The 72,089-nt window shown below is 34.6% G+C and overlaps 1 protein-coding gene, 1 non-coding gene and 1 pseudogene across 2 annotated transcripts; 2 read left to right on the forward strand and 1 right to left on the reverse strand.

Annotated features, from left to right (window-relative positions):
• Positions 1–5,603: 5,603 nt before the first annotated feature.
• Positions 5,604–35,213, forward strand: LOC116110046 (DNA repair protein RAD50). Its single transcript, XM_031396287.1, has 27 exons — positions 5,604–5,838; positions 5,934–6,020; positions 6,825–6,992; positions 10,106–10,281; positions 12,672–12,786; positions 13,748–13,976; positions 14,183–14,361; positions 14,459–14,629; positions 14,777–14,881; positions 14,969–15,076; positions 15,186–15,397; positions 15,506–15,598; positions 21,980–22,107; positions 22,454–22,568; positions 22,668–22,797; positions 22,973–23,182; positions 24,254–24,462; positions 24,852–25,053; positions 31,909–32,078; positions 32,156–32,480; positions 33,041–33,166; positions 33,250–33,302; positions 34,328–34,478; positions 34,566–34,628; positions 34,714–34,847; positions 34,923–35,051; positions 35,174–35,213. The coding sequence occupies exons 1-27, from the start codon at positions 5,716–5,718 to the stop codon at positions 35,211–35,213; spliced, it is 3,951 nt and encodes a 1,316-aa protein (XP_031252147.1). The 5' UTR covers positions 5,604–5,715.
• A 26,122-nt stretch (positions 35,214–61,335) lies between these two features.
• Positions 61,336–61,443, forward strand: LOC116110059. The gene has a single exon (XR_004124832.1). It is a non-coding gene; the product is annotated as a small nucleolar RNA R71 (small nucleolar RNA).
• A 6,825-nt stretch (positions 61,444–68,268) lies between these two features.
• Positions 68,269–69,964, reverse strand: LOC116110052 (annotated as a pseudogene).
• Positions 69,965–72,089: the final 2,125 nt, after the last annotated feature.

Below are 72,089 nucleotides of genomic sequence, written 5' to 3' on the forward strand. Positions count from 1 at the left end.
GTCGACTAATCTCCAATAGACCTAACTTCTTTTTCTTGGTCGATTGACCCACCAGCATCCTTATTAGTCTCAATTGAACCCACCAAAGCCTCCTCATGATCTTCAACAAATTTCGTTTGGTCCTTAGGATCATACTCAACTCGCCTAACCTCCATTCGGTCATTAACACCAGCTGTTTCAACCTCTATTTCCACCTAGAGCTCGATATCGCCATCAAGCTCCCAATGTGCAGTCTTCCCGGCCTTGTATTATTTCATTAGCTCGGCATGGGCCTTAATCATAGCATCCTCGACAATAGATTTATAACACTCCCTGAGTGCGACTGACTCTTCCTCTTTCTCAACCAGTTCTCTGCTCGCGTTAGAGATTGTCTTTTAAGCCTCGGCTAACACCCTTTTTAGTTCGGTCGACTCAGACTCGACCTATCGCTGCTTGGCAAAGCTCTCATTCGCATTCTTCAAAGCTTAAGCTTTCTGTTTTTTGAGACTGGTGTTGGACTTGGTTAACTCATGGATTCGCACATCCTAGGCAACTGCAGCCTTCTTCAAATGAAAGGTCCCGCTCAAAGCCTACAAGAAAACATGCAAGTTAATTCCATAACTTTGGCAAAAAGGTTAGAAGTTAGAGAGGACTTAAAGTTGCAGAGTCACTGCCCACTCGGCTACGGCAGTCGTCCCCATTTGATTCAGTCAGGTCTCATCAGCAGCTAGCAAAAACGATTTAGCTAGATTGCTCATCCCAATTGCATCAGATTAGATCGATGCTGAGTTAGGAAGAGTGATAGTCACCTTCTCATCCTCATCAAAAAGAACTTCCTTAGATGACCCGACCCTAGTCAACGACTGATCGATAATAAGAGTTGACTCGGTTTCCTGAACATGAACCTCCTTTGGGGTTGACTCCCTCTTCCTCTTGGCTTTGCGCCGCATGGCCACATCACTTGCATTTGGTATATCTACCTTTAAATTCCTCATCAACTTCTCTGTAATGACAAATCTCTTAGATGTTAGTGGATGAAGAAACGAATGCTCGAATAATATCTGATTGTTGTAGCGAATTAGTAGCACGTGCCATAGTTGCTTTGATGAGGGGAATGGGATACCTCATTGAACAACTTCCACTCCGGCCCACAAATGACTCATCCTTAAGTTGGACTCTTTTAGGATTGCTCTCCAATCTCCCTGTTCTTTCGGAATGGCAATGGCTACTCTCATCATCATGTCGAGATTGTCTCCACTCTATCTGGCTCGGTTGAAGCCGGGATCTACAAAAGAAATGGAGAATAAGACTTAGTAATCACAAGTATAAGCAAGAATCAGTCTCTCAGCCGTGGCTCTCCATGTGTACAATATCTCTCCCTAGCCTCTTTCGCCAAATATAGTCTCACCCTTCAAGAAGAAGAATCGCTCCTTTCAATTCTTGTCGCTCGACCTTAGGTTTGTTACCAAGTGGAGTCGATCGTGCCTAAGGGTGATGGAGTATCTACCCTTCTCTCAGTCATGCTTCTTTAGATAGTAGGAGTACAAAAATTCATGCAGACCGAACATGACTCAGTTCTGGGTACACAACACCTCCAAGCACAACAATAGCCTCCACCCATTCAGTATAATCTATGTTGGTACAATCATAAAATGGTTCAACACTTCCTAGACGAGCCAAGGTATGAGGAGGCACAAACCATCATGAAACCATATCTCATACACGCTCACCCATCCCTTTGCCTCCAAGTTGACCCATTCATAGCTCTTTGGGATTCGGATCTCTACTGAATTGGGGATGTAGTACTACATCCGAATCCACCATTGATCATTCTCCTTAAGTAAAGACGGAAAGTCGGAGCCCAAGATTCCACTACTTAGTTGGCTAGGCTCCTCTACCAAGCCGCTACTAGTTGAAGCATTGCTTTCGGAGCTTTCTAACTCATCCTCCGTCTCTTCCTCACTTGTCCCTTGCCTCTCCGAATTGTTGCTACTCAACTCGGTAGCACCACCCAACTCGAAGATGGCTACGTTCAGCCCCCTAGGAATCCTACTAGGACATTGCCTTCCTCTAGCATTACTACCATGGTAGGAGCACGCTTGTACTCGCCCCTCATGTTTGTCTCCATGTTTCTTCACTCGACTCGGAGTGTGACATTGTACTATAATAATCCTTTATGTCCGACTCGGTCTTACAAACTGACCAGATGGTTAAAGGTAGTTTAACTTGAAATTAACTCTCACACCAAACTTGACGCTACACTTAGCTTTGACAATGGTGCCGAGACGAGCCGAATGGTCACCCTAAGTATGTCGATTCCGTCTTCTTTCCTTGATGTAGCCGAAAAAACCCAAAAATCCTAGAAAACACCAAAAACACTGATTTCACCAAACTGTACCAGATTTGCCAAAAGTAAACCCAAAAAAACTTCTAAAACACACACCTCCTACTTTTCACACTCAGAGAGATACTCAAACTTTGTTCTTGACAAGAAAAATAGAGAAACCAAGAAAAAATACAAAAACTCCAAACCTCTTCGAAAATCCTCCAAAAAACTAGCCCAAACACTCCAAAAGTGCCCCAAGAAAACAGAAAACAAGAAAAAGAAATCGAGATTTGTAGAGGAACGAAGATTTTACCGTGAACAGAAGTAAAGCTCGCCTGGATCGCCGTTGAAGTAAAAAAAATTTCAAGTGAGGTGCAGAAATTCAAACGCCATGATGAAATGAAAAACAAAGAGTCGCCTGAAGGATTTATCCTTCGTTTGCACGTCCATCTTGTCAGAGACGCCATAGGGCACCTGGCGATTAGGCGCGACCTTTTGCATTCCCGTGCAAAATAGAAGTTGATCTCTATCGTACATATGTCATGTGATAGAATCACTTCGAGATCCACGATCTGCCTTCTCCCACTCAAACTCTGTGAAACCCTATAGTACATGTGTTTGGTTACAAAAGCGCCACCAAATCACTCAAGAAACACTCAACTCGACTAGACAAGCTGACCTTGTCTCAGTACAAAAGGTAACAAAATATCTTATGTCCAGTCTATACAAATGCTTAGTCGTACCAGCCGAATGGAGTGAAGAAAATCACTGAGCTTGGTTAGCCGAATGGAGTCAATTGCATGAAGGTGTGAGTGTACAATCATCGACAGCATTTCACATACCTTATCAAGATGCCACATCTCCACTCAGTCAAGAGAGTACTCACTCGTCTTGGCAGACCATCGCTTAACACAATTAACCTCTTACCAGACTATCTATTCTCCAAGCTAAATATTTTTTAGCTTAGAGAGTGGGGGGCTAATCGTGGGGGTCTAAAATTACTTGGGCCCCTGTCAGGCCCATGCGTGCATTTTCTACTACAAAGGCCCAAGGACACAATCTAACTCTAGTCGGGCCAGCACCAAAGTCCATGACTTGGCCCAAATCCAGCATTCTTCCATAATGGGCTTCGTCAACAACCCACCCAAGGCCAGGCCTCAGAAATAAGGCAAGTATGATTCTTCTTATTCCGTTCCATCCTAATCCGCCAAAGATTTTGTATCTTGGGTGAATTAGGACTCCTGCTACTAATGAGGCAAGTGAATCAGGGTTTTCCTTATTCACTAGACCTCCTCCTATAGTCCTATATGGATTCAGAATCCTACTGGGATACGAATATCCCACAACTACTATACAAACAAAGGTCACTCCATTGTTTAGACATTCAACATTACACCTTCTAACCCCTTAGTTCTCACTCTTGAGAGCTATACTTTGTCTCCGTGGTCTTAGTTCCCTACTAAGCTACTGGTAATCTTTTCCTTCCCTTACCCTCACTTAAAAAGCCTTTATTATCCTTGTTGACTTGGGCGTTAGAGTTCCTACGGCAAAGACGACCTCGATGTTTCTCGTTTGCTTCACGTTGGTTTCTTTGTGTGTGCAGATTTAGCAGATCACCAGTGACCTTAACCTCACAAGATTCGTCTTTCATTCCGTAACTGTAGATTTTAGCGTCTACATCTATCATCATATCTCTTGCGCTTTTTGCCTTTTTATTTAATTTCAGCAAAAATGGCCGCAGTCATGTTCTTCAATTAATTATGATGTTTAATATTCTAGAATATAATTTTCCTGTACATTACTTACAAATTATTAACTAATTATTATTACTACGGTACACGTACATAAAGGACGGGGGACTATGGATTTAATTAAGACTTACGAAATCTGATACATGTAAGAGAGAGCTAGTTGTTTCGGCGCTCTTTTCTTCGAGTTTCATTTAGATTCCTTAAATTTTACACCATTCGTTCTATCTAATCTAAACCATATGTATCTTTCCCTCTGTGTTTTTGTATAAATACCACTACCTTTTTGACTTCCTCTCATCAAATCATCATAGCTTTCTTCAAATTCTTAATTTCCTATCTAATTAAACACCATCATTTTTTTTAACCAATATTGATCTTAATATATTTCTCTCCTATAGTCGTATTCAGCAAAAACATGGCGATCAAGTTCTTCGGTACTCATCTTTACATGTTTTTCCTAGTTTTCTATATTTACAGCTTATACCTATCATCTGCAGCAACAAACTATAATGTGTTAAGTTTTAGAGTTAAAGGCAATATTTCTTATCGCTCCTTTCAGACTGGGGTGCCTTCATGGAATATGTGGCAATATTGTTCAATTTGAGTAGAATAATACTATTTATACAAACTCTTTCATACAATTTTATGTGTCATAAAATGAATGGATGAATGCACATAAAAAGTTAACTCATTAAATGTTTAACAAATTGGATGAATGATGTGTCATTTAAAAAGTTGTAACACATAAGGTTATATGAAAAGTTTGTGCAAACAGTTTTATACAAATAGTATTACTCAAATTCAAAAGAAAATAAAACAATATCTTTTGAAATTGTTTAATAGGAGATCATCCTATCCTCATCTTACAATGTTTATGAACTAAGCTAAAACTTCGGCCAAAATTGTTTTAAAATTTAAAAGTTCCCTCCTTTGTAAATAAACAAACCAGTGCAATTATTTGAAAATCTTTTGAAATTTTATATAAAATCTTTTCCTAAGAATTAAGAAAAATGAAAAAACAAAGAAATCAATTGTGGATAAATCAAGCGAAATTGAGTGTGCTTATTGAAAAAAAGAAAAAAGAAACTTCTTTTTCTCCCCTCCAAATTACAACTGCTACAAAAATACAAATCCTTCTTTATGGATGTTTATCCCACTTCTCTTAGGATGGTTACTCACTATATCTACTTCTAATAAATAATAATATATCACGTATTTACAATTTCAACCTTATTTTTCAATTTTACGCTTACCCAAATAAAAAGTGGAGGCTATTGATAAAATAAGTGGGCTCAAATAAGATTTCCCAAAAATAAATAATTACCAAAAGCTGATAAAAAAATATATATATATATTTTAAAAATTTTAATTTGACAAAATATGAAAAATTGGACATGATCACAGAAAGCCCGTGGGCTTAAAAGGACCCGGAACACTCCCTTGAAGCCTGAGGCCCATGATCAATCCACCGTACCCGCCCTTTCTTTAATTTCTTTTCGTTTCCTCGTATTGTATACTCTACTATCTTCCTCAGTGTCAAAACAAAACCCCTTTTCCCTCTTTATTTTTGCTTGAACCCTCCATTCATTCCCATGATCGTGTTCATCATCAGAGCGTAGCTATATTAACTATATTTGATAGGAAAAAGAAAAAAAAAAAATGAGTACGGTTGATAAGATGCTTATAAAAGGAATCCGGAGTTTCGACCCGGAAAACAAGAACGTCATCACCTTCTTCAAGCCTTTAACTCTGATTGTTGGCCCCAATGGCGCTGGCAAAACAGTAATTAAATACCCACTTCTTCTGTTTTTTTTTTAGTATATTTTTTAATTTCTAATTCTGTTTATTGAATAATTTTGTGGTTTCGATTTTTGTAGACCATTATTGAGTGCTTGAAGCTTTCTTGCACTGGAGAGTTGCCTCCCAATGCAAGGTCTGGCCACAGTTTTATTCATGATCCCAAGGTCTCATTCTTTGCTTTTCATCTCTCTCTCTCTTCTTGGTCTCTTTCGTTACATGTATTGTTATAGTGTCATATTCTTGAATTATAATTTGTTTGGTTGCTGTCGAAACCCAGAAAAAATAATTACTTGGGAAATTTAGTGTTATGTTAAATGACCTAAACTAGACTCGGTTGTACTTGGGTTTCTTCTTGAGAAAAAATACTAATATTTTTTCAAAAAACAAAAAATAAAAAATTTCACTGCCCTTTGTTGTTTCCCAAGTAACTTAATGCAGCTTATTGTTGGCCTTCTGTTTAATTTTTTTTTCCTTCAACTCCATCCATTTAGTTCTAAGGATGTTGTTAGAAAAGAGAAGTGAATAGAATTGATTGCATCGTGTGGTGATTTATTGAAGTAGGAGTTCGTTGATCACTTTTATTCATATGCTTAGTGCATATATTTTGAAAATTATAAGAAGTAGCACATATATTTTGAAAATTATAAGAAGTGGCAATAATGAATTTTAGTTCTCATTAAATCTCAAAACATCCGGATGACTGTGAAAATTGGGCTTAAAGAGTTATCACTGATGTCTGTTTCCCTCCAATTCATTTCATTTCTCTCATTGCATGTCCAAACAATGAAAATTTGAGACATCTTTGGGTAATGAAACAACACAACTTTATTATGCCTTGGTTTAGTGGAGCATTATTTTTGAATTCTTAGCACCAAATGAGTCGAAAAAGATGTTATTTAATTGTCTAAAAATTTACGAAGTAACTAGATAGAAGATTTTAAGAGTGAGTGTCTTATTCATAACTGTAGGTTGCCGGGGAAACAGAGACAAAAGGGCAAATTAAGCTCCGTTTTAAGACAGCCGCAGGGAAGGATGTGGTTTGCATAAGGTCATTCCAACTGACACAAAAAGCATCTAAGATGGAGTACAAGGCAATTGAGAGTGTGCTTCAAACAATAAATCCTCATACCGGGGAGGTCGGTACAAGTTCTTTTGTGTATATATGCTCTTTTTAGATATTTTTAATCTTGTGATATTTTTATTTTCATTTAAAGACTAATGGGCCATTTGGTATTGTTTTGCAAATCATTTTTACATTAATTAACATGGAAATCAAAACAGGAAATTGAATTTTGTGTTGTCACTATATTTTAGAATACATCCATCATCTTTTGAAAGCATGGTTCTGAAATTAAAGTATTAATGTGTCTGGTAAAGTGTTTTTTTTTCTTTTTTCTTTTATCTTATAATTTAAATGACTGAAATATATGTTTTATTGTAATTACTATATTATCTTATTAATCATCTTGATAATTTCAAGGAGTCAAAAATTTGTACTTGCTGGAAGAATATCAAATTAATTCAAACATGTTTCAGTATTTTGAATTGAACTGAGAAAAATGGGAAAATAACTCAAAGGTGTTTTCTTATTTCCTTCCAAAAGTTAGACATGGAATATTTTTCAGAAGAGCTTTTTACGGCCACCAAACATCTTTTTTGAATTCAGAAAAGACAAGATAATTTTCTGAAGTCAGGAATGAAATAGACTCTTAAAGTTTTGATTTTTACACAAGAATGACTAATATATTGTATAGCATGAAAATCCATTTATCTGACTGTAAGTTTAATATCAATGTAGGACCAACCATTTTATGGAATGATGTTTGAGTGACTCCCACGAAATCCCTTTTATGTTGTGTTGTATTAGCCTTTTTGTGAAGTTTTTTTATTGAAAATACTAAGGTTTGCATTAGTGAGTATTGGTTGCTCTTGAGAAACTGATAAGTGGTTTGATGGAGAAATTTAATAACTTTTTTGTATGTAAGAAAGTTTAAACATAGTTACAGTAATGCCTCTGATAAGGTTGTAAAATTGTATGCAAACTTGAGATCCTGTTATCTATATATATCTTAGCTTGACTTTTATCTTGCTATATTATTAAGAAAAGTGGACATAAAGTGCATGTCGGTTTGGGTGGTTTGCCAATGCTTGAGGGAAAAAGGAAACATAGTTTTATTGGATGATGCATTTGTCAACTTCCTTTGTGTTTTAAAATTACAATGGCTTGCTAAAGAGAAGGGTTTCGATATAACCTAGATAGACTCATGGAAAGAGGGGAACTTGTAGTTCGATGTCAATTTTTTAGGTAGTAGTGGTTAGTCAAACCTTCCACTTAAGGTGACGGTTAATACAACTATAGTTTCATTAGATACCTAGGGTGCGTTTGTTTAGTTATTTGGAGTAGTTTTTTTGAAATATTATTGTTAGGTAGAAATGGGTGGTTATTACGAGGTAGGATTTGAAAATTAAAATTAGTTGAATAATTTAGGATATGATTTTGAGAATAGGGAAACAAATATGCATTTTGATTTGGAATACAAATAGGATAGGGAAACAAATGCACCTAGTTATCTCATTGTCAATTTTTCAATCATTTGAATCTTTTGGTGGGGAATGTAAATAGGTCTTTGTGTTGGGAGGATTCTTGGTTGGGTGAAACTCCAATTTGCACTTTATTTCCTCATCTCTACGGAATTTCAGTATCTCATTTTATTCACAGTAGATTGGTTTTTACTTCATTGTCTAGTAGGATGATTTAATTTTTTTTTAATTTTTTAGTGACTGCGACGAAGAGCTGTCTAGCCTTCTTTCTTTGCTTGGGAATGTTTTCTTGAATGGTTTGAGAAAAAGATTGTAAAGTTTTGAAGCTTGGTTCTTCTACATTTTTTTTTCTTGTAAATCTTTCTTTTTTCCCTCTAATTGGCTTGCTAGTATTTCTTCCTTCAACCATTTTTATGAGTTGGAAGGCAAATTTTTTGTAAAGTGCATTGTTCTTCGTTATTGGCTCATTGGGTGATTAACGCTTGTGACATTTTCCAAAAGTGATGAAGTAATATTTGTTTGTCTCTTAATTAGTGTGTTTGTAAAATTTAGAAAGTTTGGACCACTTATTCCTCCATTGTTCAATTGCTCTGAGGATGTGGTTTAAGCTATTTTTGAAGAAGCTAGAATCTCTTGGGTTTTTCTGGGCCTTTGCGATTCTTTATGGATTGAAAAGCAATTTTGCTTTTAATGGATATTAAGGGTTTGTTTTTATGGATTGATGTCTGTTGGCTGCTTTTTGGGTTACTTGGTTCGAGAGGAGTAGAAGAATTTTAAATATCCCACTGATGAAAGATTGGAATTCTTATGGGAGAAGTTCACTTCCTACCATCATTGTGGGCTTCAATTTCTGTAGGATTTTAGGATTATTCTTTCTTCTGTATTTTTAGAGATTGAGAGGCTGTTTTAGCTTCATTTTGAGTTTTTTATACTGTTTCTTTATCTGTTGATTATTGTATTTTGGTGTTTCTTTAAATGGGTGGCTGGTTCACTTTTCTAGTATTACCTCTTTTGATTAAAAAATTCTCTTGTTTCCTGTCAAATAAATAGATACGGTAAGGTCTGACCATTAATGGTGATAGAATCAAGGTCCAAGCTGTAGTGTTCTCTTTTTTTTTTGGGGGGGGTGGTGGTGTGTGGGGTTTCTTTTGGCACAGGTCATGATGCTCTTTAAAGCTTTAGCCCCTTTTTAGATGGGTTATTGTGTATCAGTGGATAACTGATCCACTATCTAAGTTTTGTTTACATTAATATACATATCTAAGTTTTTCCTATCAAAAGAAAATCAAAGTCCACTACTCAAACTTTACCAATGTTCAATGCCCGAATTGAATTTGAATGGATTATATTTAAAGATGTGATGGTGAAAATGAACTAAAAATGCATGCCGAAGTAAATTTTTCTTTAGATTTATCATCAGAATTGGACTAAATTTATTCAGATTTTTGTACTTTTAACAAAAAAGGAGGAAAGATTTTCAAGGAGGCATCTAAATTTTTTTCCAAAAAAAAAATGCCAAGAAAGATATTTTCCCCTTTTTTTTTCCAATGTATGTAGTGCTCTTCAAATTGTGGCTTTCATTTCAGCAATTTATTTAATGAAATGAATAAATAATTTCTCTTGTTCTTTTCTAAATTAATATTACTCTTTCTGAGGCCCTTGCATTAATGTTTGTAATTTAACTTTATTTTATTATGTGCTGCTGCAGAAAGTTTGCCTTAGTTATAGATGTGCAGACATGGATCGGGAAATACCAGCTCTAATGGGTGTTTCAAAGGCCATTCTTGAAAATGTTATATTTGTACACCAAGACGAATCCAATTGGCCATTGCAAGATCCCTCAACATTGAAAAAGAAGTTTGATGATATCTTTTCTGCAACCCGGTATTCTCATATTTCTTCAAGCCTTTTTTTCCCCAACAAATTATGATAATTTTATATTTTATTACCTGTTTTTATCTTCTATACGCTAACTGTTTGTCATACCATGTTCACTTGTTATGGTTATTAGTTTGTGTCCTATGCTTGTTTTAATAGGATAGACATAATTGCATATGATATTTTTAATGAAAGGATACAGTATACCATATATTGACATCTCTTTTTAATGATTTTCATTGAATACACATAATTTTTAGGGTAGGTAGAGGTTTGCTACAGGGTGAGGTTGGCTAGATGCTTTTGGAGGTTTCAGTAATTAGCAGCAAATGATATTTATTGCTAGATTAAAGAAGCAAAAGTAGAAAAGAAAAATAGATGGAACAAAGATTACATGTCTTCCCCAAAGAGGAGACGACCCTTATATATTGACCAATAGATATATGCAAATTTAGAAAAGTTACACCATTATTATATATTAGTCTTAACATTCAACTATTCTAACAATTTCCCACAAATTGAAGCGTGGATATCAGCGAGGACCTTGAACTATACTGAGATAAAAGAATTTCAACAAAACAAAAAAATATGGAAGCTTAAAGATTAACTCATTGTATTTTCATGCATTTTCTAGTACTCTTGGACTTGTTATAACGTTTTGAAACAATGGTATTGTAGCCTTGTATTAAATACAATCAAATATGTTTCTGCTTACATACACAAGCAGATTGTCATTCATCCATTGCTGTACCATCCAATTTTTCAAACAATTCTTCACAATATTCATGATTGATAATGCCTTTACATAATGGGAAGAAAATCCTTATAGGTGACCAGTAACCAGTGGAATAAGTTAACGGGACAAGTTGTTGCATTGGGTTCAACGTCATCAGCCTGTTCAGCAACTGTTGATTTGAAACTAGAGTAAGGCAGTTGGGGCATTTGAACCTATTTCTGTAGTCTGAATAAATTTTTTCCCTTTTCCTTTCTGCTGGACTGGGCGATTGGATCTAGCCATAAGGAAGAATGCTTGGCTCATCTAGACTGTATCATGAGCTATGTGAGCCACTGAGCCTTAAATTTCTTCTTGGTATTGGCACTACACCTTGTAACTACATTTTTTTTTCTTTTTCATGTAACGAGCATCCCACCTACTAATTTAGAATTCTTAAATTGACCATCTATTTGGACTATTAGGGACCTAGCTAACTTTCATTTGAAAATCCAGTTATATCCAAATTATCTAATAGTTTCAGAATTAGACCCCTATCTGGGACACCCCTTCAATATGTTAAACACAACACACCGACTAACCACTGATACAATTAAAGTGATGTCAAGTATCATGTTAAAAATAAAAAATTATCACCAGTCTTCTATCTGCTAGGATCTTCAAACACTTTTCTGTAATATATATTGAACTTTGTATTTGGAAGATCTGCATTGGATCCATCATACCAATCTAATCAAGCAAATAAAAGTAATATGGTCTTTGAGATGATTATAATCCTTCTTTGACTCATTACTTAAATAGAGAAAAATTAACGTGGTTTTTCCTCGACTTTTATTTCTTAAATGTTTAAATTGAAAGTTTAAAGATTGTATGACTATTACTAATCACTATGTCTTTTGCATAGACTACAGGAATCCTAGTACTTTTTTCAATATGTTCTGCAAAAAATCATTGGCGTAACTATAGCACTGAATGTATGCTTTAACATATTCCAAGGAATTATATGAATAGTATAACTGCATTGAGTTGTGACTTCCTTACAAAATAACTGAAAGATAGAAGAAATGTCCAAACATAGTCTGATTAAGAATATCCGTGTTTTTCTTTGACAAACTTCCAGAGAAAACAAAATAAGAAAAACTTAACACTAGTCCTAGATGGACCACAGTGGAGTGACCTAGCACAAATTATAACTACACTGCATGATTGAGTGCCTGTGACATTGTAGATGTTCATTTCTCATACATTTATTGTGCTGCACATAAATATCGTCACTCTTTTCATGCAATATCCTTATATTTTTCAGAGTATCTACTGTATAATATTCAATTAAATTGTCATGGTTTCCTTAAATTTTGTACCAAAACGTCTAATATTGATGTTACACGAGGTAGCCATCTTAAAGTTTAAACAGTTAGTTTTCTAGAATTCTCTCCTCATTTAGTTATAGTTACTTTAAGAGGCTTTAGAAACAGATTACTTGCACATTATTCTTTTTTGGATAGAAAGGTATTTCACGATTAAAGGCCTTTCAGGATACCCTTTATATGTGGCCTGTATTGTTTTTCTCTTCCCCACAGTTTTTATTTTTAAGATTCTTACAGTTGTTTTGTTTAAATAAATTTCTGATGACCTGAGTTATAATTGACCATTTGCAAAACAGGTATACAAAGGCTTTGGAGGTCATTAAAAAACTTCACAAGGATCAGAATCAAGAGATAAAGACTTATAAGCTGAAACTGGAGAATCTTCAGACTTTGAAGGATGCTGCATATAAGGTTTTGTTTTTGTTTTTTCTTTTCTTTTCATTTATTTCCCTTTATTTTGTGATTGTATTATAAATTTTTTTGGTAATGTATATGTTCATATTATCTGAAACAATCAGTGGGTTTCTTGCTGGTTCATAGCATGAGAAAGTGATAGATAGAGTTGTGGTTTCTTCACTATACAAGTTGTCAATTTGGCTCCTTAGAAGTGTTCTGGTTTCAGTATTAAATTATTGTTGGTTCATTTTAAGTAGAGAGAATTCGGGAACGTGGGACCAGGTGGAAAATTGGATCTATACAGCTTGGTGGAACTTGGTTTCATTTTGCTGAGCTCTAGTGAAAGATCTTTAATAGTTTAGCTGGTACTAGTGACAGTTTAGGACATGAATACATCATAATCTTTTCTCTTTAGTGATACTTACCCCATAGTAATATATATGTCTTGCACTCTAGTCAAAGATTAAGTTTGCTCTTCCAGTTCATTATGTACACTGGCTTTATCAGTTATGATACTGCAATCTTTTCCTTTTAGTTGTCAAGAGTGTTATACTTTTACTGAGCAGAGTTTGTTATAAAGTTTTGTGATAGACATATCTTAAAGCTCCTGAAAGGGAACTTGTATTATTACGCTCCTTTTAGCTTTCTTTTCTTTTGCCATTCTTATTTGTTTTCTCTTCATTTTTCATCTGTGAATTTTCAGTTTAGTTTGTAGACTCAAGCAACTAGATCTCTTTTCTTCCCTTTTAGCTAGGTCTTTATAATAAGCACAAAAGTTGCTAATCTTTTAACTGCTAGCTTTATGTTCTTCAATCTTTCTCATGCTCTGCGGCAGCTTCTTCTTTTTTTTTTTTTTTTTTAATTTTTTTTTTGGTCAATGTACTCATTTTTTTGCAGTGGCATTATTTATCCATGTCACCTGATTACGTTTAATATTTAGTGAACTTCAACTTTATGTGAGGTTGTCTTTGTACAGCTTCGTGAAAGTATTTCTCAAGATCAAGAGAAAACAGAATCCTTGAAAAGTCAAATGCAGGAGCTCGAAAGAAACATCCAAGATGTGGATGCTAAAATTCATCATACTGAAACAACACTGAAAGATTTGCGGAAACTACAGGACCAGATATCAACCAAAACAGCGCAAAGGAGCACTTTGTTTAAGGAGCAACAGAAGCAGTATGCAGCTCTTGATGCGGAAAATGAAGGTTTATGAATGACATCATGGGATAATTTTTTCTCAGCTTTTACACTTTATTTTTTGATAGATGCCTGCATACATGTTTGTATTATTTGTGTTGTATAAATTATCATGCCTTCTATTCTGTGTAGAGCATTTACATGCTGCATGTGTCAAACCACTCTCTAGTTGGTAATGTTTAGTGGCATAAACTTTTCCATTTCTGTTGGTCAGATACTGATGAAGAATTGAGGGAATGGAAAACCAAGTTTGAAGAAAGAATAGCAATTTTAGAGAATAAAATTAGCAAACTGGAGAGGGAAATGAATGACAAGGAAACAGAAAGCTCTTTCCTAAAGCAGAGTATAAATGATTACATATGGGAGATTGGCAAGCTTCAGACGGAAGCTGAAGTAATGCCAATGCTTTTATGCACATTTGATACTCTAAAAGTAATCCAATTCATTTAAAATCTGATTCAAGCTCACTTTTTTTTCCTTTTTCCTTTAGGTTCATATGTCCTTGAAGAACGAAAGGGACTCCACCATTCAGAAACTATTTGCGAGATATAATTTAGGGTCTCTTCCAGATGCGCCATTCAGCAATGAAGCTTCTTTGAACCTCACAAATCGAATAAAATCAAGGTTAATGGATCTTGAGAAGGATTTGGAAGATAAAAAGGTGGATTTGGCTGTTTGATGCGCAGCTCTCCATTTTTTAATAGGATTTTGAGCATTGGAAATATTAATTCTTTCACCTTTGGTTCTTTACAAATTTTTTATTGATCAGTTTGATAACAACAATAATGAGGGGCATTGATTATTTCAGAAATCAAATGAACAAGAACTTAAGACAGCATGGGAAAGCTACATGGATGCAAATGATCGTTGGAAGAACATTGAGGCTCAAAAACAAGCTAAAATGGAAATTAAGGTGGACTTCAAGAATGCATGTTATATTACCATTTCGATATTAATCCTCACGTTTGAAAGTGGGGATTGAAATTTTGATTTTATGCAGAGTGGTATTTTGAAACGCATCAGGGAGAAGGAAAATGAGCGTGATTTATTTGAACTTCAAATATCTAATGTCAATCTTTCTCACATTGATGAGAGAGAAAATAGCATGGTGAGTTTCCTTTCTTAGCTGTCTTGCTTGGTTAACTGCCTTTATTTTAGGTAATGACACTAAGCCATAATGAAAGTATTTTTTTTTTCATATGTGTCTATTTTGACAGCGAATTGAGGTTGAGAGAAAGACTAATCAGCTTGCTCAAAGAGAATTTGAATTAAACATACGCCAGAAGCAGAGTGAGTTATTTGGCATAGAGCAAAAACTCAAGGCTCTTAATCGAGAGAAAGACATAATGGCTGGTGAGTCTGAGGACAGAGTGAAACTGTCTCTGAAGAAGGCAGAGTTGGAGACTCACAAGAAGAAACATAAAAAGATGTAATTCTGCATCTTTTGATTCATCAGCTTTTTTTTTATTATGTACTATTAATATTACATTTATGGAAACTGATTTTTAACTATTTCTTTCTTATTTATTTTACCCAGAGTTGATGAGTACAAGGATAAAATCAGAGGAGTGCTTAAAGGGAGGCTTCCTCAAGACAAGGATCTCAAAAAGGAAATTACTCAAGCCCTAAGGTGGGTATTGTTATTAAATTTCTATATAATGATGTGTTACGATGATTAGAAGATATGTGCCTGACTGCCCATGTCTCTGTGACACTTTTTTTGTATTCTACACCCGCTTTTGTTTTGCACATAATTCAAAGCGGCAAGATTCATATAAGTTATCATTGACCTATAAGCTTTAGATATGTATTGGCAAAGAATAGTGTTTAACTTCATGTGTTAGGCATATGAATCCATCACAGCCAGAACCACAATTATTACAACAACCATAGACACAACTTGCAATAAGGGGATTCAAACACAAGACCATATGGTCAACACAGCTTTGATACCTTATTAGTTCACCACTTGACTTAAAAGTTTAAGCTTATAAATAAGAGTCCAACAATAGTATTTATCTCTAACATCAGTTGTAGATCGCATTGCTAATATTATTAAGTTGGTTCGATCACCAAAGCCACTATTGCACTATGTTGCATATTTCTAGATGTAAATAAACGTACTAAGGATGAATATTCACACATCTCATTCATAGCTTAAAAGGATACATATTTATATACACTTATAGTGTTCTAAACTAGGTAGGTGATCAATCTCTATTAGGATACAAGTGATCTCTATAATCCAGAATTTTAATGTGATCCCTATAATCTAGGAAGTTATATACATTTGTAACACTCCCCTTTAAGCTGGAGTATAGATATCAATCATACCCAGCTTTTTACAAAGATAATCAACTCGAATCCCAGTTAGAGCCTTTGTGAAGATATCTTCCAATTGTTCTCTAGTCTTCACGTACCCAGTGGAAATCAGACCTTGCTGTAGTTTCTCACGAACGAAATGGCAATCGATCTCAATGTGTTTTGTTCGTTCATGGAACACTGGATTAGATGCAATATGAAGAACCGCTTGGTTATCACACCATAATTTCGCTAGTACTGAAGTTTCAAGGCCTATTTCAGTTAGGAACTGATATATCTACATTATTTTACAAACAGCTTGTGCCATAGCCCTATATTCCGACTTTGCACTTGATCGTGACACGACATTCTACTTCTTGCTCTTCCATGATATTAAATTTCCTCCGACAAAGACAATAGCCTGATGTGGATCTTCTATCTACCTTGGAACCTGCCCAATCTGCATATGAGAAACATTCAATATGAGAGTGACTATGATTGGCATAAAATATACCACGTCTAGGGGCTCTTTTCAAATAACACAAGATCTGCTCCAAAGCCGCCCAATGATGAACTGTTGGGGAGGCCATAAACTTACTGACAACACTTACTGAATATGCAATATCTGGACGAGTCACCGTAAGATAGTTCAACTTCCCAACCAATCTTCTATATTTCTCTGGATCTCCAAATAGTTCACCATCTTTCGTAAGCTGCATATTAGGAACCATCGGAATACTACATGACTTTGCCCCCAATTTCCCTGTCTCGGTTAATAAGTCGAGCACATATTTCCTCTGAGAGAGGAATATACCTCATTTGCTCCTTGTAACTTCAACCCCCAAGAAATACTTCAATATCCCTAAGTCTTTTGTGTGGAACTGGGTATGGAGAAAAGACTTAAGAGATATGATGCTCACACTATTACTCCCAATAATAACAATATCATCCACATATACAACTAGAAGAATGACGCCAGTTTCAGACTATTTGTAGAAAATAGAATAGTCAGTTTTACATTTCAGCATACCAAATCTCTCAACAGCCTGACTAAACTTTTCAAACCAAGCACGAAGACTCTGTTTTAAACCATACAGAGATTTGCGAAGATAACATACTTTCCCATACTCCCCCTGAGCAACAAACCCAGGAGGCTGTTCCATATATACCTCTTCCTGAAGATCGCCGTGAAGAAAAGCATTTTTGATATCTATCTGATGCAAAGGTCAATCATAAGTAGCTGCCATAGAGATAAACATCCGAATAGAGGTGAACTTAGCCACAAGGGAAAAAGTATCAGAAGAATCAACTCCATAGGTCTGAGTATATCCTTTAGCAACCAGACGAGCTTTTAGTTGAGTAACTGACCCATCTGGATTAACTTTAACTGTAAACACCCATTTGCATCCAATTGCCTGTTTCCCTAAAGGTAAATCTACCAATTTCCAAGTACCATTGTCATCTAAGGCATTCATTTCCTCTATCATTGCATTACGCCAACCAGGATGAGAAAGGGCTTCATGAACAGTTTTAGGGATAGTAATAGAATCAAAGGAAGCAATAAAGAAGCATGATGAATGTGACAAATGATCATAAGAAACACAAGAAGAAACATGATAAGTACACTTTTTTTTACCTTTTCGTAATGCAATAGGAAGATCATCACTTGAAACTGGATCGGATGACGAAAAAGTTGGTGCCGGACATGAAACAGGAGGAGGTGGATGACGAGAGTAGACTTTGACAGGAGCAAGATCAAAGATAGGAGCCGATGCAGGAAGCGCAAGAATAGTGATAGGGTCATAGATAGGAGCCGGTTCAAATATCGGTGCAGGGAAAGTAAAAGTATAAACTAACAAATCACCATTATCATCATCCTTCTGACGATCTGCAGGAGAAGAGGGAAAGTATGGTGTTTCTTCTAAAGAGGCAACATCAATGGAAACAAGATACTTATTAAGACTTGGACAATAATACCGATATCCTTTCTGAAGTTGAGAATAACCAAGAAAGACACATTTTAATGATTTGGGATCTAATTTAGTGACTGACGGTCAAACATTCCGAACAAAGCAAGTGCTACCAAATACCCTAGGTTCAAGAGAAAATAATGCTTTGTTAGGAAGAAGAATACTGTACAGGGTCTCACCATGAAGGATAGAAGACGACATGCGGTTAATAAAAAAGCAGGCGGTGGAAATTGCATCAGCCCAGAATGGTTTAAGAACATTCATTTGGAGTAATAAGGCTTGACAGTTTCAAGAAGATGTCTGTTTTTCCGTTTTGCTATTCCGTTTTGAGATGGAGTATCAACACATAAAGTTTGATGAAGAATGTCATTCTGAGTCATGTAATTTTGAAATGAAACTGACAGATATTCTTTTGCATTATTACTGCGCAATGTATGAACAGAAACATTGAATTGAGTTTTAATCTCAATACAAAAAGCACAGAAATAAGAAAACAAATCAGAACGATTTTTCATTAAGAATAACCAAATCATACGAGAGTAAGCGTCCACAAATGTAACAAAATATCTAAAACCAGTTTTAGACAGAACTGGACAGGGACCCCAAACATCAGAGTGAACTAATTCAAAGGGAGAATTAGCTCTTTTATTGACTCTAGGACTAGAACTGACACGATGATGTTTAGCAAACTAACATGACTCACATCTAATGTAGACACCTTATTAAACTGAGGACACAATCTCTTTAGTGAAGGAAGAGATGGATGGCCTAAACGACAATGTGCTTGAAACGGGGATGTAACGCTAGAACAAGCGACAGGTGTAGATTTTGGTCTGTCAAGAATATATAAACCTTTAGATTCATGTCTTTTACTAATAATCTTCTTCGTCGTAAGATCTTGAAACAAGCAATAATCGGTAAACAATAAAACACAATAGTTAAGAGCACGAGTAAGTTGGCTAACAGAAATCAAATTAAAAGAAAAATCTGGTAAATGTAAAACATTTGACAAGGGAAGCTGTGGAGTAGGGGTAACTGTGTCAGACCCAAGAACATAGGATGATGACCCATCTGCTAAAGTCACATTTGAAAGGGTTTTTAATTGATAAGTAGCAAAGAGACTGGGATTACCTAACATGTGATATGTTGCACCAGAGTCAATGACGAATTTGGAGGATGAGGAAAGGAGACATGTATTTGACTTACCTGAGTCAGCCATAGCCATGACAGGAGTAGGTGAAGCTTTTAATGATTCCTGGTACAATGAAAACTTGGCAAATTCATCTGCAGAGATATGAACTGACTGATCCGAAGTATCATTAGTGGATGCAACATGGGCAGAAGGATTTCTTTTATTTCTGTTTGAAGCTTTCTACAATCACGCTTCATGTGTCCTGGCTTATGGCAGTAGTGACACACAATTCCTCTCATATTACTATTTGACCCTCCTCCTTTGTTGCCACTTCCAAATTGTGATCGCCCAGATTCATAGTCATTCTTTTGACTAACAAGAGCACCACTAAACTGAGCCGGTGGGGTACCTTCTGTGTGAAGTACCCTACTAAAGATATCTTGCAACGAAGAGATCTCTGGACTGGCTAGAACTTGAGACTTAGCAGTCTCAAATTCAGAAGGAAGACCTGCAAGAAAACTCATGACTGCCATTTGCTCTCATTGTTTTTGTTGAACTTTGACATTAGCACTGAAGGGTAACAACATGTTCAATAGTTCATAAGTCTTCTTAAACTCCATAAAATAAGCTGTAAAAGACTTATCTTGTTTCTCTGCACGGTAAAATGCCTTACACACTTCATAAATATGAGAAACATTCCCTTTTCTAGAATACAGAAACTCCAAATAATCCATCAGTTCTTTAATAAACTCACAATGATTAATTAGGCCAAGTACGTCACCGTCAATAGAGTTCCGTATTTGTAGAATCAACCGAGCATCATCCTAGAGTCATGTCTTTTTCGAATCATCCTCAGGTGGATCATCAGTCATAGGATCATCTTTATCAATACTCCGCAAATACAGTATAATAGTTTTACACCAATCATGATAATTAGTTATACCAATGAGATTATGTTCTGTAATTTTCAACATCGTCGGTATCATTTCCATCACTGGCTTTGTATTAGACATGTCTTAAACAGACGATAATCCCAATGCACACCAACAAACGGTTAAAACAAAGCAAACTAACAAATTTCAGTGACACACCAAATCAATCAACAGCCACCACCAACCAGAGGCCACAGCACAGCAAAAATCCAACAACCAAACGAAAACAAAGCGTCGAAAGATCACAACTAAATCCTCAGAAATATCCAAACAAAGAACAGCAGTGAACCAGTAAGAGATTATCCAATCCAACACGAATATGTGTTGTACAAGTACCGGCGAAGCAGACGAAGAGAATTGGAGGAGACATCAGCGGTGGACGCGGTCTCACGCGCCGGCGCGTGGTACTGTTCACTAGATTTCAGGTGGCGTGTGGAGCTCACGCACAAGGATTCTGATGGTCGGAACTCGGGGTTTTGCCGATCGGCGGCTTCTGAATCTCCCTAGGGTGGCGGTGTTGAACAAATCTCAACCTAAATAGGTGTTCCCAATTTGAAACCCAAACCCTAATTTCCCAATTTTGAAATCCAAATCCTAATTACCTTTTAAGGCTCTAATACCATGTAAATAAACGTACTAATGATGAATATTCACACTTCTCATTCATAGCTTAAAAGGATACATATTTATATACACTTGTAGTGTTCTAAACTAGGTAGGTGATCAATCTCTATTAGGATACAAATGATCCCTATAATCCAAGATTTTAATGTGATCCCTATAATCAAGATTTTAATGTGATCCCTATAATCTAGGAAGTTATATACATCTGTAACACTAGACAAATTTCCAATCATTTTATTGTTTGGAATGAGATAAATTACATTTAATTAGTTAGCATATTTTGTAGTTCAGTTTGCATGGTCTTGGATTTGAACACTTGATACGCCTACCCTACAATAAATAAATGGAACGCTGAGTTATTCCTCATTACTATAATTGTTGAAGTCTTACACCGACTAGACACGTTCAAACCTACTTATTTATAAGAGAGGGTAATCCTCCCATTCAACATGACCTTATTGGGTGAGGAGTCAGACCCACTTTAAATTCTATCATGGTATTGGAGTTAAGCCCAGTTGAGTTGAGTGCTTGACCAACAGGTGAGGAGTTAGAGTCAGCAACTACCTCCATCAATAAGCATGACCCAACATATGGGCTTGACCGTAAGGGAGAGTGTTGGAGTCCCACACCGACTAGCACGCTCAAGCCTACTGGTTTATAAGAGGAGGTAATCCTCCCATTCAACAAGGCTTTATTGGGTGAGGAGTCAGACCCACATCAAATTTTATCAGTAATACATGCCTATTCGTAAATGTGAGCTAAGCCATTAAGATTTGATGGAATATTTGAAACTTCTCTCTTGAAACCCAGTATTACTTTGTGTCCTTAAATGTTTCTTAATTATCTTATGTTCGTTTTAGTTATTTACTCCATATATGTTTGCTTGTATCAATTTTATTCCTACGTCGCAGCTCTTTAGGTTTTATCAATTCATAAGTCAGAAGTGCATGGCAAGGTTGAGGGATATATGTTTGTAACTTTGTTTTTGATCCATACTTATTTTCACTAAGTGTTATGAGTTTTTCATCACATTGACTCTTTTCCTAGTGCAGGGCTCTTGTAATGGAGTTTGATGATTTGAGCTCAAAATCCCGTGAAGCTGAGAAGGAAGTAAACATGTTGCAGATGAAAATACAAGAAGTCAATAATAACCTGTCCAAACATCGCAAGGATGTAGACTGTAAGTGTCCTCTCAATATCATGAATGAATTTATTTAATATTGTAGCTTTTCTCACATTTGAAGCTTTGTTCATGAGAGCTCTAGTACTCATGCACATCAGCTATATTGCTAGGGTCTTGGGCACAATCCAGCTGGCAGCATTGCATCCTTGCTTCAAACAATTATCAAATTTATTGAGCATTGCTCTCCCTATTTAGGAGAGTTAGTTAGTCGATATTATGACTTACGAATGTCAGCAATCTTGTTCTTTTTTTTTTGTTTCTCACCTTCCCTGCCAACCCATTGAATTTCAATTGTTTCCTTTGCAAGACTTTAATTTTTTTTTTTTTTTCTTGATTTCTGCAGCAAAGAAGAGATTTATTGAATCCAAACTTGAGTCCATGAGTCAGCAATCTTTCACCATAGATTCTTATCCAAAAGCCTTGGATTCGGCTAAGGAGAAAAGAGATGTTCAGAAAAGGTTTTTGGTTTTGACTTTAATTACATGACTGGAAAAAGGTGAAATGTCTTTCTTTGTTGATATGAAGCGGCTAATGCGATATTTGTGCATCACCTGCAGTAAGTACAACATTGCAGATGGTATGCGGCAGATGTTTGATCCTTTTGAAAGAGTTGCCCGTGCTCATCATGTTTGCCCTTGCTGTGAGCGTCCATTCTCCACTGAAGAGGAAGATGACTTTGTTAAAAAGGTTGGTGTAATTCATTATCGAATCTATAAGCACATTCTGCCTCAACTTACTCCACATACTTCTTTGTAGTATTTCATGATTTTTGGTCTTTAATTGGCTGTCTATAAATTCGCTGGCCTCTTTGATTTCTTTTAGTTGTTTGCCAAGCTGGCTGAAATTTTCTTGTGATTTACAGCAAAGAGTAAAAGCAGCAAGTTCAGCTGAGCACATGAAAGTGTTGGCTGTGGAGTCCTCAAATGCCGATTCTTATTTTCAGCAGTTGGACAAGTTTCGTATGGTTTTTGAAGAATATCTCAAAATTAACAAGGAAACAATCCCTCTTGCTGAGAAAAATCTGCATGTGCTTACTGAAGAGCTGGATCAGAAGTCTCTGGCTTTTGATGATGTGAGTATCAGTTCTGCAGCATGTTACTTTTACATATCTCATATGTTAATACAGGAGTTTCAAATTTGTGATCACCAAGTTCTTACCTGATTTAGCTTTTTCATTTTTGATTAAAAAGTGTTCCGCCTTGATTTTGTCTTAGTATCAGAATATGCAGATGTTGGCCGAGTAGAGTCATGCAACAGTGAAAATTTCTATATCAAGCAATACAACAAAAAGTCTGCACACAATAGTTTACTCACGACTGTGTATATTAGTAATTACTTGATTGTGTGCATGAAATCCTCACAATGCCTTGAGAAAAATAAAAATACCAGCATCTTCGGACTTTGGATAAGTTTATTAGAGGTGCATTTATCATTTGATTTTAGCATACATCTTTAAATATCGTTTAGAAAAAGGAAGATTAGCATGGAATATTTGGATTAAGCTAGTAAACTCTTATTAAAAGAAAGAATATTGAACTCAGAAACCAGTTTGAAGGACTACTGATCAGTATGGCATATATATGCGCTATATGGACTTGGACCGATGCTGACTGAGACATTTCTCATGCACATTGTAGAACTTTGATGTGAATGTTTTACTCCCATTTGGGCTCAGTACAAATGTGCTATAAGCAGTGAAGCACCAGAGGAACAGCTTTTAAGGTAATATAGACCAAGTGCATGGAAACGGACATGGTGTCTATTATCTAACGGAAGATGTGACTCATGAAAAGCAAAATTGTGAAGAGCAGTGTGCTGCCAACCAAAAATTGCTGAAATTAGTTTCTGTTTAGTTTTGTTGTTAATAGTTTAAGTATGTAACAGCATTAAGTTTAAAAATAATACTTTTGAAGTATAGTTCTTTTGCTTTCCTCTATCTCTCTATGTTTTTCATCCTGCAAATTTTGTGTGGTCATGGTCTCTTTTTCATACCACAGTGGGTCTCAGGAGTTCTTCAGGATTTGAAACTTGTTCACTCTGAATTCAAGTATAATTTCCTGTTGCAATATATTGACCAAATGTCTATAATATGATGTATGAGGATTAATTAAGTCTGACAATATGTTAAATGTTTCATCTGTAGGTGTTAGGTATTTTAGCTCAAATAAAGGCTGATAAGGAATCAGTTGAAGCCTTGTTGCAACCTGTTGAAACTGCTGACAGACTCTTCCAAGAAATTCAAACTTGGCAAAAGCAAGTGGATGATTTGGAGTACATGCTTGATTCTCGAGGACAAGGTGTTAGAACCATGGAGGAAATTCAGACAGAGATAAATGGTTTGCAGAGCACAAAGTATGTTACTTTGAACTTATTCACCGACTACATAATTGTATAATTTTTTCAGACATAGGAATTTCAAGTGTTTAGTAAGAAATGAACTTTGTAGATTATATGAGCCAAACTGCTAATTTCTTTCAATTATTTTTATTTTTATAGCTTTTAGCTTCAAAAATTTATAGCCCAGCTGTTAATAGGTTTCCACCTGCATCAAAAACAGGTGTATAGGTCCCCAGGATTATCTCAATCACCCCTAGGATTAATTACCTTGTTGTGATTAGGTTAGCATGTACATACTAGAATTCTTATTTACGAGTAGCAATTTTATGCTTTCCTATTCTAATTTAATTGTTTCATTTCTTCCTATAATCTTTCTCCTCTTCTATGTTTCTCTTGTTTGGCAGAGATGGTTTGCATAATGAACTGGAGAAGTTAAGGGATGAACAAAGGTACATGGAAAATGATTTGTCAAACATTCAAATCAGGTGGCACACTCTGAGGGAAGAAAAAGTTAAAGCAGCTAATACATTGAGGGATGTTAAAAAGGCAGAAGAAGAATTAGAGCGTTTGGCTGAGGAAAAAATTCAACTTGAACTTGACGAGAAGGTTATCTGTTCTTCCAAGATATTTTATTATATTACTTTTTTTGGTTATCAATATAATCGGCTTGCAGATATATAATTTTAATGCGATTGGGGTTTGTTTTAGCATTATGTTTATGCTTCAGGGAATATATGTGTTACAGGGTCTGGTAGACTCTCCTAAGTTAGGATATACTCTTTTGGGTTTATACATGATTGTTTGAAGTGATACTAGGTTTTTTTAATTTAATTAAGTGGAGTGATGTGTTTCAATAAGTTTATTCAGAATGTTCTCTACATATATTCTGGTAATCCATCTGTCAAGTTCTTATGCCCATCACCAAATAACTCTGGTTAAAGGATTATATTTAGTTTGAACATATAAACTCAGTTTTACAGAGGAAAAACTTATTATGTTGGTCAGGCTGTTAAAGATTCTGTAATGGTACTCATGATGGCTGCAGTGATAACTTAGAGTACGCTTTTTCCATTGTATAACACCAGAATCTTTAACAGATAGCTTGAGGTTGTGATTTTCCTTACAGTTATGAAGCTCTCAACTGAATCCTTTGTCCGGATATTATTGTGATTATACGTTTCCTCTGTTTCACTTTCCTCTTTGAGTGAGTTATTTGGTCTTTTGCAAGAATTGAAGTGCTAGGCTAATAAAGCAAGAGTTGGTGTTAGATAGGATCTCATAATTGAATAATTTTTAGAAACCATTTAATACCTTAGTTTGTTCAGGGGGCATTTGCATTTTTTGTACTGTTGATTTTAAAATCTGGTAAGTTTTGTCCAGTATATGATCCCATATTTGTTCATTTACATGAAAGAACTTGGATTGATGTTTATTAATGATAATATGATCACCTATAATAAACTTTTAAGTCATCAACAGTAAAGAAGATAGTATTCATATTGTACATGGCCTGGGTTAAAATGTTAGTAGTATTGTGGCTGTGCATCAACCTGCAAAATTCCTTGTTTAGTTTATTTATTATTATTGTGATTTGTTTTTAGGAACTACTTATTTTGTCAGCTGAATTGAAATACATTAAGATTATTATGAATTATAATCAATCACATCTAGATCTTACTCTTCCTGAAGAAGGTGAAAAAACTTGCATCCTAAAGAAGGTAAAGTCTCTAGAATGGGTATTTGGTCATTATTTGTTCAGGACAAACTCATCATTGATCCATTATCTGTACTTTTTAATTGTGAATTTCCAATTTGAAATATTGTTAGATAATGATGTTGGTATAGAGATAGTGGATGGTTGTATCATGTATGTATAACTGAAGTTTAGACTTGGTTATTGGAAATTATATATGTACATGTTTTTATGACCAATAACTATTATTCCATCTGTCCCACAATTTTAGTCCCTTAACAAGTTGTAGTATTCTATATTATTAATTTAGATTCTTGTTTGTCATTTTCACCCTTAGGTTTTGTCATCAACTTAGCTTTATCTTGATCTGAATTGTATCAAAACATAGTAATAATAATAATAGATTGCCGCCTGCCTATCAGTTTTTGATGGCCAATCTTGTTTGAACTCTAGCAAGATTTATATTGCATATGAAATGCCATTTCTGGATAATATTTTTCAGAGGAAATAATTATATGTTGAGTTACTTATTCTGACATTAAACTTAAGAGTGGTTTCGCTACTAATAATTAAAAAGTAGAGGAAAAATAGAAAATATTTGCAGAAGATTTGTGTTAATCAATATCAAGTGTGACAATTAGCTGGATAGTGTTTATTGCTTCCCTTTCTTGTCCATATTACTTTTTCAAGCCTATCTTCTATTTTGATCTTGCAAACTACAAGTATACTACCAATAGTTGGAATTTCATGCTGGACAAAATTGTTGAAACTTTTGTGTCAACCATTTTGTTACATAACCTAAATATAAAAGCAGTGATTTTTCATTGTTCATTATGGACTGTACATTTTGTTAGCATACAGTGGAGTTTATACTAGTAGCCAACACATTTCCGTTTATTTGTTATATTTGTCAAACATCAAATCCTTAATCAACAGACTTCTTCTTTGAGTGGCAACTCTCTATACGGAATCGGTGAGTTGAGTCTAATATTTACCTACAGTTCTTTTAAAATCTTTTCTTGATTTTTGTTTTGGAATTTTTTTCACTTAATGTTGCTTCATTGTATAAAAAATATTTTTTGTATTATATTTGTAATCAAGATGCATATGTTGATTTTTCAGCTTTATCGGGGCGCTTGGTCCTCTATCCAGGAGAGAGAAATTTTTGACTGACACCACGATTTGAAGTCAACTTAATCGGAGTATGAGGAGCAGGCTGGCAAAAGAAAACCTCCACACAGGATTGAGACACTGCTTAACTACTTCTAGATTAAAGGTTTGTTGCAACTTGGTTTATATTTATTGTTCTTGAATGCCTTTATAATTTTTTCAATTTTCCATCGTATTTGATTTGAAGAAGGAGGTGATATTAAGGAACTGCAAAAAATCTTTATCGGAATCTCAACTTCGAATTGTGATACTAGGAGCGGAGATTTTGGCTGAGTTAAACAATTGCAAGACACTTGTTTCGAATCAAGTCTGACGGATATTGAGACATTGATTACATGGAAGACAAATCTGAGTTAAGTCTTCTGATTGAATCATGGAGAGATATTGTTATGGGATTTGCTGTTGATCTGAACTGGTGGATCTCTCAAGAAGGGAAGACTTCTTTCGGAGGTTTTGTGATCCTTGTTGACTTCTATGCTTCCATTTGTTGACTCATATCGTCAATAATGTTTGTTATAGCAATGCCACATTGTTTCTGCTATTCGTGTGGATAGAAGAAAATAACAAATTGGTTTCATCCAGAACAATAATAATAAAATTTTTACAAATTGTTTCAAAATGAGAGTGTTAGGATGGAGAATTATATAATAAAATATAATGAGCCCTTTCTGAGATTTTAGCTTTTGCATGGTATTATAGTTAATATTGTTTTCAAACTCTGTTAATAAAATTGATGAAGTCAAATGGCTAAAAGACTAAAATAGTGCTTGGAAAGATCAAAAGATTTATGTGGCCTTGATGCTTGTAGACCAGAGGGAGATGTTATTTTTTCTTTTGAATCACCTTCACTAATGCATTTTTTATGTCTTAATATTCCACTTCTTATCCTCTTGTGATGTTATTCCAATTCAAACCTTTGTTTTGGTAAACATTCTTCTTTAAAGAGAACTAAATTGTGGATTTCGGTTTTCAACAGTTAAACAGGACCACGGAACGATGGCTGTTATCAGAGCAATATTTCAAAGAATAAAATTGATCTTAGCAGGCACAATACAAACATGATAAGCGTACTTTGATCAGCTAATCCAACTTAAGGTGGGAGATAGTTCAATTGCTTGACAATCTCATTATCCTCACTTTCATTCTGTTATATAACTTCAAATTTGTGGCAGACAACAGAGATGGCAAACAAGGACCTGGACAGATACACTGCACTGGACAAGTACGTATTAAAAATATTTTTGATAGTCTTTGTACTTGATGTCACCTCTCTTAATTTATGTAGGGTTCAGTTTTTGCTCGATTTACCATTTTAGTGATAAGAAAATGTGGTGTATTTTTGCATTTGCCTTCTATTATCATTGTTTGTTTGACAATATAACTCTCTCTCTCTCTCTTTCTTTTTTTTTTTTTTTGTATCCGTGAGCTTCTGTATATGTCTAAAAGATCTACAAGTTAGGATGTCCCGTTGTTAGTTTGGTTCTCAGTTCATCTGATCAAAAAAAGGCTCAAAATCTTTTGCTTCAGCTCTCACATATTTGTTGCTGACCTTGCTGGATTTTTTTTTTTTTTTTTTTTGATCTTTTGATCTAAATGCTGTAGAGCACTCATGCGCTTCCACACAATGAAAATGGAAGAAATAAATAAAATTATTAGAGAACTGTGGCAGCAAACGTACAGAGGGCAAGACATAGACTACATTAGCATTCATTCAGATTCTGAAGGTGCTGGGACTCGTTCGTATAGCTACAGGGTATGGAAACAATTTTTTTCCTTCTTCCTGTTTGTTGTTACTGTAAGTACATATATATTACTATCATTTCCACTGCATTTTGTGCAGGTTCTCATGCAGACTGGTGATGCAGAGCTAGAAATGAGAGGAAGATGTAGTGCTGGTCAAAAGGTGGGTAATTATCAAATGCACCTAGTCTGAGAGAAATTTAACTCAATTAATCAGTTTTCATGCCATTATTAATCTTGGTTTCAGGTCCTTGCTTCCCTTATCATACGATTAGCATTAGCTGAGACTTTTTGCCTCAATTGCGGAATACTAGCCTTGGATGAACCAACCACAAACTTGGATGGTCAAAATGCTGAAAGTCTTGCAGCAGCTCTCCTTAGGTATGAATCGGTTATATCTTTTCCTCTATTTCACAAGTTATTTCAGCCGTCACATTTACACCCCACTTTCTTCAGAATTGTGGAGGACAGAAAAGGCCAGGAGAACTTTCAACTTATAGTAATTACTCACGATGAGCGTTTTGCTCAACTAATTGGTCAACGCCAGCATGCAGAAAAATATTATCGGGTCGCTAAAGATGATCAGTAAGCTAGTTTTTTATGCATCTGTTTTCTGGCGTTCCTGCTACAACTTTTACTTAATCCATTTGATTTATGGTACTTTGATATATCTTTATGTCATTTTTCTGATTCAGACTAACTTTATCTCAATTTTTTTTCAGTCAGCATAGTATAATTGAAGCCCAGGAGATATTTGATTGAAGATGAGTTTCATGTATATGCTCTGTATCAAGATGCAAGGAAAATGGCATGGAAGGTTTTGTTTGTGTTTGACACAAGCCCAGAAGGCAGTTTATATGTAAACTTGTATAGTGAGGGTTAATTAATTAATACAAGTTCAGAGACAGTATTGGATACAAATCAATCAAAAAAAAAAATTGATTAACATTAAGCCATTGTTTTATTCTTTTAGTGGCTAAATCCATAGGGATTTGAGTTTATTTTGCCAATCCCTCCCCTTTCTAGCTTCTAAGAGTAATAAATAACGAGTTACTTATAAAAAGAAAGGCTGAATTACATTGTCCCACCCTTGGTTTCATGCAACGACATCTCATACCCTTAATTCGATAAATCATCAACATTCCACCCATTTCTTAAATTATACAGTAAAACTCAACGGTAAAAGGGTATTTATGTCACCCACATTTATAACCTAAAACAAATCTAACTTATTTTAACATTAAGAAAACTGAAAAACACCTATTATTTGACCCTAAACCCACTTTAATCTCTCAAATTCACAAATCAAAATATAAACTTCATAATTACAAAAAATAAAAAATAATAATAACCAGCCAGGTAGCCACCATGGCCATGCCAGATTGCGGCTAGGAGTGGGCACAATCGGGTTTGGGTCGGGACATCATTTTGGGTCTGGAAAATCAGACCCAAAGTGGACCCGAAATATATGTAAACTCGATAGCAACCCGACCATGTCAGGTCGGGTTAAACAACTCATTCGGGTTGGGCATTCAGTGCTCAAGTTTAAAACAGCCTAAGTCCATAAAATTCGGGTTGGACCCTTTTTTTCTTTTAATATATGCCTTATAAGTTTATAATATTAAGTTTTACTGGAATATAACTTAAATTTATTAATACTAATAAAAAATTGTAAAAACTAGACAAAATTACCCATCAACAAAACAATAAGAAGCAGAATTAAAATTTAAGAAATTAAAAAGTTACATAATCAGTGAAAACCATTTCTTCAATGCGAAACAAATTCATTTCCCAACATGCATAAGTTAATCTTACATTTATCATTTCATATTCCAAACAAAACTAAATAACATGAGCAAGAAGGGCCTTCTAAAAGATAATACAAGTATATTAATAATGGAGCAGAGGAAGAGGTTGACCAGCTAAAAAAGAGGGAAAATGTGAGATGCAAAAGTAGATCTAGGGTTACAAATAAGAAAAAGTGAGAATAGAGGCTTTTGTAATAGTAATCAGGTGTGGTAGAGTAAATGGTACATTCACATTAGAGGAAATAAGAATGTTCCACATTAACTACCTTTAGTAGTTTGGTGATTCGCTTGAGACTCTTAAGTGTATTACTCAAGAGTACTTGAGTTCAAATCCTCACGACTACTAATAAAGGATAACCACTGAAAGCTTATCTGATAGTTAATTTCAAGACCTCTGAAGACTAATTGAAGTACGCATAAGCTGACCTGAACACCTCCGGATACCAAAAAAAAAATGTTCCACATTTTAAAAGTCCACAATTTTAAAATACTCGGGTCAAGTTTCAACCTTTTAACCCGAAACCCGCCTTGAATAATGAGGTTCACTAAATATGACCCAAATAAACCCGATTAGACATAATATAACCCCATTTTTTGGGGCCGGATCAGATCAGGTAAAAAATACCCACCCCTAATTGCAGTTAGGCTCTCCGTTTCTTTTGTTTTTTTTTTTTTTTTTTTTTTTTTTTTTTTTTTTTGTTCCGGAGCTTCTGTATATGTCTAAAAGATCTACAAGTTAGGATGTCCCGGTTGTTAGTTTGGTTCCAGTTCATCTGATCAAAAAAAGGCTCAAAATCTTTTGCTTCAGCTCTCACAATTTGTTGCTGACCTTATGCTGGATTTTTTTTTTTTTTTTTTTTTTGATTTTTGATCTAAATGCTGTAGAGCACTCATGCGCTTCCACACAATGAAAATGGAGAAAATAATAAAATTATTAAGAACTGTGGCAGCAAACTACGAGGGCAAGACATAGACTACTTAGCATTCATTCAGATTCGGAAAATTTTGTTATTATATTTGTAATGCAAGATGCATATGTTGATTTTTCAGCATTTATTGGAGGCGCTTGGTCCTCTATCCAGGGAGAAAGAGAAATTTTTGACTGACTACAACGATTTGAAAGTCAAACTTAATCGGGAGTATGAGGAGCAGGCTGAGCAAAAGAGAAACTACCAACAGGAAATTGAGACACTGCTTAAGACTACTTCTAAGATTAAAGAGTATGTTGCAAACTTAAGGATTTATACATGTTGTTCTTGAATGCCATATATATTAATTTTCAATATTAATCCATCAGGTATTATGATTTGAAGAAAGGTGATAAGTTAAAGGAACTGCAAGAAAAGAAATCTTTATCGGAATCTCAACTTCGAAATTGTGATACTAGGAAGCAGGAGATTTTGGCTGAGTTGAACAAATGCAAAGACTTGATGCGGAATCAAGATCAGCTAAGACGAAATATTGAGGACAATTTGAATTACAGGAAGACAAAAGCTGAAGTTGATGAACTTGCTTCTGAGATTGAATCACTGGAAGAGAAAATATTGAAGATTGGAGGTATTTCGGCTGTTGAATCTGAACTGGTGAAGATCTCTCAAGAAAGGGAAAGACTTCTTTCGGAGGTATTTGTGATCCTTGTTGACTTCTATGCCTTCCAATTTGTTGAACTCATATCGTCAATAATGTTTGTTTATAGCAATGACCACATTGTTTCTGACTATTCCTGTGGGATAGAAGTGAAAATAACAAATTGGTTTCATGTCAGAACAATAATAATAATAAATTTTTACAAATTGATTTCAAAATGAGAAGTGTTAGGATGGAGAATTTATTATATAAAATATAATGAGCACTTTCTGAGATTTTAGCTTTTGCATGGTATTATAGGTAATAAATATTGTTTCAAACTCTGTTAATAAAATTTGATGAAGTCAAATGGCTAGAAAAGACTTAAAACATAATTTGCTGTTGGAAGATCAAAAGATTTATGTGGCCTTGATGCTTGTTAGACCAGAGGGGAGATGTTATTTTTTCTTTTTGAATCACCTTCACTAATGCATTTTTTATGTCTTACATATTCCACTTCTTATCCCTTGTGATGTTATTCCAATGTCAAACCTTTGTTTTTGGTAAACATTCTTCTTTAAAGAGAACTAAATTGTGGATTTCGGTTTTTCAACAGTTAAACAGGAGCCACGGAACGATGGCTGTTTATCAGAGCAATATTTCAAAGAATAAAATTGATCTTAAGCAGGCACAATACAAAGACATTGATAAGCGATACTTTGATCAGCTAATCCAACTTAAGGTGGGAGATAGTTCCAATTGCTTGAACAGTCATCATTATCCTCACTGTTCCATTCTGTTATATAACTTCAAAATTTGTGGCAGACAACAGAGATGGCAAACAAGGACCTGGACAGATACTACAATGCACTGGACAAGTAAGCTATTAAAAATATTTTTGATAGTCTTTGTACTTGATGTCACCTCTCTTAATTTATGTAGGGTTCAAGTTTTTGCTCGATTTACTCATTTTAGTGATAAAGAAAATGTGGGTGTATTTTTGCATTTGCCTTCTATTATGCCATTGTTTGTTTGACAATATAACTCTCTCTCTCTCTNGTTAGACCAGAGGGGAGATGTTATTTTTTCTTTTTGAATCACCTTCACTAATGCATTTTTTATGTCTTACATATTCCACTTCTTATCCCTTGTGATGTTATTCCAATGTCAAACCTTTGTTTTTGGTAAACATTCTTCTTTAAAGAGAACTAAATTGTGGATTTCGGTTTTTCAACAGTTAAACAGGAGCCACGGAACGATGGCTGTTTATCAGAGCAATATTTCAAAGAATAAAATTGATCTTAAGCAGGCACAATACAAAGACATTGATAAGCGATACTTTGATCAGCTAATCCAACTTAAGGTGGGAGATAGTTCCAATTGCTTGAACAGTCATCATTATCATCACTCTTCCATTCTGTTATATAACTTCAAAATTTGTGGCAGACAACAGAGATGGCAAACAAGGACCTGGACAGATACTACATTGCACTGGACAAGTAAGCTATTAAAAATATTTTTGATAGTCTTTGTACTTGATGTCACCTCTCTTAATTTATGTAGGGTTCAAGTTTTTGCTCGATTTACTCATTTTAGTGATAAAGAAAATGTGGGTGTATTTTTGCATTTGCCTTCTATTATGCCATTGTTTGTTTGACAATATAACTCTCTCTCTCTCTTCCTTTTTTTTTTTTCTGTTTTTTTGTATCCATGGAGCTTCTGTATATGTCTAAAAGATCTACAAGTTAGGATGTCCCGGTTGTTAGTTTGGTTCTCAGCTCATCTGATCAAAAAAAGGCTCCAAAATCTTTTGCTTCAGCTCTCACATATTTGTTGCTGACCTTATGCTGGATTTTTTTTATTTTTTTTTATTTTTTTTGATATTTTGATCTAAATGCTGTAGAGCACTCATGCGCTTCCACACAATGAAAATGGAGGAAATAAATAAAATTATTAGAGAACTGTGGCAGCAAACGTACAGAGGGCAAGACATAGACTACATTAGCATTCATTCAGATTCTGAAGGTGCTGGGACTCGTTCGTATAGCTACAGGGTATGGAAACAATTTTTTTCCTTCTTCCTGTTTGTTGTTACTGTAAGTACATATATATTACTATCATTTCCACTGCATTTTGTGCAGGTTCTCATGCAGACTGGTGATGCAGAGCTAGAAATGAGAGGAAGATGTAGTGCTGGTCAAAAGGTGGGTAATTATCAAATGGACCTAGTCTGAGAGAAATTTAACTCAATTAATCAGTTTTTCATGCCATTATTAATCTTGGTTTCAGGTCCTTGCTTCCCTTATCATACGATTAGCATTAGCTGAGACTTTTTGCCTGAATTGCGGAATACTAGCCTTGGATGAACCAACCACAAACTTGGATGGTCAAAATGCTGAAAGTCTTGCAGCAGCTCTCCTTAGGTATGAATCAGTTATATCTTTTCCTCTATTTCACAAGTTATTTCAGCCGTCACATTCACACCCCAATTTCTTCAGAATTGTGGAGGACAGAAAAGGCCAGGAGAACTTTCAACTTATAGTAATTACTCACGATGAGCGTTTCGCTCAACTAATTGGTCAACGCCAGCATGCAGAAAAATATTATCGGGTTGCTAAAGATGATCAGTAAGCTAGTTTTTTATGCATCTGTTTTCTGGCGTTCCTGCTTCAACTTGTACTTCATCCATTTGATTTATGGTTTATGTCATTTTCTGATTCAGACTAACTTTATCTCAATTTTTTTTCAGTCAGCATAGTATAATTGAAGCCCAGGAGATATTTGATTGAAGATTTTGTAATGAGTTTCATGTATATGCTCTGTATCAAGATGCAAGAAAAATGGCATGGAAGGTTTTGTTTGTGTTTGACACAAGCCCAGAAGGCAGTTTTTATGTAAATTTGTATGGTGAGGGTTAATTAATTAATACAAGTTCAGAGACAGCATTGGATTTGGATACAGATCAATCAAAAAAAAAAAATTTTGATTAACATTAAGCCATTGTTTTATTGTTTTAGTGGCTAAATCCATAGGGATTTGAGTTTATTTTGCCAATCCCTCTCCTTTCTAACTTCTAGGAGGAATAAATAACGAGTTACTTGAATTACATTGTCCCACCCTTGGTTTGATGCAACGACAATCTCATATCCTTAATTCGATAAATCATCAACATTCCACCCGTTTCTTAAATTATGCAATAAAACTCAACGGTAAAAGGGTATTTATGTCACCCACATTTATAACCTAAAACAAATCTAACTTATTTTAACATTAAGAAAACTGAAAAACACCTATTATTTGACCCTAAACCCACTTTAATCTTTCAAATCCACAAATCAAAATATAAACTTCATTATTAGAAAAAATAAAAAATAATAATAACCAGCCAGGTAGCCACCATGGCCATGCCAGATTGCGGCTAGGTGTGGGCACAATCGGGACATCATTTTGGGTCAGACCCAAAGTTAACCCGAAATATATGTAAACTCGATAGCAACCCGACCATGTCAGGTCGGGTTAAACGAGTCATTCGGGTTGGGCATTCAGTGCTCAAGTTTAAAACAGCCTAAGTCCATAAAATTCGGGTTGGACCTTTTTTTTCTTTTAATATATGCCTTATTAGTTTATAATATTAAGTTTTACTGGAATATAACTTAAATTTATTAATACTAATAAAAAATTGTAAAAACTAGACAAAATTACCCATCAACAAAACAATAAGAAGCAGAATTAAAATTTAAGAAATTAAAAAGTTACATAATCAGTGAAAACCATTTCTTCAATGCGAAACAAATTCATTCCCCAACATGCATAAGTTAATCTTACATTTATCATATCATATTCCAAACAAAACTAAATAACATGAGCAAGAAGGGCCTTCTAAAAGATAATACAAGTATATTAATAATGGAGCAGAGGAAGAGGTTGACCAGCTAAAAAAGAGGGAAAATGTGAGATGCAAAAGTAGATCTAGGGTTACAAATAAGAAAAAGTGAGAATAGAGGCTTTTGTAATAGTAATCAGGTGTGGTAGAGTAAATGGTACATTCACATTAGAGGAAATAAGAATGTTCCACATTAACTACCTTTAGTAGTTTGGTGATTCGCTTGAGACTCTTAAGTGTATTACTCAAGAGTACTTGAGTTCAAATCCTCACGACTACTAATAAAGGATAACCACTGAAAGCTTATCTGATAGTTAATTTCAAGACCTCTGAAGACTAATTGAAGTACGCATAAGCTGACCTGAACACCTCCGGATACCAAAAAAAAAATGTTCCACATTTTAAAAGTCCACAATTTTAAAATACTCGGGTCAAGTTTCAACCTTTTAACCCGAAACCCGCCTTGAATAATGCCCAGGTAAATTTCACCTTTTAAATGAACCCCTTTAACCTGAAACCGCTTGAATAATGAGGTTCACTAAATATGACCCAAATAAACCCGATTAGACATAATATAACCCCATTTTTTGGGGCCGGATCAGTCGGTAAAAAATACCCACCCTAATTGCAGTTAGGTTGCTACACCAAGACAAAAAGCTTAAGAACTACAAATAACATCTAGAATATCAACAAAATCAACTTTAAACTTAAAATACAAAAAATATGTATTACATATCCCCTAAATAAATTAAAGTAAAGTCTAAGAACTAAGCAAAAAAATCATTCTAAACATCAAATTTAACAAAGTCCCAAGCAACAAATACTCCTCAACTATGAAATCTTTCAAGTATTTTTACTAGCTTGGTCATGTTGTTATCAAGAGCAAAAAAAATCATCCATTATTATTGGACAAAGATCCCGCTGTATATTTGCTTCCTATTTTAGTGGTCAAATATTTGTATCTTTATCCTAGCCTTAATTTACTCTACAAATATTTATTCCTCTTTGTATCCTTGATTTAAGGACCTCTTTTGTTATAAACGCATTTGTATTAATGATAATTCAAGAGAGAATTACAGCAGACCTCTCTACTTTTTGTCATGGTATCAGAGCGGTTGAAATCCTAGAATATTTCTTCACTTCTTCATTGACTGAAGAAAGCCCTTTGAATTCTACTACACCAAAACTAGCCTATCAAACATGACTCAAACCAATTTGGTGTCTCAACCCATGCTCTTCATGCCTCTGACAATCCAGGCATAACTTTAGTAACATGCCTCTCAAAGAAGACAAATTACCCACATGGTGTCGTGCCATGACAAATGCACTCCAGGCCAAAAATAATTTGGCTTTGTAGATGGATCTGTCAAACGCCCATCACCGGTTACAAGAAGAACCTGCATGGATTAAATGCAATTCTATGGTAATTTCTTGGATTTTTAATTCTCTTCATCCTACCCTACATAATAGTGTCGCATACTTTATTACGGCACCAGAGATGTGGAAGGACCTTGAAGAAAGATTCTCAAGGCAATGCTCCTCGATATATCAGTTGAAGACTGAGATGGGGAATACCTGCAACAAGGCATGTCTGTTTCAGCATATTACACAAAATTAAAGGGAATTTGGGATGAGTTGAACACATCTCGCAAATTCCAACGTGTACTTGTGGATCTGCATAGGCTTTTGCTGCAGAAAGGGAGAAAGAAAAGTGCATCAGTTTCTAATGGGCCTGAATGAAAAATACAATACGGTACATTCTCAAATTTTGAACACTGAACCACTACCCTCTTTGTCTCTGTGTTATGGACTTGTAGCACAAGAGGAGCGACAAAAGTTGGTGACAGCATCACGATTACCTTCTGTTGAGGCAGCAGCATTTTTTTCTAGCAACGGGAACAAAATGTTCAATAATCGCAGGTCTGCAAACAATCGGACTTATCCAAATTATTTTATGAACATTGCAAAAAGACAAGACACACCAAAGAGACTTGTTTTGAGCTGAACGGATATCCTAAATGGTGGGACAAAGGAAAGAAATCATCCAAGCCCAAAGCAGCAAATAGCTCACAGCATATGGAACCTGTTGAAGGAACACTGTACCAATTAATGGGCTGACTACAGAACAATATTCTCAACTCATCTCATGCGTTAATCTTGAAAGGACTCATAGTTCTACGGCAATTTTGGGGTAAGGCTACTCCTCTGTCCAATGTACAATTGAATGGATTTTGGATTCAGGTGCTTCTGATCATATGACATGTCATGCGAGTGTCATTGCTTCTCCCAAAGCTGTACCCAATTTTTCACCAATTACCATTCCAGATGGGTCATCATTCCAGCAAAATCTATGGAAATGTTTCTCTTAGTCCATTGTTATCTTGAATAATGTTCTTTAATACCTTCATTACATGTAATCTTTTATATATCAGCAAATTAACCAAAGCCTTACACTGTGCTGCTCATTTTTCCCTTCCTTCTGTGCTTTACAGGACTTAGCCACGAGGAAGCTATTGGAATGGGTGAATTGCGAGATGGACTCTTTATTTTCGGGCAATCAAAATTCCTATTGCAGCAACCAGCATCCATCATGATTAAGCTAAATTTGTGGCATCAACGTCTTGGGCATTACCCTTTGATAGATTATCTCTTATTACAGATTTAGGTCAGTTTTCATTAAGTCTTTTAATAAGTGTTGTGACTCTTGTCATGAGCAAACAATCTCGAACCCCTTTTCCAGTTAGTTCAATTAAAACTCATGAATCTTTTGAATTAATTCATTGTGATGTTGGGGTCCATATCATACTGCTTCTTGTCTGGTGCCCATTATTTCTTAAGCATTGTGGGATTTACAAGAGTCACTTGGGTTTATTTGCTTAGAACCAAATCTGAAGTTTTTATTAGACTGATTTCCTTCATGGCTATGGTAACTAGACAATTTGGAAAGGTGGTTAAACAAATTTGTAGTGATAATGGCACCAAATTACGAATCATAATTTCCACACTTTTTGTCGACAAAATGGGATTTTAACTAGTTCTTGTTCCACCCCTCAACAAAATGGAGTAGTGGAACGTAAGCATAGACACATACTTGAGGTTGCTAGAGCCTTGCGGTTTCAAGCTAATTTGCCTGTTAAATTCTGGGGTGAGTGTATTTTAACAGCAAAATACTTAATAAATACATGCCCACGCCTCTTTATCTGGCCGAAATCCTTATGAACCTTATTTTTAAAAAGCCCAATATTTCTCATCTTGTGTTTTGGATGCCTTGCTGCTTGTCTTCTCGATCAAAGGATAAGTTCCATGAATGTGCCACTGCTGCATATTATTGGATACCCTCATGGCCAAAAGGCGTATAAGGTATACAAACTAGACTCATAAATCTTCACTTTAGGGATTTGACCTTCTATGAGCATATTTTCCCTTTTCACAAATCATTTTATCCTCTCCAGAACATGATGCTCTTTAACCATACCGTCCCTTATTGTTCTTGATTCTGAACCAGCATCCCTTGAATATCTCTGCCACCCATCACACCCCCTCTATAGAAACCCCGAACGAATCCTTCTACAAACATTGACAGCTCATCATTATATCACTTATACCTGCCAACCGTGCAGCCACAACAACTCTCTCCTCGAACAAGGAAATTACCATCTCACTTTCGTGACTTCCATGTTGATTTGCCTGGAAATAATGGTTCTCTCCCACCTCTTCCAATCATACTTCTCAGGTACGTCTTATCCTTTAACCTTTCCTCTCATATTCCAAGTTCAATACTTCACATACTGTTTTCTTAAGGCCATCACCCAGATGATGAGCCGAAATCTTATAAACAGCCATTAGGACACTCGCTGGCAAGAAGCAATGAATAAGGAATTACAAGCACTTGAACAAAACTGTACATGGACTTTAGAGCCACTACCCACTAGAAAGAAGGTCATTGGATCAAAATGGGTCTACAAGATCAAGTATCATTCTGATGGGACAATCGAGCGCTACAAGGCTCGTTTGGTTGCTAAGGGCTTACACAAATGAAGGACTTGATTACACTGAAACTTTGCACCCGTAGCCAAACTTACAACAGTTCGAACACTATTAGCAGCGGCAGTCGCAAAATCAGGGAATTGCATCAACTTGATGTTCACAATGCCTTTTTTGCATGGAGATCTTGATGAGGGTATACATGACGCCACCTCCTGGTTACTTATCCTTGGGTGATGATCGAGTATGTCGGCTTCAAAAATTCTTTATGGGCTAAAACAGGCATCGCGCAATGGGATGCTAAATTTTCTACTTCCCTCTTGCTTTGGCTTTACTCAATCTAAGGCAGACACATCTCTTTTTCTATACCACAAGGGCAGTTCCTTCACAGCATACTTGTGTATGTGGATGATGTTATTATTGCTAGCAATGACAGTCATCATACTACTGCTCTCAAAGCATATTGGATGCCTGTTTTCACATTAAAGATCTTGGTGCTCTCAAGTACTTTCTTGGTTGGAGGTAGCTCGATCCCTGATGGCATGTTTGTCCCAACGAAAATACACATTGGTATTCTACAAGATCAAGCATGCTTGGCTCCAAACCAGGCACATTTCCAATGGAGCAAAATCACACACTGGGAACGGATACTAGTGACTTCTTGCTGATCCTAGTCTTATCGTCGCTTGGTTGGCAGGCTCATATACTGACTATCACCTGACCAGAACTTTGCTATTCAGTACATATTCTGTCTCAATTCATGCATCAACCTCGCCATCGAAATGGGGGCTGCTCTTCGCATCTTACGCTACCTCAAGTCTCCAAGTCAAGGCATTTTCTTTCCTCTAAGTTTGATTTACAACTTAATGCCTATTGTGATTTGACTGGGCGGCTGTCCTCTTACACGCCGTTCTATTACGGTTATCTTATTTTCTTGGTCACTCTCCATCGCCTGGAAAACCAAGAAACAAACTAGTTTCTCGTTCTTCCGCCGAAGCTGAATATCGCTCTATGGCTACTACTGCGTGTGAACTTATTTGGCTTTGTGCTACTTCATGATTTACAAATCACTATTCTTTGCCGGCCCACCTCCATGTGACAATCGTGCTGCCATTCATATTGCCGCCAATCTGTTTATCATGAGCGCACGAAGCATATTGAAATTGACTGTCATTTCATTTGAGATTGCATTAAATCTGGCTCCATACTACGTCACATGTCCATCTCATCTTCAACTTGCTGATCTCTTTACTAAAGCTCTCGGTCATCAGCAATTTCATTTTCTTGTTGGCAAGTTGGGCATTCGAAAAATCTCATGCTCAACTTGGGGGGCGTATGGACAAAGATTATCCTAGCCTTAATTTACTTTGTCAAATATTTATATTCCTCTTTTGTATCCTTGATTTAAGGACCTCTTTTGTATATAAACGCATTTTGTATTAATGATAATTTCAAGAGAGAATTGCAGCAGACCTCTCCTACTTTTGTCAGTTATGATGTCAACCACTTGTTTCTACTCTCAAATCCACTCTCTTTTAAACCTATAAATAAAACATATCAAGTGGAATCGTCACAGAATCTTTAAAAAAAAAAAAAAAATGTAAATCTTACAAATTATAACATCTCAAGTTAACATAATCATATAAAACATGAATTTGCAATTACTTAAAAAATAAGTAAACCTGGAAAAATCACAACAAGAACATCAAAAATATAAAACAATGGTTCCATAAAAATAAATAAAATTTTAGAGATTAAGCGAAATTTCAATGCCTGGTTTCCCTATTCTCTTAAGGAAAATCATAGAATTAATTAGAAGACTGTTCAATAAAATCACACGTTAACTAGAAGTCAACACAATAATAATCAACATGTTCACTAAAACAAAGTTTTAATCATATAAAAATCCAACAAAAGTTCAAGCACTCATTCAATAAACAATAATAGTTTTACGTAAACACTAACAACTTAAAAAGCCCAACCACGACCGCTATAGCCTATAAATAAAGTGGAATCACCACAAAATCTTAAAGAAAAATAAGGCTTTAAGACTTGTACAATATAAATTAATGGTAATTTAAAAAATAAGCAACATTGAACAATCAAAACAAGAACATCAAAAATATAAAACAATAATCCCATAAAAATAATTAAAATGAAAATTTTCCCAAATTTCAATTCTTGTTTTCCCCATTTTTAGAAAACTCACCGAATTGGACCTGGTAATAATCACCACATTCAGTTAAAAATAGTAGTTCTATGTAAACATTGGCCACGTCCACTATAGCTTGGACAAAAGTAAAGCTTAAGCAAGTTTAAAAATTATATAGAATATAAATTCAAGATTATTTAGATAATAAGTAAACCTAGAACAATCACAACACACGTACATCATCAATTGAATAATGGAGATAATCAAGGAATCAATTCTCCCTTTGAATGCCTAAAAATAAAGTAGATTAAGCGGAATCACCACAAAACCTTAGATAAAAGTACATCTTAAGAGTTACAACACGTCAATTTAACATAATCATATATAATATAAATTCACCACAAGAACATAAAAAATATGAAAACAATATTTCCATAAAAATGATTAAATTCAAGGGTTTAAGTGAGAATTTTGCAAATTTCAATGCTTTGTTTCCTCATTTTACAGGAAACTCTTAAGGAATTTGTGATAGGCGATGGATCTGCTCTATGGGAGGGAAGGGTACTTCTGGAATACTAAACAAGAGAAAGTTTAGGCTAATTGTTTATTAAATAATTTCACCCTTAAATAGGCAACAATCCTAACACCACAAGGACTAGAATTCCTAATTAAACAAAGTCCAAACAGAATAAACCGCTACACCTACGGTATTGACAACCAATCAATAGAAAACAACTAAATAACTTTGATTACGCAATGTAATCAGTTGCCTGTTTCTCTTAGCTAGAGTACGTTTTTCTTCCCACATCTTGTCTAAATTCCTAACAATTTGACAGCAATTCAACAAAATCATTCATTTATTAGATGTCAACCCCCTCATAATCAATATATTCATTAAAAAAAAACACATATTTGAAGTTTGAATCACACAAAAACGAACAAACACGTTCAATGAACAGTAGTAGTTCTACGTGAACACTGACCACTTAAAAGCTCAATCACGACAACAGTAGCTTGTAAATGAAGCAGATCAAATAGAATCACTGCAAAACCTTAGAGAAAATGTAACACCCCGGCCTACTGTCGGCCTAACACTGTCAAAATATTACCTGCTTTGGCAACCTGGGTGGTCCAACTTCGAGCTCAAGCTCTCGCGATTTTGTTTTCAGGCCCAAGAACTTTTGCTCAAGCTCAAAACGTGTCTTGACTATTGAGAGGTTCCCCTGGTATTTAACTAGCTCATGTTATGGTAGGTGCCCTAGAGCCAATCACATATTGTAAATTGATTCTATGTATCATGTTATTTCATTAATAAAATCTAATTTTATTATATTGTGTAAATCATTTTATATATGTATTAACATATGTCCTTAAAATGATAGAATTGTGACGAGTGTATCAAGTCTTATAAATCTCAATTGAAGACCCTAGAAGCACATATAGTGGTCATTCTAGAATTGTCTGTAGCCTTATTATTATCCTGACTAAGAACACAGATAATATGGTAAGGTTATCATAAGATCGAACGATTCTACCAAAAGGTAGTGATAGATCTCACATGTCAAATTTGTTTGATGACAACTTGGTGCGATACATGGGTGCTTGTTATTTACAAATTTATTAGACTGGCCCATAGAGGATTCCATATAGACGGTAAACCCAATGTGTATGAAATACATCCTCTAACGAATGTTGGTGCACGTGATCCTTAGCTTGAGATCACTAGAGCACCGTGTGTAAATATTGGTGTAGTTTGACACTAGCCTAACGTAATCCTATTTAGGGTTATCAGTATGGTAGTGGTTGGCTACATTGAGAGTATACTATAGCTACGGTGGGTTGACAAAGAATTCATCACTCCTGAGTACAAGAGAAATTATCTCACTGTGTTATTCAGTAAATGGCAACGACCATAAATCTATGGCCACAATGGAATTGAGTTGTTGCTCAAATCCAATTTTGTTTGGTCGTTGGTCCGATAACCAAATATGAAAATGTCAAGGTAATTTATATTTGAAGTTAACACTATTTATGTGCTTCAAACCTTGATGAGATAATAGATGATGAAATGATTGGATTGCACGATAACCACCATTGATAAGTTGCTATTTCATTAAGTCTATATTTATTGGGTGGCCATGATGTCTTGCTAAAGGCCAATCTTAGTCTGGTGTAATAAGACAATTAATGGTGTGTTAATTGTGATATTACCCCTTGCCAATATGATAAGGAGCCTACGAGTCACAACTTTAGGAAAATGTTTGAGGATTTAAGTGCAAAGGGGCAATTTCATCTTTTTAAGATGAAAAGGTATTCTTGTAATCTTGCGGTGCAATTAAATTTGCTGGAAGGTTGTTGTCTATGTCCAATTTTATATTGAAATTTAATTTATGAGATTACATATTTATTTATATATTTATTTAAGTTTTTACTTAATTTTAAAACCTTGGCCACCCAACACTAAAGAGAGAGAGTTTTTCTTTGAAAAATTCTAGCCCACTTTTTCCTTCAAAGCAAACAATTCAATCTAGCAATTTGAATTGCTTGTGAACGTTCATGTCTCGGTGTAGATATTGTCCGTGCAGTCCTATCCTTGGATTGAAAGCGAAATAAATAAACCCTGAGAAGGAGCTACCCAAGGGCAGGTTGTATATTTACCATGTAAATAATGTGATACGATATAAGGATCATGGGATTAGGTTTGCTAATCGAAAAATTTTAAATTTTGCTACCTATTATATTGATTAACACCTTACAGCTGAGGGCCCTCCTTCCCAAGCAATGTGCGATGTCTCAATCTCCCCCTTTAAGATTTAGCGTCCCCATTGTGATCCCTCTTAGGCCAGGCGAGACCTCTCGACTATTCGCACACTTTCGGTTGGGATTGGCTTTGATACCAATTGTAACATCCCGGTCCACTGCCAACCCATGGTTCGACTCCAAAGCCCAACCCCTCATGATTTTATTTTTAAGCCCAAGAAACTTTGCTCAAGCCTAAAATGCATTTTACTATAGGGGGTTCCCTTGGTATTTAACTCACTCAGCACCTCCTTCCCGAGCGATGTGGGATGTCTTAGAAAAGTAAAGCTTAAGAGTCATAGAATACGACAAACAGAAGTACTAAAAGAGAGTCAATTTGATAGCAAAAACAAGTGGTTTAGACCACAATTCTATCATCGCAGACTAGTTTTTCCAAGAGAAAATTGAAGTGTCAATCATTTGTTTCTCTAATCAACTCTCTCTTTAGATCAAGTTGAATCACCATAAAACCTTAAAGAAAAGTGTTGATGCTTGATTTTGACACCAACGATTCGCACATGCAAAGTGCTAAGTTGGCGTAGAAATTACACGTGAATGAAAAATGCAATAAAGTAAATGGAAGATAATTTTTAAAGTGGTTTGGATGCTTAAAGCGAATCCTACGTCCACTGTTCTTTTATATTATTCTCTAACTATCTCTATGATATTGCCTGTAAGGCATACAAAGATGGAGAAAAACTTTGTTTACAGAGAAAAAATAATAAAGCTCAAATGTTTGCCTAGCTCTCATATGCCTAGCTAGCCTATTTTTCAAGAAGAGAGGTGCCCATTTATACACATTTGAGGTCAATGTAACAAGTGCTTTTGCAAGTTGCCTTGACACATAGAGAGCTCTCATTCATCCTGATTCTTTATTTTGATAAAGGTGAGACAATTGTTATACAATATCTTTGAGGCGGTTTGGGTTTGACAGTTAATACACTTTGTCTTTTAGGTAGAGCTAACATCGGTGTGACTTTTTAGGCACAACAGAACCCCCCCAGTTTTTGGAGTGCGTAATTGCACTTCAAAAACTCATGTCTTAGATCTGAATGGTTCTTGCATTATAGGCTGTAGTCTCGAACTAAAGAGCTCAACTATGCCTAGCGCGATTGGGTGCTGAGAGCTAGGATTGGGATCTGAGAGCTGGGAGCAATACAAAGTTGATCACTATCTGATAACTAACATAAAATGTCTAGTATATGAATTCCTGAAGAGAGCTTACGTTAGAAGCCCAAACGCACGGCTTAGAGGCCCTAAACAGACAAGCCAACTTAAAACAACCATAACTTTTGATCCGAGAAGAGTTTTGGAGCCCGTAAGATATCCATAGAAAGCTCATTCCGAGCTCTACATCGTGGAGACAGCAAAACCTAGTTGGGACCCTTTTTGGGGCCAAAATATATAGTTTTGGCATGTTTTGGGGCTGTTTTGAGTTTTTTACACGTTTTTTTTTTTTTTTTACACTGGCAGCTAGTCGCAATCTGATAACTGAGAACTGATCGCGATTTGAGAATTGAGAACACGACCTGAGGCTGAGAGCTGATCACAATTTGAGAGCTAGGAGTTGATCGCAATTTGAGAACTGAGAACTGATCACGATCTAAGAGTTGAGAACACGACCTGAGGCTATTTGCAATCTCAAAGCTAAGAGCTGATCACGAATTAAGAGCTGAGAACACAAGGAGTTCAATCAGGAAGTGCAAAGCTTGATTTGAGAACACAAGGAGTTCGATCAGAAAGCGCGAAGCTTGATCTAAGAACAGAAGATGTTCGATCAAAAAGCTCGAAGCTTGATCTGAGAACAGAAGATGTTCGATCAGAAAGCGTGAAGCTTGATCTGATAATAGAAGAAGTTCGATTAGAAAGTGCGAACCTTGATCTGAGAACAGAAGAAGTTCAATCAGAAAGCACAAAACTTAATCTGAGAACAAAAGAAGTTCGATCAGAAAGTGCGAAGCTTGATCTGATAACAAAAAGAGTTCAATCAGAAAGCACAAAGCTTGATCTGAGAACAGAAGGAATTCGATCAGAAAGCACGAAGCTTGATCTACGAACAGAAGAAGTTCTATCAGAAAGTGTGAAGTTTGATCTGAGAACAGAAGAAGTTTGATCAGAAAACACGAAGCTTGATAACAGAAGAAGTTCGATTAAAAAGTGTGAAGCTTAATCTAAGAACAGAAGAAGTTCGATCAGAAAGCACGAAGCTTGATCTAAGAACAGAACAAGTTCAATCAGAAAGCGCGAAGCTTGATCGGAAAATAAAAGAAGTTTGATCAGAAAGCGCGAAGCCTAATCTGAGAATAGAAGAAGTTCAATCTGAAAGCATGAAACTTGATCTGAGAATAGAAGAAGTTCATTAGAAAGTGCGAAGCTTGATTTGAGAACTCGAGATCAGCGATCTAAGCTCTCGGAAGTGCAATTTGGGTGCTCAAAAGCATGATCTGGCGGCTCAAAAGCACGATCTAAATAATTTGAATGTGTGATCTCAACAATCTTGAATATGTGATCTGAGTGCTCGGGAGCACTATCTGAGAGCTTTGATGTATGCGATCTGCGATATGACCACGCGATCTGAGAGCTCTAATGCATGCGATCTACGATCTGAAGCTGAAGATTAGAGCGATCTGAGTGTGCGATCTGCGATCTGGCCACGCGATCTGAAGCTGAAGATTAGAGTGATTTGAGCGTACAATCTGCGATCTGGCCACGCGGTCTGAAGCTAAAATCAGCGATCTGAAGCTAAAGATCTGAGAGCTTTGATGCGTACGATCTACGATTTGGCCATGCGATCTAAGAGCTTTGATGTGTGTGATCTGCGATCTGACCATCGATTCGAGAGCTTTGATACGTGCGATCTTTTATCTGACCACACAATCTGAGAGCTCTGATGCGTGCGATCATCGATCTAACCACGTGATTAGAGAGCTCTGATTCGTGCGATCTATAATCTAGCCACGTGATCTGAAGCTAAAGATCAAAGCGACTTGAGTGTGTAATCTACGATCTGGCCACGCGATTTGAAGCTCAAGATCAGAGCGATCTGAGCATGCAATTTGCAATCTAGCCACACGATCTGAAGTTAAAGATCAGCGATCTAAAGCTGAAGATCCGAGAGCTTCGATGCATGCGATCTAGGTTCTGGCCATAGGATCTAAAAGCTCTAAGGCATGCAATATGCGATCTGGCCACGCAATCTGAAGTTGAAGATCCAAGAGCTTTGATGTGGAACAAGCTTTAGTATTTTGGCGATACTTTGAGCTGTAAACCTCGGATTTTGATGATTCTTAGACCATTGGAAAGCTAACTTGAAGAGCTATAACTCTGGCATTATCACATTGCCAGATTCAGACTTTATCCTACTCAGATTTCCACACCTGATAACATGAAGATTTTGAGGCTTGCTAGAAAAACATGGAGAGCTTATGTGAATCAGGCCCTCATTCTAGCGTCAAACATTTAATGCTTGATTTTGACACCAACGATTTGCACGTGCAAAGTGCTAAGTTGGCTTAGAAATTACACATAAATGAAAAATGCAATGAAGTAAATGGAAGATGATTTTTAAAGTGGTTCAGATGCTTAAAACGAATCCTACGTCCACTGTTCTTTTATATTATTCTTTGACTATCTCTATGATATTGCCCATAAGGTATACAAAGATGAAGAAAAACTTTGTTTACAGAGAAAAAATAATAAAGCTCAAATGTTTGTCTAGCTCTCATATGCCCAACCAACCTTTTTTTCACGAAGAGATGTGCATATTTATACACTTTTGAGGTTAATATAATAAGTGTTTTTGCAAGTTGCCTTGACACATTGAGAGCTCTCATTCATGCTGATCCTTTATTTTGATAAAAGGTGAGATAGTTGTTATACAATATCTTTGAGGCGTTTTGAGCTTGATAGCTAATAAACTTTGTCTTTTAGGTAGAGCTTGTTGGAGGAGGTGCCTTAGAGCCAATCAATTATTATGGAATTGACTCTTTGTATTAATGTTTATTAATCAATAAAAGGCATTATCTACTATGTCATGTAAATCATAGTTATATGTAATAATATATGTCCTTAGAATGGTAGAACCGTGACGAGGGTATCAAGTGATTCAAATCTTAATAGTGAGAACCCTATGATCACATATGGTGGCATTTCTAGAAATGTCTGTAGCCCAGTATTATTATGACCAAGGACACAAATAATACGGCAAGGATATCATAGTGTTGAACGACCATATCGAAAGGCGGTGATTGATCTCACTTGTCAAGGTTGTTTACCGACAACCTAGTGTGACACACCGACACATGGGTGCTTGCTGTAGGCAAGTTCACTAGACAGACCCACCAGAGGATTCCATATGGATGGTAACCCCAGTGTCTATGGAATAAATCTTCTAACGAATGGTGGTGCATGTGATCCTTAGACTTGAGATCACTGGAGCGCCTTGTGCACTGATTGGTATAGTTTGACATTGACCCAACGTAGTTCTATTCAGAGCTATCAATACGATAGTAATTGGCTGCATCAAAGAGTGTATCAAGACTTTGGTGGATCGACAAAGGATTCATCACTCCTTGGGTACGGGAAAAGTTATCTCACTGGGTAATTTAGTAAATGGCAATAACAGTAAATCTGTGGCTACGTGGGATTGAGTTGTTGCTTAATGCAATTTAATACCTGTCATTAGTCCAGTAACTGAATACAAACATGTCGAGGAGACTAGAGAGCACTATTTATGTACTCAGTCTCGATGAGATAACAGTTGATTAAAGGATTTGATTATACGGTAACATACTGTTGACAGGTTGCGGTTTCACTGAATCCGAATCTATCAGGTGGCTATGATGCCTTACTATGAGCCAATCTTGGTTGGATCATATCCAACACAACAAACCGCTAGAAAAGACTTTGTCCACCTTAACTAGCACATCTTCAACAATGCCTCATGGATGCTTAATGGATCAAACTGCAAACGCAAAGATACAGTTGTCGGTTTCACTTCACCAATTCCTAATCTCCTGAAAACAAAAAAAGGCATTATATTAATATTTGCACCAGATCACACAAAACTTTATCAAATGCATTATTTCCTATAACACAAGGGTAGTAAAACTCCCTAGGTCCTTGGTTTTGGAAATAGCTTTTTCTGTAGAATGGCACTGCACATCCTTTGTTGCATCACTGTTTCCTCCTCTTCCAACTTTCTCTTGTTTGCTAGAATGTCCTTGTGGAACTTAGGTAGGTCGGCATCTGCTGCAAGGCATCTGCAAAAGGAATGTTAATATGCAGTTTTTTAAATACCTCAAGGAATTCTGTGAACTGCTTATCCTGATTTTTCTTTCTAAGCCTTGAGGAAAAGGCACAAGAGGCATGTGATGTGCCAACTCTGGTGGTATCTCAGGAAATGGTACTTTTCCTCTTCTGTTTTGGCATCTTAGCATCTTCTGTTCTTCTTCGAAGATTCTTCAGCTCTTCCTCAATAATGATTTCTTCTCGACTTCTTCATCAGAATTCCCTTTCTTTTGGTGGGCTCTTCTTTTCCTCTTTGATCAACTTCTTCCAAAATGGTTCCACCATAAAGTTATTGCATTGCTGCTCAGTGGGATTTGTACTGTGTACTTGGAAGGAACCTTAGGGCGATCATTCACTTTTCAGCTATTTGACCTATCTGTACTTCCAAGTTTCGAATGGACGCCCCTTGGTTTCTAAAATTTGCCCGCGTCTCACTCATAAAACCTATGGTTTCTTGCATGAACTTTCCGAACATATCTTCCAACTTCGAAACTCTTTGATCCTGGTTGATTACACCCCCACTTGATTGTTTGGCATTGTTCTTTGATTCCATTAGTTATTTATTATTATATGTTCTGATTTTTTGATTGCCCCAAGACAAGTTTGGATGATTTCTCCAACCAGGATGTACGTGTTAGAGAAAAGATTGTTTGTTGTCTTTGATTCCCAGCCAATAATTGACTTGTACTGATGATGAAGATGCTGAAGCAAAAGTGTTCCCCACATGGCATTCAATGCTCGCATGGTTACCTGCACAAAAACCACATGTTACTTGAGGTGTTTGAATGAATTTACTTGCATACCTCCTAATGTTTTGAATTGCTGTCAGTTGGGATGAAATGGCCAGTGTAAGCATCACATTCATGAATACCCATAAACTTCTTTGGAGAATTCTTTCATGGGTCTCTGATAGTTGTTACCAGCCAGGACTTCAAGTAACTCATATGCTTCTTCTGGTGTCTTTTTTTGCAATTCCCTCCACTTGCTGCATCCACATTATTTGCACATTTGTTAGCAACCCATTATAGAAAGTTTGGACTTGCATCCAAACAGGCAACCCATGGTGTGGACACTTTCTCATAGTTCCTTATATCTCTCCATGCTTCGTAAAGTGATTCATTTTCTTCTTGGAGAAATGATGTGATTCATTTCTATCTTTGAGATTTCGACTGGAGGGAAGTATTTAGTCAGGAACTTTTGAGCTATTCATTCCAGGTTGTGATTATTCCTGCTGGTAAGCGCATTAACCATCCCTTTACTTTACCCTTAATAAAAAGGGAATAATCTTAATCTATGGCGTCGTCTGACACTCCATTTGATTTGAAGGTATCACAATCTCTAAGAAATTTGAATGTGTGAATTGGGTCCCTTCATATCTCCCCAAATGTTACTGATGTGTATATTTGGATGATTGCGGCTTATTTCAAAATTTTGGTACGGTGGTTTAGTGATACTTGGACCACTACCATCAATGGGGAAACTGAGAATTCCCTCAAAGTTCTGGTTTCAGCCATCTCAATCACTATTGCTTCTCGTCTCTTCTCTCTTGTTAAGTCTTCTTGCGGTTCTTTCATCTCTGGATCAATAGGAACCAATGGTTGAGTCAGCTCTTCGCAAAACTACACAGATAGAAAGAGAGCGTGAGATCACCAGCGAACAGAAAAGAAAAAGGAAAATTAAACTAGAAAACAATTAAAACTAAAATTAAACTCCCGTTGCTAAAAACCAGAAGAATTCAATATTAACACAAAATTAATCCCGGCAATGGCGCCAAAAACTGTTGCGTTGTTTTAACAACATGCAATGGTAGCAAATGCACTAGTCCAAAAGTAATAAAGTGATAAGTAGAATACGTTCCCACGAGGATTGCGTGTTAAGCATTGATTTTCCTAGTTTTGTATTAAGTTGAGTAAACGAAAGGTGTTTGGAATTGAGGAGAAAATCAAGCTAAAGTTAAAACAAAACTCCAACGTAGTTTAAAATCTAACTAATGAAAGCAATATCAATTCAAGAGAAAATCAATTAAACAAAGTGGTTAGGGTTTTGACTCACTAGGATTTATGAATTAATCTACGATTTCTGTATTCTTACATTCACATGCAAGGATTATAAATCGGATACCTAACATGCAAAACATACATTCTCAGGACTGTTTTTCACTTATCCCTATTAAGCTTCCGCACCCAACGAATTGAAGGTTAATAGTTCCAAATCCTTAAGCTAATGGTATCCAAATGATTTCATTGATTCTCAAACCTATTTCTAGCATTCAATCAATCAATGGCAATTGCCCTAAGAAGCTAATACAGAGTCACTTCTCAGTCTCATCATGCTCAACAAATTTCAATAAAAACAAGAATAATTACACAATCCATGCAACAGAATGTAAAAGCAACATCAATTTATTGATTAGACATTAAAATCTCATACATCAAAACCCTAACCCAAAAGTGAGTTAGTTCATACTAAAATTAAAGACAATAAAAAGACTGTAGACAAAGAATTAAACATGATGGATTACAAAAAGAGAGTAAGATATTCCTTAATTGATGAGCCCAAAGACTTCCAATCTTCAATTTCTCTCTTCTTTTTCCAAACAAAGTCGAACCCTTCTAAAATGACTAAGTCCCACTTATATAGTCGATCCTCAACCCTAAGACTCTCTCAATACAATTAAAACGCAAGTTTTAATAACTAAAATTGTAGACTTCGCCGCGGCGAAGTTCAACTTTTTGAACTATTCTGAAATTACAAAACTGCCATCCGCTTGCTTCTGCTTGAATCTTCAATCTTAGTGATCTCCAATAGGAACAACCTTCATAGTGCTTCGAATCCGCATCAGAACTTTCCCGAATCCTGAGATCACTACTTCTGGGTCCAGAAACTAATTCCACTCAGATTTGCTCTAACTGCACGTTTTGGCCTAAAACATAAAATATATGAAATTAAGTTGCAATTCAGGCACAAACAAAAGAAGAAGTATTCAAAATCGCCAAAAGCCTAGATAAAACAGTATAATCCTAGGATTATCAGTTATTAATTAAAATTAAATTAGTGAGATTAATTTAAATATCTATGCATATATTAAATGAATTATTATTATAATTAAATGTTAATACATTATATATATTAATTGATTTTAATTATAATAATAATTAATTAATTAAATACCATTAAGGGGGTGTTGGTTGCAGGGTGAATTAGGGTGGAGTCCATCTCTATTCCTAAGTGGAATAGGTTTTAATTGTGCATATATAAGTACAACTTAAAATTAAAACAAAAAGTGGATTATTTCAATAATCAAAAACCCTAGCCACCCTCTCTCTCTCTCTCTCTCTCTCGTTACACTGTGTGAAGAAGAAATTTTTCTTGTTCTTCTTTCTGATTCTTGAAGCTCTGATTGTTCTAGCAAAATAATCAAGGGTTCTAGGATTATCTTCGTGTGGACTTCCGTGAGTGCGATCCTACATTGGATCGATTAGCGACGAATCACGTGAATAGTGGTGAACAGTGTCCTATGAACAGTGTCATGTTCGAGTCGAGATATTCGAAGGAGCGTCAAATATCAGTATGAACTAAATCCTTGTATGGATTTTTTTTTATACGTTTTATTTTACATTTCAGTTTAGATGAAAACATAATATATACTCGGATCTTGGTCTTGAAATTGATTGATTCGTTTAATATTACGTTTTCTCCTGCGCGAATCCGTTTAGTACTAACAGAACTGACATCGGTGTGACTTTTAAGCACAACAAAAGTAAAACTTACCAATCACCGAGATGGGAATAAAAACACTGAAAAAAGAGAGCCGATTTGATAGTAGAAACAAGTTTTTAGAATTACACACACTTTAAGTTTATATATCATACACAATATCAATTACCGATTATTTAAATAAGTAATAGCTATTTGATAGACTATTAATAATACTTTCTCAAAATGATTTTTCTCACAGGTTTAGTTTTTCTTTGACTTAGTACAATATTATGCTAAATGGAATGGATTACATGGGTTTTATTTAAAAAAAAAAAAAGTTATAGAAAATATGAAGTAATTAATTTTGTTTAAGAATTAAAGCTGGGAAATGATAAAAGATATTTTAACATCATCACTCGCATCCAATGATAAAAAAAATACACTACTAGGGGTGAGCACGGGTAGCGGGTAGAACCGGAACGGGGGTAAGAACCGGAACCGGAACCGGAACCTACCCAGAACCTGCACTGTGGGGTAGGTTCCGGTTCCAATTTTTTGGAACCGCTACTGTGCGGTTCCGGTTCGGTTCTTACCCCTAGAGGAACCGGAACCGGAACGGAACCTGTAAAAAGGGTACCCTGTTTGGAACCTGTAGGGGGTACCCTGTTGGAACCTGTTTGGAACCTGTTTTGGAACCTGTTTGGAACCTGTTTTGGAACTGTTTTGAACCTGTTGGAACCTGTTTGGAACTGTTTTGAACCTGTTTGGAACCTGTTTGGAACCTGTTTGAAACCTGTTTTGGAACTATATTGGAACCTGTTTTTGGAACCTGTTTAGAACTATTTTGGAACCTGGATAAATGAAATATTTGTGAAATGTAATAATGGGGGAGTTTCTATTATTTTACATATAAAAAAATTTAAAATAGAAAAAGTTAAATTTTTAGAATAACCTAATTAAATAAATATACGAATACAATTATACTTATTACTATAATTACACCTATTAAAAGCTTTATAATATAATACATTAATATTAAGTTTAATCAATTAAGTGAATAATTGGAATTAGATCCAATTAAAAGTGTTTTACATTTTTAATGTTATTAAAAGAATTATTTTTGAATAAATAGTATATTTGATGAATAATAATATTAGTTATTTACTTCAATTATCAGTTAAGTATATCTATAATAAATTAGTAATTAATAATTATTATGATAAATTGTAAACATTAATAAATTTAATTACTAATTAAATATATGCTAATCAATTATAACATTACATTATAGTTAAATGATTACTTAATTAATTATAATTTTATAACATTACTAATTTATTTATAGCATTACATAATTGATTACTACTTAATTAATTGACTTTATTATAACATAGTAAAACTTAATTAAATGATTAAAATTTAATTAATTATAATACTACATTAAAATTTTAGATTATTTAATAGTTATCACTATATATTACATTATAGTATGATTATAAATTATTATAACATTACATAATTAAATAATTACTTAATTGATTATGAGTTATGATATTATGTTTAAACATTAGTAATTATTAATTTGCTACATAAACATTAGCACATACTATAAATGATAAGAAATTAATTAATTATAACATTACCTTATAAACATTTCATTATAAACATTAATTAAACATACATATGTTAAATAATTACTCAATTAAATATAATATTATTATATTACATATATATTATGATCATTTACTTAATTATAGTATTACATAGTTAAATGATACATAATTACTTATTAGTTATAAATTTATAACATATCATATAAACATTAGTAATTTACTATACTATTACATTACTTAATAAACGATTAAAAATTTAATAATATAACATTACTTTATATATTGTAATATGATTACTTAATCAATTAAAATTCTATTATAAACATTAGTATATTAATCAAATGATTTGAAATTTAATTAATTATAATATTAAATTATAGATTTATAATATGATTATTAATTCATATAACATTACATTATACTATTATAGTATGATCATATAATAATATAATATTACATAATTAAATAATTACTAATTGATTATGAGTTATGATATTAATTTTAAACATTAGTAATTACTAATTTACTATATAACATTAGCACAATACTTAATTGAATGATAAGAAATTTAATTAATTATAACATTATCTTATAAACATTTCATTATAAACATTAATTAAGCATTACATTATAGTTAAAAATTACTCAATTCAATTATAATATAAATATTACATTATATTATGATTACTTACTTAATTATAGCATATATAGTTAATGATATATAATTACTTAATTAGTTAAAATTTATAACATTACATTATAAACTTAGTAATTTACTATACTATTACATTACTTAATTAAACGATTAAAAATTTAATTAATTATAACATTACTTATATATTATATATGATTACTTAATCAATTAACATTCCATTATAAACATTAGTATATTAATCAAATGATTTGAAATTTAATTATTATAATATTAAATTATAGATTTGTAGTATGATCTTAATTCATTATAACATTACATTATACTATTTATAGTATGATCATATAATTAATATAACATTACATAATTAATAATTACTTAATTGATTAGAGTTATGATATATATTTTAAACATTAGTAATTACTAATTTACTACATAAACATTAGCACCATACTTATAAATGATAAGAAATTTAATTAATTATAACATTACCTTATAAACATTAATTAAGCATTACATTATAGTTAAATAATTACTCAATTAAATTATAATATTATTATATTACATTATATATGATCACTTACTTAATTATAGCATTATATAGTTAAATGATACATAATTACTTAATTAGTTATGAATTTATAACATTACATTTAAACATTATAATCTACATACTATTACATTACTTAATTAAACGATAAAAATTTAATTAATTATAACATTACTTTATATATTTGTAATATGTTACTTAATCATTATAACATTCCATTATAAACATTAGTATATTAATTAAATGATTTGAATTTAATTAATTTAAATTAAATTAGATTTGTAGTGATTACTTAATTCATTATAACATTACATTATACTATTATAGTATGATCATATAATTAATATAACATTACATAATAAATAGTTACTTAATGATTATGAGTTATGATATATATTTAAACATTAGTTACTAATTTACTACATAAACATTAGCACAATACTAATTAAATGATAAGAAATTTAATAATTATAACATTACCTTATAAACATTATTAGCATTACTTATAGTTAAATAATACTCAATTAAATTATAATATTATTATATTACATTATATTATAATTACTTATTTAATTATAACATTATATAGTTAAATGATTACTAATTACTTAATTAGTTATGAATTTATAACATTACATTATAAACATTAGTAATTTACTATACTATTACATTACTTAATTAAACGATTAAAAATTAATTAATTATAACATTACTTTATATATTGTAATATGATTACTTAATCAATATAACATTCTATAAACATTAGTATATTAATAAATGATTTGAAATTTAATTAATTATAATATAATTATAGATTTGTAGTAGATTACTTAATTCATTATAACATTACATTATACTATTATAGTATGATCATATAATTAATATAACATTACATAATTAAATGATTACTTAATTGATTATGACATTTATTTTAAACATTAGTAATTTACTAATTTGCACAATATTTAATCGAATTATTATAATTTTTATTAATTATACATTATATTATAAATTATGTATGATTATTTATAATTATAACATTCTATTTAAACAATATTATAAACTTAATTAAATTATTAACAATTAATTAATTATAATATTACATTTAATTAAATAATATATTACTTAATTAATTATAACATTACATTTACATTGTATATGATCACTTCATTATTAAACATTACAATTTACATTGTAGTATGATCACTTATTTAATTATAACATTACTTGTTTCTAATATTAAATTTACTAAATTATATTTGGTATATTAAAACCCAATTAACCAATTATACATTAAATTAATAAATTTATAAACATTAAAATTTATTAACTTATCAAATAGACCCCTGGCAAATGGCAATGTTAGTAATAGTATAAGAATTGTTGTTGTTTAAATGATTTTGGTGAAGTTATTTTATGTGAATTGTGATGAATAATTGTTTGTGTTTGGTTTTGATTGAGAATTTATGTGAATTGTGATGAATTGATTGAATTCAAGCGTTGCTTAGACATCAGGTTATGAGTTACATTGGACACAAAAGAATGAATAACGAAATTGTTAGGGGTGTATTTGTAAACTTATAAGGTATTTTGTTATTTTTTAAACAATAGGGGGGTAATTGATTTTTTATAGGTACCCTGGAAAGGAACCGGAACCTGCATTTAGGTTCCGGTTCCGGTTCCTTTTTTTTGGGAACCTGTACTGTGCGGTTCGGTCCGGTTCCCCGAAAAAAGTGTAGGGTACCGGAACCGCTCACCCAAACCTACCACCCCGCCTAATTTTGTACAGAGCGTCAAATTTAGTCATGTTTTAGATGTGTTGTCTATATCAAATGATTCGACATTTGGGTCTTAACTCATTGACCTAACTTAATTGCTTCCATCCACTGCATCAATATGAACACTTTTTATAAGATTATGGCATACATATATTTTTATGTTAATTAAATAAAATAATATTTTCAGGATCCATGTGAATAACCCTAAGGTTGCGTTTGGATCGGGGTATATAAGATAATGGAGGTAATCTTACAAGATTCTGGTGTTTGATTTGTGTTTACTGTTGATAATGTAGGAGATAATCTGATACCCTCTCCCACCCTTGAGATTAAAACATTATCGAGGTAATCTGAATTTTATACCCATTTTGTCATTAATTAAAAACTATTTCGGATGCAATTACCCTCAAATGTCTACCAAATAATAATTCCCAACCCCCCCACATTTGAGAAATTAGCTAAAACACCCTAGTCACAAAAAAGTTTAAAAGTTAACAAAATACTCTCAGCCACTCAAGACCACTATCGGCTGTTACTCACTACTGCCAGTCACCGGCGTTAATCACCGTAATGGTGCATGACTGACAGAATCTGGCTAGTCATGCATTGGAAACAGCCAGATCTGGTGTTTCTGTGGTTGTTTCACGGCTAAATCTACAGTTGTGAAACAGCCACATCTTTGGCCGTTAAATGGCCATAGATCTGGCTGATTTTCGTATGGCTTTGTCGGCGCACGGCCGACCATATATGGCTAGTCGTGCGCCATTCCATCAACTACCAGTGGTGGTGGCTGGCTGGCTGTAGTGGCTTAGGGTGGGTGGGAGTGATTTTGCTACAAATTAAAGTTTTATAAGGTTGGGTTGTTTTAGCAAAATTTCAAATATAGTGTGTTAAAAGAAATGATTCAAAAAATAATAATAAAAAAAAAAACTATTGTATTAATATTTAAAAAGGAGGGCAATTTAGTAATCTATATAACATACCCACCAATTTATCCTCTCAACTAAACATATTATTCACCAATTTATTCGAACCAACCAAACACATTTTCTAAACATTCCCAATAATCTACAAAATGATCTTTCTTTCCGTTAATATAATATCCCCCTATAATAAAATATTGTATGATCTAAACGCACCCAAAGGGTGTATTTGGTTCTTTGAATATTATATTACTGGAAATGTTATATTAATAAAAAAATAGATTACCTTAAATATTACTGAAAATGATTAGGAAAATGTGTTTGGTTAGGTTAAAAAAATTGCTGGATATGTTATATTGATATGTTTAGTTGGAAGGAATAAATTGGTAAGTATGTTTATAAATTACTAAATTGCCCTCCTTTTTAAATATTAATATATTATTATTTTTTGAATCATTCTTTTAACCCCTTACATTCGAGATTTTGCTAAAACACTCTAGTCATATAAAAGTTTAATTTCTAACAAAATCACCCCAAGCCACGATCGGCCACCGACAGTCGTCGAAAAGGCACACAACTAGTAGGATCTGGTCAACCGTGCNTCGGGAAATGGTACTTTTTCCTTCTTCTGTTTTGGCATCTCTAGCATCTTCTGTTCTTCTTCTCGAAGATTCTTCAGCTCTTCCTCAATAATGATTTCTTCTTCGACTTCTTCATCAGAATCTTCCCTTTCTTTTGGTGGGCTCTCTTCTTTTCCTCTTTGATCAACTTCTTCCAAAATGGTTCCACTCCATAAAGTTATTGCATTTGCTTGCTCATGTGGATTTGTCACTGTGTTACTTGGTAAGGAACCTTGAGGTCGATCATTCATCTTTTCAGCTATTTGACCTATCTGTACTTCCAAGTTTCGAATGGACGCCCCTTGGTTTCTAAAATTTGCCCGCGTCTCACTCATAAAACCTGTGGTTTCTTGCATGAACTTTCCGAACATATCTTCCAACTTCGAAACTCTTTGATCCCCTGGTTGATTATTCACCCCCACTTGATTGTTTGGCATTGTTCTTTGATTCCATTAGTTATTCTAATTATTCTAATTGTTCTGATTTTTTTGATTGCCCCAAGACAAGTTTGGATGATTTCTCCAACCAGGATTGTACGTGTTAGAGAAAAGATTGTTTTGTTGTCTTTGATTCCCAGCCAAATAATTGACTTGTACTGATGATGAAGATGCTGAAGCAAAAGTGTTCCCCACATGGCATTCAATGCTCGCATGGTTACCTGCACAAAAACCACATGTTACTTGAGGTGTTTGAATTGAATTTACTTGCATACCTCCTAATTGTTTTTGAATTGCTGTCAGTTGGGATGAAATGGCCATGTAAGCATCAACTTCATGAATACCCATAAACTTCTTTGGATGAATTCTTTCATTGGGTCTCTGATAGTTGTTACCAGCCAGGACTTCAAGTAACTCATATGCTTCTTCTGGTGTCTTTTTTTGCAATTCTCCTCCACTTGCTGCATCCACCATTATTTGCACATTTGTTAGCAACCCATTATAGAAAGTTTGGACTTGCATCCAAACAGGCAACCCATGGTGTGGACACTTTCTCAATAGTTCCTTATATCTTCTCCCATGCTTCGTAAAGTGATTCATTTTCTTCTTGGAGAAATGATGTGATATCATTTCTCATCTTTGCAGATTTCGCTGGAGGGAAGTATTTAGTCAGGAACTTTTGAGCCTATTCATTCCAGGTTGTGATTATTCCTGCTGGTAATGCCATTAACCATCCCTTTACTTTATCCCTTAATAAAAAGGGAAATAATCTTAATCTGATGGCGTCGTCTGACACTCCATTTGATTTGAAGGTATCACAAATCTCTAAGAAATTTGCAATGTGTGAATTTGGGTCTTCCTTCATATCTCCCCTAAATTGTACTGACTGTTGTATCATTTGGATGATTGCCGGCTTTATTTCAAAAATTTTGGCCTACACCGGTGGTTTAGTGATACTTGGACCACTACCATCAATGGAGGGAACTGAGAATTCCCTCAAAGTTCTGGTTTCAGCCATCTCAATCACTATTGCTTCTCGTTCTCTTCTCTCTTTGTTAAGTCTTCTTGCGGTTCTTTCAATCTCTGGATCAATAGGAACCAATGGTTGATGTCTAGCTCTTCGCATAAACTACACAGATAGAAAGAGAGCGTGAGATCACCAGCGAACAGAAAAGAAACAGGAAAATTAAACTAGAAAACAATTAAAACTAAAATTAAACTCCAGTCTAGCTAAAACCAGAAGAATTCAATATTAACACAAAATTAATCCCCGGCAATGGCGCCAAAAACTTGTTGCGTTGTTTTAACAAACATGCAATGTGTAGCAAATGCACTAGTCACAAAAAGTAATAAAGTGATAAGTAGAATATCGTTCCCACGAGGATTGCGTGTTAAGCATTGATTTTCCTAGTTTTGTATTAAGTTTGAGTAAACGAAAGGTGTTTGGAATTGCGGGAGAAAAATCAAGCTAAAGTTAAAACAAAACTCGCAACGTAGTTTAAAATCTAACTAATGAAAGCAATATCAATTCAAGAGAAATATCAATTAAAACAAAGTGGTTAGGGTTTTGACTTCACTAGGATTTTATGAATTAATCTACGATTTCTGTTACTTCTACATTCACATGCAAGGATTATAAATCGGATACCCTAACATGCAAAACATACATTCTCAGGCTATGTTTTTCTACTTATCCCTATTAAGCTTCCGCACCCAACGAATTGAAGGTTAATAGTTCCAAGTCCGTTAAGCTAAATGGTATCCTAAATTGATTTCATTGATTCTCAAACCTATTTCTAGCATTCAATCAATCAATGGCAATTGCCCTAAGAAGCTAATACATGAGTCACTTCTCAGTCTCATCATGCTCAACAAATTTCAAAAAACAAGAATAATTACACAATCCATGCAAAGAATGTAAAAGCAACTCAATTTATTGATTAGACATTAAATCTCAATTACATCAAAACCCTAACCCAAAACTGAGTTAGTTCATACTAAAATTAAAGCAAATCAAAATAAAGATTCAGACAAAATTAACATGATGGAATTCAAAAGAGAGTAAGATCTTCCTAATTGATGAGCCCAAAGACTTCCAATCTTCAATTTCTCTCTTCTTTTTCCAAACAAAGTCGAACCCTTCTAAAATGACTAAGTCCCACTTATATAGTCAATCCTTCAACCCTAAGACTCTCTCAATACAATTAAAACGCAAGTTTTAATAACTAAAAATTGTAGACTTCGCCACGGCGAAGTTCAACTTTTTTGAACTATTCTAAATTACAAAACTGCCATCCGCTTGCTTCCTTGCTTGAATCTTCAATCTTTAGTGATCTCCAATAGGAACAACTTCATAGTGCTTCGAATCCGCATCAGAACTTTCCCAATCCTGAGATTCCTTACTTCTGGGTCCAGAAACTCAATTCCACTCAGTATTTGCTCTAACTGCACGTTTTGGCCTAAACATAAAATATATGAAATTAATTGCAATTCAGGCACAAACAAAAGAAGAAGTATTCAAAATCCCCAAAAAGCCTAGATAAAACTATAATCCTAGGATTATCAGTATTAATTAAAATAAATTAGTGATTATATTTAAATATATCTATGCATTATATTAAATGAATTATTATTAATTAATGTTATACATATTATTATTAATTGATTTTAATTATAATATATTAATTATTAAATACCATAAAGGGGGTGTTTGGTTGCAAGGGTGAATTAGTTGGAGTCCATCTCTATTCCTAAGTGGAATACGGTTTTAATTGTTGCACTATATAAGTACAACTTAAAATTAAAACAAAAAGTGGATTTTTTTCAATAATCAAAAACCCTAGCCACCCTCTCTCTCTCTCTCTCTCTCTCTCTCTCTCTCTCTCTCTCTCTCTCTCTCTCTCTCTCTCTCTCTCTCGTTAACTTGTGAAGAAGAAAATTTTTCTTGTTCTTCTTTCTTGATTCTTGAAGCTCTTGATTGTTCTAGCAAAATAATCAAGGTTTCTACGGATTATCTTCGTGTGGACTTCCGTGAGTGCGATCCTACATTGGATCGATTAGCGACGAATCACGTGAATAGTATCGGTGAACAGTGTCCTATGAACAGTGTTCATGTTCGAAGTCAAGATATTCGAAGGAGCGTCCAAATATCAGTATGACTAAATCCTTGTATGGATTTATTTTTATCAGTTTTATTTTACATTTCAGTTTATGCATGAAAACATTATAAAATACTCGGATCTTGGTTCTTGAAATTGATTGATTCGTTTTAAATATACGTTTTTCTCCAGGCACGTCCGTTTAGTTACTAACAGAACTGACATCGGTGTCTTTTAAGGTACAACAAAAGTAAACTTACCATCACGAAGATGGGAAATAAAACCACTGAAAAAAGAGAGCCGATTTGATAGTAAAAACAGTTTTTAAGAATTACAACACTTTAAGTTTATATAATCATACACAATATCATTACCGATTATTTAAATAAGTAATAAGCTATTGATAGACTATTAATAATACTTTCTCAAAATGATTTTCTCACACGGTTTTAGTTTTTCTTTGACTTAGTACAATATTATGCTAAATGAATGGATTCATGGGTTTTATTTTAAAAAAAAAAAAGTTATAGAAAATATGAGTAATTAATTTTGTTTAAAAATTAAAGCTCGGGAAATGATAAAAGATTTTTAACCTAACATCACCGCATCCAATAGAAAATAAAATACACCTACCCCCGCCTAACTTTTGTACAGAGCGTCAAATTTAGTCATGTTTTAGATGTGTTGTCTATATCAAATGATTCGACATTTGGGTCTTACACTCATTGACCTAACTTATTTGCTTCCATCCACTGCATCAATATGAACACTTTTTATAAGATTATGGCATACATATATTTTTGTTAATTAAATAAAATAATATTTCAGGATCCATGAATAACCCTAAGGTTTTTTGGATCGGGTATATAAGATAATGGGTAATCTTACAAGATTCTGGTGTTTGATTTGAAGTATAAAATATACGAATCTTTTATTACAATAGTGTTTACTGTTGGTAATGTAGGGATAATCTGATCCTCTTCCCACCCTTGAGATTAAAACATTATCAAGGTAATCTGAATTTTATACCATTTTGTCATTAATTAAAACTATTTCGGATACAATTACCCTCAATGTCTACCAAATAATAATCCCAACGCCCCCACATTTGAGAAATTAGCTAAAACACCCTAGTCCAAAAAAAGTCTAAAAGTTAACAAAATACTCTCAGCCACTCAAGACCCTATCGGCTGTTACTCACCACTGCCGCCCGCCGCGTTAACACCGTAATGGTGCACGACTAGCAGAATCTGGCTAGTCATGCACTGGAAAAGCCAGATCTGGTGTTTCTGTGGTCGTTTCACAGCTAATCTACGTTGTGAACAACCACATCTTTGGCCGTTAAATGGCCATAATCTGGCTGATTTTCGATTGCTTTGCGGCGCACGCCGACCATATATGGCTAGTCTTCGCCATTCATCAACTACCAGCGGTGTGGCTGCTGGCTATAGGGCTTAGGGTGGGTGGGAGTGATTTTGCTACAAATTAAATTTATATAGTTGGGTGTTTTAGCAAAATTTCAAATATAGGTTGTTAAAAGAAATGATTCAAAAAATAATAATAATAAAAAAAACTATTGTTTAATATTTAAAAAGAGGGCAATTTAGTAATCTATATAACATACCCACCATTTATCCTCTCAACCAACATATTATTCCACTAATTATTCCGAACCAACCAAACACATTTTCTAACATTCCAGTAATCTACAAGATGATCTTCTTTTCCGTTAATATATATCCATCTATAATAAATATTGTATGATCTAAACGCACCCTAGGGTGTATTTGGTTCTTTGAATATTATATTACTAAAATGTTTATTAATAAAATAGATTACCTTAAATATTACTGAAATGATTAGGAAATGTGTTTGGTTATGTTAAAAAAATTGCTGGATATGTTATATTGATATGTTTGGTTGGAAGGAATAAATTGGTAAGTATGTTATAATTACTAATTGCCCTCCTTTTTAAATATTAATTATTATTATTTTTGAATCATTCTTTTAACCCCTTACATTCGAGATTTTGCTAAACACTCCAGTCATATAAAAGTTTATTTCTAACAAAATCACCCAAGCCACAATCGGCCACCGACAGTCGCCGAAAGGCACACAACTAGTAGATCTGGTCAACCGTGCGCCGATTTGGTCATTTTCGTCCAAATCAATGGTCGTGATCTGGCTGCCAAATCTATTCTAACCGTTTTTTGCTAGATCATGGGTGTTAATACTAGATTTGTGGCCATTAACAGCCATGGATCTGGCTGTTACAATCAAATCTATTCCGACAGCAGGATCTAGCCGTTAACGACCATGGTTTAGTTGTTTCCAACTAGATCGGCACACGCCGGTCATATCTGTTGGTCGTGCATCTTTCTAGCGACATTACCGCCGGCAGCTGCCGATGTGGCCAACTGTCGGCGATGGTGCCTGACAGGTGGTGTTAGTCCTAGGTGGCTTGTAATTTATTTTAAATATAAGAGCATTATTGTCCAAAAACTATATTATTTAGGGGTAATTATAATTGCGGGTTCATGTAAATTAATTTCAAAATAAAGCATTATTATCCAAAAACTTTAATTGTTAGGGTAAAATTATAATAAAATTAAGATCACCAAATATTTTTAAAATACCTAAGAAAATGAAGATATTCATAGTACTACCTATATACCCAACAGTAATTATTATTGATTTTAAAGATTATAGAATTTTATATTACTTGACAACGAAACATGATAATCTAAATATATAAGATAACATTACTTTAGTAAATAGAGATAACTCTCAACCAAACACCTCCAAGAAAAGATACTGATAATGAGTTAAATATGAAAACATGTCATCTGAACGAGTAAAATTTTGAAACGTGTTCCTTTTTTCAATTATGAATTGTAAACTTCTTTATGCAGACACTATAACACCACTTTCACATTTTCTAAGAACGTTTTTATCAACAACTTTTGTCAATTTCTCTCTTTTTTAAGAAACCAAAAACAATACTCTAAGCCTCTATTCCAATTTGTTGCTCTTCTTCACATCATTTTCCTACACCAACATCATTAACTTCGAAACTTTACGGCTCACCACATAAAAGCATCATTTCAATTTTTTATACGAGATCACTTATTGTTAAATTCATCCATTTCGTTTAAAAAAAAGTTCAAAACACTCCTATCAAAGGGTTTTTGTAATTTTTGTAAAGTAGTGTTTAAATTATAAGGGTTTTTTTTTTTTTTTTAGATTTTAGAAAAGTTTTTGATAATTTCAAGAATGTTTTTAATACTTCTCACAAAACGATATCCCAGCATGGTTTTTAAACCCGACCTAGTCCATCGATTAACCGATTGAACGAAAACCGATGATCAGTCGGGTCAATTCACTAAAAAATCAAAATTTTCAAATATCTAGTTTGAACAACGGTTAGACCGAATTTTTGTTACACCATCGTTCAACCATTCGACCCAACTGTTACCGCTTTTTTATTATTATTTTTTGTCATTATGTCAGAATGACATCATCACACTGACATCGACATGATGACATTATGTATCGACCCGATGATTGAACCAGTTCGACCCATGATTGACCAGTTCAACCACCAACCCGTGACCTAATGAATTACTCCTCGGATCGAGTTTTAAACCTTGATCCTAAGAGAAATGAAATAAATCCTTCAGGTTATTTTGTTTAGAAATATGTATTACTAAAAACATTATATTAACAATAAACACCGATTGTGTCATTCCATCACCACCAAGGTGTGTGCCATCGACTCGCAGGGATGGCTAATCCAACCCACCTTTGGGTAAATTTTTTAAATTCCGCATGTATTATATAAATTTTGTAATTGTTTTTAAAATAAAGAGTTATCAAATTCTCTCCTATATTATTAATTTTAAAATATTACAAAAACTTATATTACTTATGATCCAACATAATAATAAATTAACATTTCCTCGTTAATGTCTTACCCCAACCAAACACACCCTAAGCGTAAGAATAAAAAATGGAAACGTGCTACCAACTTGACAGGAAAAGAAAATAAAAATTAACGAGCACAGAAATTGCCAAAAATCAGTAGTGAGGCAAATGTTTTCCTTCTTTTTTTTTACTTTTCATTTGGTAAATAATATGGTGATAAGAAGATGCTGCGAACCAGCAAAACTGAAACTGCATCTCTCTACAAAATATCCCACACAGCCCCATCCAAAACCTTATTCAAACCCATTTGGTCTTCAACTGAGACCTTTCAATTTCTTTCCCCCACATTCCCACCACCAACACAACTCCTACCAAAAAAAGATATCAATACCCCTAATATTCTACCGCAATCATCTTCAAATTGAAAAAACAACACAATCAGCCGGTTCCAGATATTGACTTTTCTCATTCTCTCCTTAGTACCTGTAGTGAGGAGGCTTGTAGGGACCCTCAACAGGCACACTAATGTAGTCAGCCTGGTCCTTGCTGAGCTTGGTGAGCTAGCTCCAAGCTTGCCAAGGTGAGAGCACCACCTTCTCATCGAGGTGCTTGGGCAACACATACACCTTCTTCTCATATTTGCCACTGCTCTTCTCCTTCCAGAGCTCAAGCTGGGCAATCACCGGTTGGTAAGGGCATGACACCACAAGCTGGGGGGCCAGTAGCACATCCCAAGTTCATGAGACGACCCTCAGCCAAACAATGATGCCTGAGTTGGTTTCGGGGAAGACCCACCTATCAGTTTGGGGCTTGATGGTGATGCGCTTGACACCAGGGTAGGTCTCAAGTCCAAGCATGTCGATTTCATTATCAAGTGACCAATGTTACAACAATGGCATTGTTCTTCATCTTCTTCATGTGATCAACCTATGATGTCCTTGTTTCCGTGGTGGGTGACAAAGATGTCAGCCTCGGAGACAACATCCTCAATAGTAAGGACTTGTATCCCTCCATAAGACCCTGGAGAGCACAGATTGGATCGATCTCAGTGACGATCACACGTGCTCCGGCTTGCTTCAAAGCGGCAGCACAGCCCTTGCCCACTCACCATAACCACAAACAACGGCAACCTTACCGGCAATCATGACATCAGTGGCCCTCATCAGACCATCAGGAAGTGAGTGGCGGCATCCATACAAGTTATCGAACTGTTTCCACAAAACACCACAACAAATCAATCACAGTTCAAAAAATATTTTAAAAAAATAAACAACTTTCACTGGTACTCGAATAGAAGGATAAAGATACAACAATAGTAAATGTCAGATCTAAACCCTAACACAAATTAAATCTAGAAAAAATAAAGTACATAATTTAAGCAACAACAACATTCAAAATCAGATCTGAATAAAAGAAACGGATCTAGAAAAAGAATACCTTGCTCTTAGTGACAGAGTCATTAACATTGATGGCAGGGAACAACAAGGTTCCTTAGCCTGCATCTGTACAATCTCTTAACACCAGTGGTGGTCTCCTCAGAAACTCCAACCAATCTCTCCTTCATTTTGTGGTACTTCTTGGGATCAGCCTTCAATCCATCTCTAATAATCGTCAAAACAATCTAAACTCAGCGTTATCGTAGAAGCCGGATCAGGCAACTTCCCGGTCTTCTCGTAAATCTCCTCAGCCTTAACTCCCTCGTGAATCAACAACGTGGCATCCCCTCCGTCGTCCACAATCAGATCTGGGCCGCCACCGGGACCCCATTCCAAAGCCTCTCGGTACACCACCAGTACTCCTGCAGAGTCTCACCCTTCCGGCGAAGACTGCCGCAAGTCACGTGCGCTGGCGGCGGCCGCGTGATCTTGAGTTGAGAAAATGTTGCAAGAGCACCAACGGACCTCGGCGCCAAGGGCCGTCAAAGTCTCGAAAGAACGGCGGTTTGAATGGTCATATGGAGGGAGCCGGTGATTCTGGCGCCCTTGAAGGGCTGAGAAGGACCGAACCGGTACGGCAAGCCATAAGACCAGGCATTTCAACTTCGGCCAACTCGATCTCAAGACGGCCGAAGTCAGCCTGAGACATATCCTTGACCTTGTACTCGCGGCCGGAGGTGGTTTTCTCAACGAGCAAAGCCACGTAAAGATTGGATCTCGGCTTCTCTCTGAGAAATGAATGATAAGAGATTTTGTGAGCGAGGATTGAGTGAGAGGTGAGTATGTATAAATAGTTTTGAGGAATGAAATGGACGGTGGAGATTTGGGGTTGGTGGATCTAGTAAAGAGTTGGACAAATTACGGTGTAGGGCAAGGAGGTTGTTGGCTGCAATTACTAATTTTTACTCGATAAATTGGCCGACTGACTTGCACGTGCACCCACCAAAGTTTTCTGTAAGACAATGTGGTACCCAAAAGGTTTGAAAATGACAATGACCCACTTTTTGTGAGGTTCTATTAGTAAAATCCATATAGGAATTATAAATAGTAATTTCGTTTAGCCAAAAATCTTCCGATTTAAAATTCTTGTATCTATTTTAATATGATTTTTCTTATTCTATTTTTATAATTAATTTTAATTAAAATTACACAATAACTCTAATAGCAAACATATCCGCCTTTGCCACCTCTTTTCTCCTTCTGTGTTTTTTTCTTATTCACCTTCTTCTTTCTTCTATTCTCTGTTTTGTCTTCATTTCTAATTTGAAAAATCAAAATAAACAACAAATCTTGTTCTATGCAATCAAGAAGCCAAGTAAGAGAAAGAGAAAAAGCAGAGAAGGATGAGATGAAAAGAGAGGAAAAAAAAAAGGGAAAAGGCGAGAGAGATGAGATGTAAAGAGAGATGAAAAAAAAAAAAAAAAGAGATAAAGTTTGGGATTTTATAATTATGAAAGTCAAAATTACCCTTTTAAGTATGAAGAATATCAATAATACCATATCATCTAACAAATTTCACTGACATAACCTTACGGAAAGTGGGTAATTGTCATTTCCAAACCTTTTGGGTATCAGATTCATTGTGGTAAACTTTGTGGGTGCGCGTTCGGCCCCATAAATTCTTGATTACTACAGTCACATCACTTCCAACTTATTCTAAATTAACCTAATTTTTCATACTAGCCCTATAAAATAAAAATTAAATTAAAGGCTTTGGACATATACAGTAAAAGTTAGTAATTTTAATTCTCAAATATGAATTTTTTATTTTAAATAACAATATAACCGTTAATCAAGTGAGTTTGCATTTGTACCAAACAAAAAATATGTTTTTTATTTGATATATCGACTTACATTAGAGTCCGTTTAATCTTCAAAGTCTGAAACACCCTATAAGTTTAATGGACTAAGATAATTATAAATATATTGAACTCATTGGGTATAGTTAACTCTATTGTTAAAGAGTTTGTTATTCGGTCACAGAGGAGAGATAAAAAAATATATACATATTTTTCAACATAGATACGATATGCATGTTAGTCTAGGTATTCTTTTAATTCTGTCTTTAATATATTGTATTGACGATAATTAGGTTGATTCACATAATTTTATAATAAATAAATTATATCAAAGCTTGTTATTTTGGGAATTAAAAATTAATGATACAGTTATACAGTCATACAGGGAATATCATTTAAATTAAATAGGAAGTTTATGTGACTAATATGAATCTTAATTTTAGAATATATTTAAATATTAAAAAAAAAAAAGGGGGGGGTGTAAAATGTATATTTACTCGTTTGTGCTAAAACATAAATAATTTGAGACCATTTCTTCTTATTTGAGTTAAATGTAATGTCGCAAAAGAACCTTTAAAATGGAATTAAATAGAGATATATGGTTTCTCCTAATCACCTTCGGTAACCTTTAGATTTTCTTCCCCAATATGAATATTAAGCGACAAGTGCCACATCTCCGGTACCCTTTCTCAGCATTTAAATTTAGATTTCGGCCAATTAAATATTAATGTACTTTCACTTTCTTCACCATATGTTGCATTCAATTTTACATTGCGGCGATGTTTTCGACCCTCAGTTTTGAGGGACTACACTGTGTCCAATAATTTTTAAACTAACACTGTAATCCTATATTTCTTGTTGATTTTTACAAAGGGGAAAAAAGAAGCAAAAATAGGAGTAAAATAAATGCTCAATTTTGATTAAACAAATAGATATCACATCATTCCACGTAAAACATAGAAATTAGAGTTTATTTTATTTATGTCCCTAAGATTGTTTAATATCACTGCATTTACTGATATCACATAA

Source organism: Pistacia vera, unplaced genomic scaffold, assembly GCF_008641045.1.
Source record: "Pistacia vera cultivar Batoury unplaced genomic scaffold, PisVer_v2 Contig593, whole genome shotgun sequence".
NCBI classification, from domain to species: Eukaryota; Viridiplantae; Streptophyta; class Magnoliopsida; order Sapindales; family Anacardiaceae; genus Pistacia; species Pistacia vera.

Excerpts from the sequence above, each read along its gene's own strand:
- LOC116110046 (XM_031396287.1), top strand. The coding sequence starts at position 5,716 with ATGAGTACGGTTGATAAGATGCTTATAAAAGGAATCCGGAGTTTCGAC. Across the intron at positions 6,993-10,105 it reads TAAATCCTCATACCGGGGAG|AAAGTTTGCCTTAGTTATAG; the intron begins GTCGGTACAAGT and ends GTGCTGCTGCAG. Across the intron at positions 34,629-34,713 it reads GATGTAGTGCTGGTCAAAAG|GTCCTTGCTTCCCTTATCAT; the intron begins GTGGGTAATTAT and ends TCTTGGTTTCAG.